The sequence below is a fragment of the Amphibalanus amphitrite genome, unplaced genomic scaffold (genome assembly GCF_019059575.1).
Source record: "Amphibalanus amphitrite isolate SeventyFive unplaced genomic scaffold, NRLGWU_Aamphi_draft 001312F_arrow, whole genome shotgun sequence".
NCBI classification, from domain to species: domain Eukaryota; kingdom Metazoa; phylum Arthropoda; class Thecostraca; order Balanomorpha; family Balanidae; genus Amphibalanus; species Amphibalanus amphitrite.
In genome coordinates, this window is record NW_024882805.1 from 1 (window position 1) to 72,089 (window position 72,089).

At 47.0% G+C, this 72,089-nt stretch overlaps 2 protein-coding genes and 1 long non-coding RNA gene across 3 annotated transcripts; 1 reads left to right on the forward strand and 2 right to left on the reverse strand.

The window, feature by feature from the left end:
- Positions 1-792: 792 nt before the first annotated feature.
- LOC122372073 lies at positions 793-2,737 on the reverse strand. Its single transcript, XR_006254811.1, has 2 exons — positions 2,359-2,737; positions 793-1,195 (listed from the first exon to the last, which is right to left on the reverse strand). It is a non-coding gene; the product is annotated as an uncharacterized LOC122372073 (long non-coding RNA).
- A 5,334-nt stretch (positions 2,738-8,071) lies between these two features.
- LOC122372083 lies at positions 8,072-14,329 on the forward strand. Its single transcript, XM_043348958.1, has 2 exons — positions 8,072-8,324; positions 13,709-14,329. Exon 2 carries the CDS (start codon positions 13,755-13,757, stop codon positions 14,142-14,144), a length of 390 nt encoding a protein of 129 aa, XP_043204893.1. The 5' UTR covers positions 8,072-8,324; positions 13,709-13,754; the 3' UTR covers positions 14,145-14,329.
- A 3,770-nt stretch (positions 14,330-18,099) lies between these two features.
- LOC122372081 (retinitis pigmentosa 1-like 1 protein) lies at positions 18,100-60,013 on the reverse strand. The gene is made up of 7 exons (XM_043348955.1): positions 59,867-60,013; positions 29,314-29,644; positions 28,037-29,038; positions 26,758-27,773; positions 26,378-26,443; positions 25,832-25,957; positions 18,100-18,903 (listed from the first exon to the last, which is right to left on the reverse strand). Exons 2-4 carry the CDS (start codon positions 29,317-29,319, stop codon positions 27,255-27,257), a joined length of 1,527 nt encoding a protein of 508 aa, XP_043204890.1. The 5' UTR covers positions 29,320-29,644; positions 59,867-60,013; the 3' UTR covers positions 18,100-18,903; positions 25,832-25,957; positions 26,378-26,443; positions 26,758-27,254.
- Positions 60,014-72,089: the final 12,076 nt, after the last annotated feature.

Sequence of the window (72,089 nt, forward strand, 5' to 3'; positions counted from 1 at the left end):
TGGATTAACCATAAATAATACAGTACAGCACCAAACACTTGAGATGCACATTATAGTACTTTAGAATTTAGATGCACAGAGGAGTAATGAACTAAAAGTTTTAGCACGCCCTATCTTAAAGGAAAAGGGCCACCTTCGTGAAATATGAAGATATCGTTGTTTTCATTTTGACATTATTATTTTTCATTTTCTTTTTAAAACTGGTGCCAGAAGTGCACAATTTGCGAAAAAGTATTTAAACTATTTAACATATTGGTACTATGTTGATACTCTCTACGGCACCTACTGTATGATGGCATAGCGATGACGTCACACTCAACCAATCAGCGTTCAGAAGACAGACTCGTCGGATTGTGTCAGATAAGCTGATTGGTTAAAGCTGAGCTGGTTGGAGCTGATTGGTAAAAAACCAAAGCCTCGCCGCGGGTGGCTGTATTGTCGGATAAGAACGCATTCCTGGGATAAGAACGCATTCCTGGCGTATTTTCTTTTAAAATTGCCGATAACTACGAATGGAGGCCGAAATCGGCCGTAAGGAGGTAGACAAATAGGTTTTCGGACACGGGCTACAAGATGGCTATCTCAGTTTCAATCCCCATGTTAAAGGTGGCCCTTTTCCTTTAAAAATATTGAACGAGATATTTCCACAGTGCAAAAACAAAACCGAAATCCGACATAAAACCGATTCCAGGTTCAATGTCCACAGATTTAAAAACAAAACTTTCAAGTGCCCCCATGGTAAAAAAAAAATGACCAAAGACGGAATTGTAACAAAGAATAAATAAAGATATGTGCGGCAAACGAAGAGCGGCACTGGACGAGCGTCTGCCCAAAGTAGGCGCCCAGAGTTACTCCTTAGCCCAGCGGGCAGCAGCAAATGAATTACAGCCAAAGGAAGAATATGCATTAGTCTATTAAGGCTCATCGCACCATGACGAGGCACAGCTCGGATAACGCGATTCGCCTGCGTCCTCCAGGCGAGAAGCACCTCGAGTAGGCTGCCGTGTCTTGACCAACTGCCGCATCCGTCGTCCGCGCCGCAGGCCTCCCAGCGGCGCATCGGCCGTCGACCGGCGTGGGGCCCGGATGTGACTAGTGCAGCTCCGTGGGGTGCCCTGCCGCGCTCTGCCGAGTGTGCAGAGAGCAGGTAGACTGGTGGCGGTGAAGAAAACAAGCTGTTATCTTCTTTCGGGATCTGTAAAGAAGCATTCCACTAAAAACTACATCCAAAACGTTTTCATATTTTTTTACAGAACACAATGCAGTAGCCAAAATAGATATGAAGTATGTGAAGACAACAGTCTACTGCCATTAGATAACTGATCCTGATGGACAAATACTTTAGATACTAGTATATCATAAGGTGGTTCAAAGGCCGGTGCCGTTTTCTTCCAGGGGAGGCGCCCCGGCCGCCGTGCTGGGGCGTAACGCAGTCCGTGCTTTTAGCACAGCAAAATATCCACCCAGGCTAGATTAAAGTCACGACAACCTAGGATTAAGAGTGGCTACAGACTTCAGACTTTATGCAGACTTAACATTGAGGTATTATATGTGCAACTAAATGACACACATGGTGTTTGTTCTAACCTTCTCAACAGAAAGTGGACGTGTCAGGACAGCACCCCTTGGTGACCATTATACTCAAGGGGTGTAGGAACTGATTCCCCAGGGGTGAAGCGATAGAAGCAAAAACATGAGTCACTGGATCCCTCCTGTGTCTTCCCTCCAGCAGGAAAAAATATATGCGTGATGCCCAATGTGACTAATAACTGCATATCATAAAGCTGGAAATATTGTACAAAGTTGTGACAACACAAGCAAACTATGCATGTCACTGCTCTTGTTATTGCTATATGAGACCCCACAAGACACAAAAATATGTCGCTGCAATGTGAGCTATTCTTATAGGGTTATTGTAGTTGTCCAGTGACCAAGGCCAAACAATATTGGCCGAAATATTTGGACTTGCATACACAATACAATCCCAGTGAATTCCAGTGAATTCATTCTACATTTTCACTACATCAAAAGTGAATGAAATTAAGTGATAATCAAAGACTCTGGAAAAGAAGATCAGCATAACTACATATGTCTTGTTTCCAAAGCTAAAGTATGATCCTCAATGTTGCAAAAGTTGCTTGGCTTTTACAATAATGAACAATACAATAACTTTGAATAAAAAACAACATATGGTAAAGTGAAAACACTTATCCAGCACTAAGCAGATTATTTCTAAGCTCGTTTAAGTCCCAATTTCTGCTATATTTCGCTTGGAGTCACTTCATAGTTTGAACTCAAGGTGCCTTGTGGATTTACCTCAGGTATGTAGGTAAATCCACAAGGATTTATGGGCTTTACCTCAGTTATGTAGCTGCTCCCTCAATTTAAGTTTCTCGTTAAATTTCATTGAGGCGTTGCAAGATGGGCTGTAGCCGAATTCTCTTCCCTGTTTAGCTGATGCTGATAATACCTGAACATTTCTAATTCCAATTTTTATAGCTGTTAACAATTGCTAAAGGCTCATGTACCTAGACAATAATGACTTTACAGAGGAAACCCCTGGCTGTGTTTCATGGGCGCGCTGCCAGCAGCTGCCAGCACATTCCGTGGAGCTAGCGTCAACCTCTGGTAGTGTTGGAGGCATAGGCTTGTTGATGTCTATGGAAGCCAAAAGTGGCTGGCAGAGTGCCGCGTTAAACCACCCTTATTTTTTGCACAATAATGGTGTGATAACTGTTCCTGCAAAAAAATATAAGGTGAAGTGAAGTAAAATCAGGTCAAACATTTATATATACCCAAAAGTAGCAGTGTATGGAGTACCTATATTCACATTACCATTCCAATAATATGATGCACAACAGGCCATAGAAAAACCAGTGAATGTTGAATTGTACCCCAATTTCAATATAAATATGGCACTTGGCAATAACAGTTAAACACACCGCTTTTTATGTTAAATCAACAGAGAAAACTCCTGAACATAAAAAATGATCAGAATGTATAAGGATAATAGCATAAATAAAAATCGACGACATCAGCGCCTATCATCGCCCTTGCGCATTCACCACTCCCCATTCCACGCACAGATTGTTTACCCCTTGGTTTACCCCGTGTTCGCAGTCTCCCTGACGACGGAGATTCTATACGCCCACCGACCAATCACGTTCAAGATCAGCGGGGCTTGGCCGCAGTTCTCGAACGCCATTGGCCAGATTAAGCAGGACCTTCGTCGTCAGGAAAACTGTGAACACGGCGTTACATATTTCGCTATGGTAACAAAAGCGCCAGAATTGACTACCAGAATCGGATCCGAAGGTCAAATGGGTCACGTGACTGACAAGTTCAGATGGACAACACCTGGAAAACGGCACAACGTGCAATAACGTTCTATATATCATTGGAAAGAGCATCAAAAGTTGTATAACCTATCAACTTTTCACTTAAATATATCTATAACGCAAAATGTTATAAAGCAGCAAAGACGCTCCCATTGACTTTGCATGTTAAAAAAATTCTTCTTTAAACGAGCTCAAAAAGAACAAACGAATTCTGACAGCTTAACGAAGCATAACAACATATTCTATGGTCTTTTCTCAACAAGTCCTGAAAGTTTAAACAAAATCGTATCATATAATTTTGTACAATGAGCGAATGAAAATGCCTCTGCAAAAACGTCCATTGACTTAACATGGGGAGCGAAAAAAGTTCAACTTCAAACTCGTGCAACTCAAGTTAACGAATTCTGACGGGTATACGGCGCACACTGGCGTGTACCAGAACGTGTTTGCCATAAAATGCTGGGAAGAAAACCACCTCCTTCTTGGCTCGTTTTCCCCGCCATTGGCGATCGCGCAAAAAGTGTCCAAAACCCCGTTGACTTAACATGGGGAAAATGCAATTGCACGTGGCACGCGCAATGATTTTTGTTGCGAGTAGCGACCGGTACCATCAGGTAGATCACCTGCAAAAGTCTATACCCTGAAATTTTTACGATCCTAAACGCAAAACTCTAGGCTGCGACCAAGTTGCCCCAATCTCAGGCCAACTTTGCAAACATAGCCCGGAGAAGGACCGCTCCGGTTGTTTTTCAATAGAAAAACACAATTCTAACGAATAGTGTTTGTCTTTTCAAACAACCTGCGGTTATGACGTCATCAGTGTCGTTTTACACAGCTGCCTGAGAGTGTGATAATACGCTCAGTGATCAAAATAAGGTGTGTATCTTGTACTTTGCGGCATGTGCTATATTTCCGCAAGATAGATGCAAAAGAAAATTAAACTCAGTTAGAATCTAAAGTTTCAAACTTGTAGCGTTGATTCAAGTCACAGGTCAACAGGGAACTGATATTTTTGATGTCCACCTGATAAGACCGTGATAGCAGCTAGAAAACTTTTCCCAATATGTGCAACATAGCTCAGTTTCCGTCCTGTCGCCCAGTTTTTATTCCGTCAATCATTACCGTCCAGAAACATTGAAATCCCCCCCCCCCCCATATCAGAGCATGGATGAACTTCGGCTGACAATTTCCGCCAACCGACATACCCAACTTATGATCGGCTCTACCAGTAGCCAGCTCTGACCAAGCGCACTCGCCGACACTAAAACGACCGGACCCCTCCCCTCCCTCGGCCATCGACTGACCTCCTCCCCTTTGCCCCCCTCCCCCTCCCCCCGGACCGATATGGGCTGATTGAGCGCCAGTGGCCGGACCGGCTGCAGCGTGCCGCATTGGTCGGGCCGATTGCTCCAGTTAATATTGGCAGCGGGGATGTTAGCGTATAGCTTCTGCTATCGGTGCTGACACCGCCAGGGGTGGTGTTTACTGGTGGTGTGTCACGAGGCGGGGAAATTCCCAGCGGTGGTTAGTGGGTATTTTTGGGGAAAAGGTCCCGTGTTTTTAACAAGGTGACATAGGACCAGGATTCACCTTTCGTAAATTTGCGACAAATTACAAGGGATAATGTACGAAAAAATATCACGCAGACCCAAATTTTACGTTTTTGGCAAGAAGAACAAGGATCATATCCCCAGTGCTGCAAAACATTCCTTATTTTTGAACGATATGGTGCGTTAACATTTATAAAATGTCAGCCTCTTTTACGGCTTTTGTTGGCAGTGATGTTTCTGGGGTTCTTGATCCACTTGATAAGAACATCTGTAAAATTATTACACCCGACTGACTCTTTTATCTCACCTCTCACATTCACCTGACCGGATACCGTATCAGCATTACCAACATATGGCAGCTGACGTGACGTCACGCCGTCCATGACGTCACGGTGGCGACAGATGGTCCATATCGGGTGGTCCCCTAGGCTGCCCGTGGGGCGGAGGTCTGTCCCGGGGGCAGGACCGAGACCGTCCATCACAGCTAGCCCGGCGGGCGGGAGGCGGGCGGCCCTCGAGACGCGAGAACCGATGAGGGCCGGCCGCACCGACCGGCAGACGCCTCTTGTGATGGAACGCGGTGGGAATAGGGAGGGTGGAAAGGAGAGAGAGTGGAGATGGGGAGAGAGGGGAGACGGGTGAAAATGGGCGGATCGTATGAAAGGAGAATGTGATAGAATAGCCGGAGCCGGAAATGGAGCTACATTTGAGAGGTGTGGCGGGGTAGAAACGAGCTGCTTCCGCCCATAGCTTTACGTTGGGGAAGACAGGAACTACCTGCTGTCTGTTTGGAGCCTCCTCAGTTTTTTTTTATACATATTCATGAACCTACTCATTTTAACATCGAACGTCTTCAGTTAGAGCAGTCTCCGTCTTTTTTGCTTTATAGAAAATCCTGAATGCATATATCTCAAAGTTGCATTGCAAATGCAAACGATTAGCATAAAGTTCACCACATACCTAACGGGATTATTTCCGACAAACTAAATTTCACACGGCCGCAGTAATAAGCTATAGTGCTTTAAGTGCCACATGCCATTTTATTATAAAAGTCTGAGCGTATAACGCTGCATAATATCAGCCACCCGACGACGGTGGTAAATTCTGAGACTTCATGTCACCCCTCCCTGCCCCCCAACACCCCTGCCCCTGTCACGGCCCGTCTTGTTGCGAGAGATCCCCGAACCAAACCCCTGACAACTCTGTCAGCCTAGTGAGCCGCTCGGGTCAACCGCAGTGGGTTCCTCTGAATTAAAATCCAGGAATCGGCGGCAGTCTTGGAATCCAGTGATTCTGCTGAAGTGACCAACCTGGGCTTGTTTTTGTGATCCACATGGTGTGTCAAAAGTGGAAATAGCCGCCCGGCTTTAGTTCGCCAGCCCTGTCAATAGATGGCAGGACCACAATATGGGCAGCGGATCGTGCAATTGACGTCAAATTTTCGTTACCTGCTAAGAATTGAATGGCGGATCTTTTCATGCAAGATTCAAGTAAATCGGTCCACAACTTTTCTAGCAACAGAGATATGAAGTCAAACACCCTGCCAGAGCGGCGGCGCGGCGGCCGGCGGCGCCGCGCCGCCGCCGGCCGCCGAATGGCGGCGCTGAACGGTTCCGAATTGGCACTGCACTAAAACCTGTTAACTGCTGGGAATAGTTATTACAGCAAAATTTTCATTCAAGTGAGGAATAACCAAGGGCAGGAAGTATGTGTGCTTGTGTGCGTACTGTGTAAGCCAAGAAACTGGATTAGCAGATACTCGCTAATATTAGATCCAGCCAAGTCCAAACGCATTCCAGGGGATGTGTTTCTAATGGGTCAACAATATTTATCGCTCGAGGGCGGATAGAGTTTTAACAATACAAAAAATATTTTTGCACAGCTCTATTCCTTGAACAATTCTCTTCAACGCCTCATTCCTAGTTAAGCGAATTAGCCCACCCTGGTTGAATAAATAAGGCGATTTCGCCACAAGGTCGCGGAAAACCGACCGAAAACGGCCGCGCTCAACGTTAATTTGGGCATGCAGACTCTTAAAAACTCGCATTGGGCGGATAGGGTTTCCCAGGTATTGGCTCCAAAACACCGCATTCGGCTCCCGAATACGTCCAAGTGACCCGCCTCGTTCCTAGTTAAGCTCTAATTAGATCAAGTGACTCATAAGGAGCGAAAAAGCGACAAAAAGCATGAATTTCCCTATGGCGGCGGGCTGCCGGGTTGCCAGACGGCGCACCGGCTATTTCCACTTTTGACACACCATGAATTCGCTAAAAGTCTCCGGGTGTACTGAAAGTCACCTCATCTTTTGATTGGATCAGTGGGAGTCTTGTTCACTTTTGCAGTTGGAAGTTGGGGATATCGTTGTTTTGTACGGCATCTTTGCTGGCTAGTCGGCGCTGCTGTTGATGAAAGTGAAGTTGTTTGGTTTTTCTTCTTATTTCTGTCGCAGCAGCTTGCATTTTCCCCAGTTTCTGACGACATTAGAAAGTTCCATGTTATATCTGATCGTGTCTTCTGTTTTTGTCCCATGCTCTACCTGTTCAGATATCTTGTTCTGTCATTGTCTTACATGTTATATCCTATTCACTTGTTCATCTGTTCTGTTCACCTGTTCACCTGTTTGGTAACCATCTGCCTTGTGACTGAATAGCGAACAGGCTGTTGCCAAGTGCACCATGACACCCTCCCCTGCCGAAGTAATGTCATGTCGGCGGTCGTTGAACTTCACCGAAGACAGTGTCCTCTCTGAGTTACCGCACCTCCTGTTGCCTAGCGGTGTTTAGTTTGGTTGTTTTATTCTGAACTGTGCCAGCTGCTACACAGTGTCGTTTGGATTTGTCTGGACTGAAAAGAGGCACTTTGGTCTCAATTAAAGTCGCCTAGAGACTAGGAAGGAAAAGCCACGTGACACGTGGGCTGATCTTTTTACGTTTTCTCAATTTTCGCTCCTTCGGTAATGACGTTTGTGGTATGGTACACAAAGTTGGTGCATACACATTACCTTGGCTAGCCTAAATGCTACTCATTAAGTCGTTGAATTTAGTCATTATTGTTCTTTGTTTTCCCAATTAATGTGTCTTCCCTAAGGTGCCTCGTACCTCCCATCAAAATGAGCAAAAAGCACTTGACCATCAAATCTCTCCATGTGATCGTATTCTAACCCCACCTTTCCGTTCCGTTCCAGGCCGATGTCGGACAATATTCCCATACATCGCGCACGGCAACCGGTACAGCGTGCGTACCACCGTACCCATGGACTTTCCGCTGCGTGTACCGTTCCTTCGAGTACACGCCGCCAATGATGTACCGGAGGAGGTGCGCGGGGTACTACAGTACTCCGTGGTCAGAGCCAACAACAGGAAACTGCCGTTTGGGATAACCGAGAAGGGAGAGCTGCATCTACTGCGACAAGTCGAGTTTGCCAGGGCGAAAAAAGGTGAGTCGATCAGGCTTTGGTGAGTGTATAGGTGTGTGAACGATTTTTTTTTTGGGGGGGGCTAGGGGTATTTTTGGAAGAAAACTGATATAGGTACTCGATTTCGTGTTGGAGAAGTTGGGTAATAAATAATAATATCAAACATTCAGTTTACTTTCTTGTGTTCATTCATTCATTTATTCATTCTTTTATTTGGCATTCAGTCTTGCATGATTTAAGATTATTTGAGATTTCTCATCAACTCATGGCGGTCAGCTCCAAGCAAGACATTTCCCAAAAACGGCCCATTAATTTGTCTGCCCTCACCTTGACATTTTCTTACGACTTTAACCCTCGCCGGCACAGGCCATTTTGAGTCCTTCGACGGCACAAGGGGGGGGGGGGGTTGGTACGACCCCCCCCCCTCGCGTTTGGCCCCTGATCGAGCTAGAGCTTCGCGGAAAAAACGAGCGTGTTGCCCGTCACGAGAGGAAGCCGATGATACCCAATTTTAAGGTCCTAGGTCATCGGGTGACCTTCCAGGTCAGGTCAATGACCCGAAAACCGGGAAAATCGGGACATGTTAGAAAGTCGTAAAGTGTGGCTGCTATGAGGTTTTCCGGGATGCTGATCACGAATATCGTGTTAGTTTTTATCAGAGATGATGTCTTTCAGCATTTAGACCAGGTCGGGTCAGGTCAGGTCAGGTCAACCGGTAGGGGTTGTGACGGGTATTCGTAATACGTGTCAACCGCCACGGACAGCTTCGTAACATGTTACGAAGGCACCAAAACTACTTCGTAAATGTTCAAATGGTTGCTTAATTCGAATTCAGCTCCAAAAACTAGCCTAGAAACATGTAAAACTCGAAAAAGTGAACCGAGGTCACCCGAGGTCACCAAAGGTCAATGACCTGACCTGACCTTCAGGTGACCTTGACACCCACCCCAATGCATGGGAGCAACATCAAATCACATGTTTGAACGTTTGAAACCACCAAAAGCTTGCAAACGCGCGGCTAATGCGAGCCGACATGCGCCGAACCGCGATTTCGGCCAAACATGGTCACATAAAAGAGGTCAAAGGTCAAAGGTCATTGGGGTCAGGGTCATGAAATTTTCAGGGTAGGTGTAAAATTGATCAATGCGAGGGTACTGAAAGTTTCGTCGCGATCGGTCGCTTTTTACGCGAGTTATTCGCGAAAAACCTTAGGGGGGGTTGCATCAACCCCCCCCCCCCCTGTGCCGGCGAGGGTTAAATTTACTGTAGTGCTTCGTATTGTCAACTGGGTGCTACCCTCTCAGGTCCGTGACATTTGCACAAAATATATTAACATTTTACGATAATGCAGTAGCTGAGTGTCCGGCTGTCCTTTCCTAAAGTGTAATGTCTTCTTAGAAATAATGCTCAGCTGACAGCCAGCCCTTTATTCCGGCTAAGTGTTCTCATACTCCACGCTGTCATGCGTTCATAAGCTAAAATGTCCTTGAAGCTAAAAGCTAAAATGCTAAAATGCTGATCATAAGCTAAAATGCCTGGTGGATTATCATACCAGTATTTTACATCTCTGTAGACTTCAGATTTAAGGTACCCGATTTATACTTCCTCTGGGTTGAGAGCTGCTCTTTCAATCCTGTTATTTTTCTAGCTACCAAACATGTTATTTGTCAGTGGAAGGTACTGGATTATATAAAACTACATACGAAAATATAAATGCAGGGCCCAAAAATCAAACGTATTTCTCAAATGCTCCATCCAGCAACAGTCGAGCTGATTTATTTCGCTATTGCATCATGAATTGATAAAACTATATCATTTTATTGAAATATTGCTTTGCTACGTATTATTTCTACGAAATTTCCTCGTCATCGCTCGCTCCAGCCTTCTATCATAATCTCCCATTCTCTCTCTCCATCCGCTCAGTCGCCGAGACCATGACTCCATCCGTAATGCCATGGGCGGTTTCCTCGGTACCACTAACACCATCTAACCACCAACCTCTCCCATAACGCTGACAGAAATACACCGCCCAGCCTCCCAATTAGCCTCATCTGAGTGTACCAGGGCCTCCAGAGGCTCCTCAGACGCCTTAGGACTCGGTGCAGGCCTCCGGTGTCTGTGATGTCCAATAAGGGCCCACACTGGGGTGGCACGGCGCACGTTCTGCTCAGGAAATCTCCGGGTAGGGAAATTCCCGGGGAGAGATTTCGGGGAAGGTGTGAGTGTGATGCTCAGAATGATGTGGTGTGTTTGATATGTTGGCTGTTAGATCTTGTGGGCCGATGCTCTCATCTTGAATGTTGAATTAGACTTTTATAGCATGATTTGCTTTTGCTGAAGACAAGACTTTAAAGGTCAGCAGTGATTATTTTATGATGACCCCATAAGATGAGAGTTGACCCTGTACTGATCGATCCATAACGTCCGAGTAGCCCATTGCATGCGGCTGCTGTCTATGATGGACATAGGACCAATCTTTTTCCGATCTCACCCGTCAAGGAGATGGACAGAACCAGTACACGGGCAGGTCATCACCGGAAGAGGTAATCAAGGCACCAGGACAGGCAGCCAGCGTGATCAAAGCACTGAGCTAGAGTCACAGCCTGGCGGAAGTCGATTGAGGAATGGGGTGGGCTATGGTCAAGACGAATTTATATTTGCTGCACCAGAGAAATACAGACGAGTATATCTGTCTTTAGAGAGACCGTTTGTGGTGAAGTCTCCCGGAACTGTTGGTGACTCTCGAAAATGTTGTCTCTATATGTTACCCTGTCGCAAAACAGACATTTGATTGGCGTTTTTGTCTGTGTAAATGTCCCATGCCGTTCTGACTCCTGATAAAGGTCTGTTACATCTCATAACACAGCGGAGCAGATCACCGGATGTGAGACCGGAAGTCACCGGAAGTGACCGGAAGTGAGACGCCGGCCAGCGAAGGCAGCCGCTCGCTGACGCAGGGCAGACTCTGACAAACTTTTGAAACCATCTACCGTGACTAGTAATCTCCAGAAGCCTTAGACGGTCTCAACTAAACTGAAATAAGCTGCATTGGAGTTCATGCAAGCCTGGACTACCCAAAGAGAGCGGAATGAGCAAATATCCGTCTGGGCCAATGGTTATGAGACCCGGATCCCAATCCGGTCGATAGTTTTATCATGCATCGTCAGCAATGACATTGTCAAACTGACCAGCCCACCCGTCCAGTTACTATGTGCTAAAATGAAATATTTTAGTACAGACCTCAGACTCGGACAAATTCAAACTCAACTTCCAACTCGCCGAGAAGATCTTTGGTCTGGGACTAAACTGATCTCTGAGCTGTCTTTACAAGGTTTCCACATCTCGGTCGTCCCTGTTCGATGCAGCTCAGCTGTCGCGGCTGAGCCGGAAGCCCCGGCAGCTGGCAGGAGCTCCCGGCTATTCAGCCTTCGTCGGCAACGACAACGGCGCCGACGCCGGGCGGCGACGGAAGGTTCCGGCGGAAGCACCGTGATTAACCCTCGCACGACCAGGCCATTTCTCATAACACGAACGACCAGGGGGGGGGTTGTTACGACCCCCCCCCCTGGCGTTTCGAAACGGAAGGTCGTAGAGCTTAGCGGAAAAAACCAACGGATTGCTCTCAACGAGATCTCGCGATTGGTGGTATATTTTTTGGTCCTAGGTCAACATTTGACCTACTTTTGACCGGTCAAAGGTCAAATTTTCGGAAAAATAGATTTTTTTCAACTTTCGGCGGCGATTGCGGCAAAACGGTGGAAGATATCGACTTGAAACCTTCACTATCGTGTTCCTTGATCAATTTTCTATCGTTTGGTATGTATTTCGTTTCCCTAGCTCTAAAAATGGCGCGTTGGGAGCGCCGGAAGTCGGCAAGGTCACAGTCGGCGGCAGAAATTCGAAAAATCAAAATTTAAATTTTTGAAATCTGATTGTATTTTTGGATTTGGGAGGTCCATTTGCTCCCTATAGAAGCTAATATTGCTGCATATTCCCATTGAGGTGACAAGAATTAGCAAAATAGTGGTTCGGGCGCTTTTCAAAAATAGTACCGGACGCTGTTCCTCTTGTGACGTCATAGCTCCGTGACCTGACCTGACCCGGTCAAATTTCTTATACCATATGATAGCCAATACTTGCCCCAACATGCATGGGAAGTTTCATCACGATCCATCAACTGATGTCCGTACCACCGGCAGGAAACCTCGGGCGTTGGCACTCAGTTTGTGAAAATCCGGCCGGAGGCTGTACCTCTTATGACGTCATAACTCCGTGACCTGACATGACCCGATCAATTTTTTTCGGCAAAAGATGCGCAAAGGTTGCCCCAGAGGGTGTTGAAAATTTCAGCCCGCTACGACAAGCCGTTTAGCGTGCACTTCGAAAAAACCTCAGGGGGGGGGGTTGATACACCCCCCCCCCCTAGGCGTTCTAGGGTTAAGGCCAGGTTTTACAAGAGAAGCGCCATTTGAACGGTGTCATGTGTCTGTGTGCAAAGAAATCGATGTCATCTGTATAATGTCTCGCTTGATGTGTTGCTCTGTGCAATGTGTGTAAACTTTGACAAGGGGTCGAGATGACCCGAAACTGTTAGTTTTATATGCACATATACGATCGACTCCGAAGTGTGGTTTTTTTCGTAAATATTGGTGCAAAACTAAGTTGCATTTCGTTTCAATATATATATATATATATATATATATATATATATATATATATATATATTATATATATATATATATATATATATATATATATATATATATATATATATATATACCAGCTAAATACAAAATCAAAATACTGCCTCGGAATTGCGCGATCGGAGGGTAGATAGGGCAGGGTCATCGCAACAAGCTTCGCTTAGCGGTGGCTCTGTCCTTGTGAATCCTTCCCATCAAAAGGTTCGGACTAAATTTATTAAAAAAAAAATGTACCTAGGCGATAGCAAGGCTGCTAAACTGTCATTCGAAAACGGTTCACCATCACAACTATACTCGTTTCGTCAGAAGCGAGAGGTTTCGTAGGAGTCGTTAGATGTTACAAATGTTAGCTACCTTTTAGCTGGTTGGGATGGTCTAAACGCTTGGCGCTATCAATCATGAACTGTTCTAAACCAACCAGTTAGAGTAATATTTTTACGAACTCGGCCTAAACCAGTGCTTGCAGTAGATGAGCTCTCTCTCTCTCTCTCTCTCTCTCTCTCTCTCTCTCTCTCTCTCTCTCTCTCTCTCTCTCTCTCTCTCTCTCTCTCTCTCTCTCTCTCTCTCTCTCTCTCTCGATTATACGGTTCACTCCTGTTGATTGTGGCATTAGCTCCGCCATTTCGTTGGGACGGATAGCGTTGACTCTATGTACGTCTTACATCTACTTACGTCTTACATCTCACATCTTCCTTTCTACAGCTACCTCTCCGAGTCTCTCTGCGGCAGTCTCTCCCCCTCCATCTTCATGTCCCTAATGCTGCTGAACAACACCTTCATCATCATGTCCTACCAGTCTCTGGTCTACAACATCCCCCGCTGCATCTCGGACCCCCGCCAGGATACCATCATCTGCGCCGTCTGCGCGGTCATCACCGTATCCATCACCAGCTACCTGATGTGGAACACCTTCAGCGAGTGCCACTTCGCCTCCGAGGCTGCCGAAGACGCCAGGCAGCAGCTGAAGCACTCGGCGGCGGCGCCACAGCGTGAAACCCTCTCTCGTCCGGTGCTGGAGAAGTTTCAGCTCACGGCGTCTGGATACTTCTCGCTGGATCGAGGGGTCTTCTTTCAGCAGTGGTATAATATTCTTAGCGTGTGTGTTATTCTGATTCAGTTTGCGCAGAGCGAGAAGTAATAGTGACAAGGGATGTTCGTCGCAAGACGCGCCGGTTACGGATATTTATCCTGGATTGCGACCGCTGATCCGATTGTTGATTTCCTTCCAAGCATACATATTCTCTGATCCGATTATTGATTTCCAAGCATGTTCTCAACTGTCACGGTTCCAGCTTTCACCATTATATGGCGAAACTATGGAAACACGATGCGTTTATTGTCCGGCTAAGAGTATGCCAGCCAAGTAAAGGACGTTTATTTTAAAGGTCCAGTGATGCACGCCATTGTTTCAATCTATATCTATATCTTTATACAATCTATACAAAATACAATCTATACTATACTACAGAATTGGAGGACCAAAAGTATGCGATAGCATGCTTTTGCATCCGGAAATTCCCATTGGTGGGTCGCTGAAAAAAAGTTCGGCTGAGCCTGTTTGTCAGTGAGTATGTGAGTATGTGATTTTGTCCAAGCTTTTTTGGACCTGGAGTCAAAATGGGTGGACCGATCAGGACGAAAGTGGGACCGTTCGACTCGTCTCCGGCGAGGTAAACTTTTGGTGCTGGTCTCGGTTCGCTCGGTGCTTCGTGGCACATGCTATTCCGCTTCCAAGTTTCGGTGACACGAAATTTTTTGTCAAGGCTACAGGTCAACCCGAGGTCACGGGCAAAGCCATACTGGCGGGACACATCGGTAACACCTTGAACCAGTTTCCAGGGGGGGGGGGGTCACCGTCTGCGAGGGGTGCAGGGTGCACGTGCCGGGGTCGGAAAACCGTTTTGACGTGAGGTCCTCTGGCTCAAAGAAATTTTAAGCTATCAACCTCAAAATCGGTTCAATGGTAGTCCCAGGCAAGGCCTCCAAAATAATGCACATTTGGTTGAGCTAAACTCTGTGGTGCGTGAGCTATGCACGTGCAAGCCGATTGCACCCCTTCGTACGTTGCCACGCCTGCAGGGTAAACGGCAGCTCTAACTGGTTCAAAACTTGCAGGTCATAAGAAGAATGCATTTGATCACGACATTCCGGCGAGATAATATCCGAGGGGTGCAAGCTGCGCGTGCGGGGGGCAGATAACGGTTTTGAGGAGGGATCCTCTGATCCCGGGAAACGTCGAGCTAGCGACACAAAAGTCGGTACACTGATAGAACTAGCCACACGCTACAGGGTGTAATGAAAATGACTGCACTGGGGTGCCTGTGACATGAACTACGCACGCGCAGTTAATCCATATCTTACTGTATGTAGATATCCACACCAATCTCACGTGCTTCCAAGCATTTTTGGGATGTTTCGGTTGGTTTCAGGTTCAGTCCAGGCTCAGTCTGGGTTTCGGTGGTTTGGCTCGGTGTGTGCCCTCAGTCCGTTCCTCCAATTCTGGCCCAAGGCAACGCAAGAGCGCTGCCGGCATCTAGTCACCGGTTGACCCGGGACCTTTACAGTGGGTTCCTACCAGTCACTCCGGCATCTAGATGCCGGCAGCGCTCTTGCGTTGCCTTGGGCCAGAATTGGAGGAACGGACTGAGGGCACACACCGGGCCCAGACTGAGCTTGGACTGAACCTGAAACCAACCGAAACATCCCAAAAATGCTTAGAAGCACGTGAGATTGGTGTGGATATCTACCTACAGTAAGATATGAATTAACTGCGCGTGCATAGTTCATGTCCCAGGCACCCCAGTGCAGTCATTTTCATTACACCCTGTAGCGTGTGTCTAGTTCTATCAGTGTACCGACTTTTGTGTCGCTAGCCTGACGTTTCCCGGGATCAGAGGATCCCTCGTCAAAACCGTTATCCGCCCCCCGCACGCGCAGCTTGCACCCCTCGGATATTATCTCGCCGGAATGTCGTGATCAAATGTATTCTTCTTATGACCTGCAAGTTTTGAACCAGTTAGAGCTGCCGTTTACCCTGCAGGCGTGGCAACGTACGAAGGGGTGCAATCGGCTTGCACGTGCATAGCTCATGCACCACAGAGTTAAGCTCAACCAAATGTGCATTATTTTGAAGGCCTTGCCTGGGACTACCATTGAACCGATTTTAAGGTTGATAGCTTAAAATTTCTTTGAGCCAGAGGACCTCACGTCAAAACGGTTTTCCGACCCCAGCACGTGCAGCCTGCACCCCTCGCAGACGGTGACCCCCCTGGAAACTGGTTCAAGGTGTTACCGATGTGTCCCGCCAGTATGGCTTTGCCCGTGACCTCGGGTTGACCTGTAGCCTTGACAAAAAAAATTCGTGTCACCGAAACTTTGAAGCGGAATAGCATGTGCCACGAAGCGCCGAGCGAACCGAGACCAGCATCAAAAGTTTACCTCGCCGGAGACGAGTCGAAAGGTCCCACTTTCGTCCCGATCGGTCCACCCATTTTTACTCCAGGTCCAAAAATGCTTGGACAAACTCACATACTCACATACTCACTGACAAACAGGCTTGGCCGAACTTTTCTTCAGCGACCCACCAATGGGAATTTCCGGATGCAAAAGCATGCTATGCTTTTGATCCTCCAATTCTGGACAATCTATATACAATCTATGTAGAAGTCTACAACCTATTAATCACACTCAATTCACTGGGCACGGTCAGATCGCTTTGTGACGGCCACACCTGCCTGTGTTGTGTCGGGGACATCAAGTATCGACCTCCTCGATAAGTCGGCCGTCCGGTGCCGGGTATGAAGCCACATCGGCTCCCGTGTAGTGTCTACATAATTGCACTTATTAGTAAGCCAGAGAGAAGCCCGGCAGAGAAAGCCCAATATGTCATGTCTGCTACGGAGACGGAATCGACGCTGATGCACACTGCACAGGAGAACAAATCGATATCGAGTCTCGGACTGGTTGTAGGGATAACTTATCATCTCAAGAATCGCTTTGCTGGATGCATGCGCTGGAAATGTTGAGCACATTACATATGTGAACAACGGTCTCCGTTTGACAGATTATTTCAGTGGCTAATACACCGCATGAGCGAGTATCTTTGGTTTACTTTACCTTCTCCTCAGCTGTCATTCAGCAATGAAAAGAGAGAGAGAGAGAGAGAGAGAGAGAGAGAGAGAGAGAGAGAGAGAGAGAGAGAAGAGAGAGAGAGAAGAGAGAGAGAGAGAGAGAGAGAGAGAGAGAGAGAGAGAGAGAGAGAGAGAGAGAGAGAGAGAGAGAGAGAGAGAGAGAGAGAGAGAGAGAGAGAGAGAGAGAAGAAAGTATCGCCCAGGTTGAATAGACCGCTGGAGTACCCATCCATTAATAATTTTAATCCCGTCAACCCTCATTGAAATAGGTTAGTCCGTTTGCTGGGTCACGAAGCGACGTTCCCTTCCTCCCTCGACCCTTTCTATGCTTCGAAGTCGACCCTCTTCATGACCCCTCTTCCCCGCTCCCCCAACCTCCGCTCCCCCCCCCCCCCCAGCCCGACCGTCCAGTCGCCGGGACCCCTCCCCCTCTGCTTCCCTTCCCTCCCCTCCCCTCCCCGCCACTCAGCTGCGGGGGTAGTGCGGGTCAGCTGATATGCCCTCGGGTCATATTCCTGTCAGTTTCTGCTTGAGTGTCCTGCGGGGCGGGCGGTGGGGAATACACCTACTGCGTAAAATGAGTTTGTTTCAACTTTGGATTATCTTTCGATGTACTGAATTATTTTGTGGATCAAGTTAAAGACCTACTATCATCGAGATAATGCGGTTTCGAAGTACCAGGCTATCCTCGCCAGCGAGTTGAAAATCCAAGGACAGTGAAGATTGAGATTCATCACTGGAGCCACGAATAAGGTGAGTTCGATGGGGTCTTGCCGTTCTTTAGTATCTTCGAACGATTTTGAGATATATCCGGGCAGGGGTCAGTCACTCATAGGTAAGGGGGCGTTGGAGGTGCTTAGCATGCTATGAATTGTGCAACTAAACCTTTGCTCTGTCATCATTGCTGTTTGATGCTCACGTTCTCTGTCGTATCATGTCCCCTCCAATTCGGTACATCCTTGATTTATAACACAACACGTCCGTGTATTTCGTTAGGAATGAATCGTACAAAATAGGTACACGCATCCATCACTGCAGCTGCACGTTGACATACGCCAAAATGATACCTAAACACGATTACAGCGGAACGACTCGAATCGAAGGTTTAGGTCGATTCCAATGCATTCATCCGCAACTCTACTTGTATAAAATTCTACACTTTCAATGGCGATAGTCAAGGCATTAGGAATGGGATTGAAAAATCGCGTAAGAACATTCATAAAAGCAACGTGTTTCAACATGGGCCCGTACTGCAAAATGCAAGTGAGCAAATTCACTTACTGCCAAGCGGGACGACACGTAGGAACGGCTTGCAGTTTAGATAATCTGAGGGCTAAATACATTCAAGCAGTCGCTCCATTATCTTCAAATACAGTCGAAGTTCATGCACACGCAAATCAATGGGGCATCGCTCAATACAAAACATCCGATCCTCCATTTCCTTATATCATGCGGATGCCATCAGAAACGCGAATAAGTTCGTTGCATATGGCTGCGTAAAATGTCTCTGCGTTGCATTGCAAGCAAAACTAACGCAGCATCACCTTTCCCCACACTTCAAAGAGCCAAGAGGTCATCTTGAGCCATTCCCTCTTTCCACTATATAGCCGCCATCACTGTGCAATCAGCTGACTAATAGACGCCGTCGTAACCATGGTAACAGTGTTTGACTGAGACTCCTTCATTGCATTGGCAGCCTGCCAGTTTGTTGTTCAGTCCTTGTAGAAACGGATTGAACAAAACTAGCATGGATGACCAGATCCCTCCCTGAAAAAGAACAAAGGCGCATAATAACTATGACATATCCTTCTGGTTGGGGTCAACGAATGTGGGTATCCACTATCAGTGGCGGCGCCACGGATTTTCGCCAGTGGGGGCAAGCTTGAGGTGACCCGCGGACTGTTGTCTGATACGCCGATCTGCAAAATCCATGACCACCTTGCCCCTAGATGTTGCTATTCAAAATTATTATGGTTTCAGGTTTCATGCATACGTATTGAACTTAACCATTAACCCTCGCGGGCCCGGAAGGGAGGGGGGGGGGGGTATTCGCCTCCCGCTGGCGAATATTTGCGATACCTCATGAACATGAACGCTTAGGGATAAAAAGAGGACCTTGCTGTACCTTATCCCCCATATATTTCACATCTTTGAAGCAAAAAAAAAATGGACCTAGCCTCCTTGATAACGTCTCAGGGCCGATTTTTCTAGACTCCTGCACGGCAAACTTCGGCGTCACAGACGTGAACTTCAACCAGCTGCCAAAAATAGTGTTTTAGAGATAACGACAAATTACGAGCACGGTTGTGTAGCATTTTACCTAGAAAACAATGCTTAAGTGACTTTGGTGACCTGAGGTCAGAGGTCAGGTCAACGACCCCCAGCTGGGGCTTTAGTTTTTTTTTTCGCAAATAACTTCAACAAAAATGGTCCTAGAGCTACGGCAGTTGTAGGTACCTTCGCATTCGTCTCGTCGAGACCGTGTCGAATAACACAATATTGTTTGGAAAGGGTCAAGTTTTATGTTGACCTCATATGACCTCGAATGACCTCCGGTTGACTTTGACTCATGAAAGGTCGTTTGTGATGATTTCGTAGCCGCTGATCACGATTGTCCATTTTGCTCTAAGCATTCACTGAGGCTCTAACCTCAGGATGGCAAAACAGGTCTTAATTATTATGCCTGACTTGAAAAAGCGAAATAGCTTTTAGCAAGAATACTCTCTTGTGACTTTGACCTTGTAGCAGCCTTGTATCGTAAGCTACAGCACAAATAGAGGTCCGCTAAGCTTCAACACATTTCAAAACATCTCGGAATGTAGTAGGTAGGTATACAAAATAAAAGAAAAAGTGCAAAGTTTGTGGTCAATTTTGAGCATGACCGTGACGTTGACTTTGAATGTTATGCACATTATCGGAATCCCCAGACTATCTTCTTTCGTTTAACATCCATTTTAGCCGGTTTTATGCACCACACCGTCCTCTGGAACACGTACTTTGAGACCACTACAGAAGTGTCGGTTTGTGCCTTTGACCTTGACTTCTGACCTTGAACATTGACCTGAGGTCAAAAAGTTGAGGTGGTTTAGAATCTTCTCGTAGGTACCTTTCGTTTGGTACCATTTTCGTTTCCGTAGCTGCCTTATTTACGGAGTTAGACAGGTGGGTGGAGGGGGGGGGGGAGGGCTACCCCGGGTTGCGGAGGTTGGGATTACTCCCCGGGCCCGGGCGGGTTAACCCTCGCCGGACCTATTGGTTTTCTACATACGCGCCGGCCGAGGGGGGGGGGGCGGGTACGACCCCCCCCCCCTCGCCGTTTCGCCCCTGGTGGAGCTAGCGCGTCGCGGAAAAAACGAGCGTGTGCGCCGTTACGAGACGCAGAGATTGGTACCCGATTTTAAGGTCCTAGGTCAACCGGTGACCTCTGAGGTCAGGTCAAGTGCCCCAAGGTACGGTTCAGTTTTTGGTGAATAACTTCGCAAAAAAACGGCCGCAGAGCGCCGATTTTGGCAGCATCGTGTTCGTCTCGCTCAGGCGCGTCGAATGATATACTTTTTGTCCGGGTCAGGTCAACTTGGGGTGTTGACCTCAGGTCAAGGTCAGGTCAGTACCCCCAGGTCACGAAGTTGGTCGAAAGAGGTCATGTCGCATATCATTCGATTCGGCAGGTCTTCCTGAGTCCATTGGTGGCTTTCCCGACTCGCTAGCTCAATTTGATCAAGAGTTATTGACGAAAAACTAATATGACCTTGATGACGTCATAAATGACGTCACGCAAGGTCAACATTGCAAAAGTGACGCATCTAACCTTGCAAGGAGTGCATCAAATCACGATTCTGTGTGCTTGAGATAGTTGGAGATCGTTCCCGGCGCCAGAATAGCAGTTTTCATTTTTCCCCATTGACTTATAATGGTGAGGTCACGAAAATGACCTGACCTCATATGACCTTTAGGAAAAATCCGAGATATACAAGTTGTGGGACTCATAATGGATACTAGATCCTGCAAGTTTCATTTCCCTGTGACATCTCCTCTGGCAGTGAGGGCGTTGCGAAGTTGCGACATCTGAAGACCGTGCAGAGGTTCACTTATGACGTCATAGGTCAGTGACCTGACCTGACCCAAAAATGCGGTTGGTGTCAAAAGATGCGGCTTGGATCAAAGGTCAGGTATGCCAAGTTTCAGCTCTCTATCGCCAGCGTGTTCGGAGCTATCGCGAAAAAAAAAACCTATGGGGGGGCGGCACCCGCCCCCCCCCCTCGGCCGGCGAGGGTTAAGGTCGTGAGCAAATAAAACTATAAAACTATGTAGATTGCGAGACACAAACCTGTGAAAACGTTATGTTGTTCCGGTTCGTTGAGATGTAAAATGGTGTATTCCTCAAAACAATAGTCAGTACCTACCTAGTTTTCTTTTATCCCGTAGTACGTATATGTGTGTACGTATATGTTTTATCGTATATGTGCGATTCTCTCACACACGATTGATATACCAGAATAAGCTCCATTAGGGCGACCCACATACATTTCCAGGTAACCCGGATATACATACCTATCACATTTTGTCATACCTCCCTGAGCTCAGTCTCAATCTAAGGGTTCCCAATTAAGAGGGTGATCTCTTCTCTGGCCGACTTTTGACAAACTGCCTCTCAACCTCCTCGAGGTCAAGCTCGAGGGCAGCCTACTGGCGAATGAAAATGAGTATAAGGAGAATGAGTGGGAATAGGAGATATGCGACAGCCGGTCCGAGAACGAACGTTCTGCTGATGCACTTGATACGGGGACCGTAAAAAAAAAAACAGGCGTACTATATAACCGCCTATCATGAACGGTCTTCTGTTCCCTTTTCAACATCAGCCAAATTTTGTGGGGGCAAAAACATAGTCTTGCCCCCACGGCCTCCTTCCAGTGCACAGTAGGCCGGCCGGCCGCCAGGAGCGCTAGAAATGCCGAAAAATGAAACGTGCTCAGGGTGCAAAAAATTAATACCCACAGACTCGAAATTGATCATAGGATACGATGCCGTGCCGTGAATAAGTATGAGACCGATGTCACGGCCAATATTCAGCTCCGAACACAGTCTAACTGACGGTTAGGGAATGAAGCGGCTATCTGAACGATTTCGACTAGATTTTGAATTGCTCTTTTCTCATGAATGAACATCTTATTGGTGAAAATAAACGACTGCACATGATGCACACGGTTATTGTGATCATGTTCATAACCAATTTCATTGGGCTCACTCATCTGATTGCACTCTAAATAGTGAGTTTGCAACATGTTGCAGACATCTACATAAGCTTATATTCAATTAGACTTATATAAAAACGTTATTTTTGGCACCTAATTCTGACGGCATAATAAGATTGGGCAAGTGTTGTACTTTCGAACCGTTGTCGATTTTTTCTGCTTTTCGCTGCTAGTTTAGGAGCTATACTGGCATTTGCTGGGGTATTTTTATACCATCTGGTTGGGAGAGGGGTAGTGAACGTCCTTAGCCTATAACTTGCGAACAAATGGTCGCAGCGAGATGCGCATGGCAGCGATCGAAAGGTCTCAACAAGATGTGTTCGATTAGCATTTAAAACTTGTTTTAACCCGGCATTTGCTGGGGTATTTTCATAACACCACTTGCTGGGGGGGGGGGCCGTCAGACGTCCCCAGCCCATAACTCGAGAACGGTTAGTCGCAGCGGGACAGGCGAGGCGGCAAACGAAAGCTCTAAACAAGACGCATCTGATGAATACTTAAATTTGGTTCTCAGGTCAAACTTGAGGTCAAGGTCAGGTCAAAGGTAAAAATAGGGGTTTTCATTTTGGGCCCCAGAGACCGAACTACCGACAGCAGCGAGCTCAAAATTTCTTGGCATGTGCCCAAAAGATGTAAGAAAAGTCTTATTGTGTCTAAAGCGAATTGGAGCACAGGTCAAGGTCAAGGTCAGGTCACCAAAGGTCACACAAAGTCGAATTTTCAAAATAACATTTAAATACCGTGTGACACATGTTTTTGGGGTAGTTTTGGACGTAGAACACGATGGTGGCAAGAATTTGGAGATTTGACCCCCGCAAAATGGTGAAAAAGTGAAAAAAGGGGTTAAAAATTCGAAATTTTCAAAATTCAAAATTTTGAATTCAAAACATGCTATCTGATGCAGTTTTATCTCAGGATTCCAAAAATGTCTTTTGTTTTGCTCTACGACCCCTATAAGTACCAAAAATTTGAGTTTGAAAAATGAAATTGGATATTTTGTTACTTTTTGCGCCCTCTATAGCAACCAAATATTGAGCTACGGACTTGAAATTTTGCATGCTGATTCTTCTTTTGATGCCCGAGGACAACTTGTCTCATTTTTTTGAAAAATTCAAATTTTTGAAAAAATCAAATTTTTCTCAAAATTTGGTTTGACATTTTGGACCCCTAAAACTCAATATTTTGAAAATCCGAGATAACCATCTTGTAGAAAATTCAATTTTCTATCGTTTGAGCCCTGAAAATTGCAAATTGCTTCATTTATATATCCTACAATAGGCAGGGGAGGGTCGATGCGAAGCCTTATATACGCGATGGTGCAAAAACGGGGATGCGCATCGCGCTGAACTTTACAATAGCTTCTACAGGGGCATATTGTGATCGTATTCATAACCGAATTCATTGGGATCACTCACTTGATCCTATATATAGTAAGCTTGCAGCATGTTTCAAAAATATCAGAGGACATATTAAGGATACATTGAATTATATTTTTTCAAACATGTGATTTCGTGCACCTAATTCTGACGGCATAATAAGATTGCGCTGGTGTTGTAGTTTCCAACCGTAGTCGATTTCTTCTGCTTTTCCCTGCTAGTTTAAGAAATATAGCCTTCAATATGAGGGGTTCTATATCCTACAACAGGCAGGGGAGGGTCGATGCGAAACATTATTTTCGCGACAGTGCAAAAACGGGGTTGCCCAGCGCGCTGAACTTTACAATAGCTTCTACAGGGGCATGTTGTGATCGTATTCATAAACGAATTCATTGGGATCACTCACTTGATCCTATAAAAAGTGAGCTTGCAGCATTTTTCAAAAATATTAGAGAAAATACTAAGGATACATTGAGTTACATTTCTTTCAAACATGTGATTTCGGGCACCTAATTATGACGGCATAGTAAGATTGGGCTAGTGTTGTACTTTCCAACCGTAGTCGATTTTTTCTGCTTTTCCCTGCTAGTTTAAGAAATATAGCCTTCAATATGAGGGTTTCTATATCCTACAACAGGCAGGGGAGGGTCGATGCGAAACCTTATTTTCGCGACAGTGCAAAAACGGGGATGCCCAGCGCTCTGAACTTTACAATACCTTCTACAGGGGCATATTGTGATCGTATTCATAACCGAATTCATTGGGATCACTCACTTGATCCTATATATAGTAAGCTTGCAGCAGGTTTCAAAAATATTAGAGGAAATATTAAAGATGTATTAAATTATACGTTTATAAAAATGTAACTTCGGGCACCTAATTTTGACGGTATAAAAAGATTGGGCTAGTGTTACACTTTCCAACCGTAGTCGATTTTGTATGCTTTTCCCTGCTAGTTTAAGAAATATATCCTTCAATATGAGGGGTTCTATATCCTACAACAGGCAGGGGAGGGTCGATGCGAAGCCTCGACCCTCCGATGCGAAGCCTCGACCCTCAGATAGAGAGAGAGAGAGAGAGAGAGAGAGAGAGAGAGAGAGAGAGAGAGAGAGAGAGAGAGAGAGAGAGAGAGAGAGAGAGAGAGAAAGAGAGAGAGAGAGAGAGAGAGAGAGAGAAAGAGAGAGAGAGAGAGAGAGAGAGAGAGAGAGAGAGAGAGAGAGAGAGAGAGAGAGAGAGAGAGAGAGAGAGAGACAGGGAGACAGGGAGACAGGGAGACAGGGAGACAGAGAGACAGAGAGACAGAGAGACAGAGAGACAGAGAGACAGAGAGACAGAGAGACAGAGAGACAGAGAGACAGAGAGACAGAGAGACAGAGAGACAGAGAGACAGAGAGACAGAGAGACAGAGAGACAGAGAGAGAGAGAGAGAGAGAGAGAGAGAGAGAGAGAGAGAGAGAGAGAGAGAGAGAGAGAGAGAGAGAGAGAGAGAGAGAGAGAGAGAGAGAGAAGATTGTATCCTTGACCAATTCATGTGTCGGTCATTAATGGAGAAACTGTGAGTGCCGGGAAGTGTGTTAAAATCTTACCAGGAATGACGCCTTTTGAACTCCTCAGTAAACTAAGTGCAGTGTATGCAAATTGCAACATGCATGCATGCATGGTATTAGAAGTCTTGAATTTACATCTTATTGGTGTGGTATCTCGCTAAACGTTGTAAATGAAATGTTTTCACAGTCAGTTGAACGATAACTCGAGCGCAAATAATTTCCAGCGCTCCTGGCGGCCGCCCGGCCCACTGTGCAGTGGGGGCAGTCTGCCCCCACTGCCCCCACGGTGGCGCCGCCCTTGTCCACTATCCAGGCCAGTTGGCAGTTGTGTGCATACGACTTAGGTTCTTCTTTTGTAGTGTCTGGTGCACTTGCAGTGGCAGCCAACTTATGGTGACTTCGGACTATTTTAAATTTTAATTAACTCACAAATGAACAAACTGAATGGATGCGGTCTCTCTTGACTTCATCTATACTCATGTCTCATCGATCGATTTGGTAGCTACCTCAGCGCCCTCACCCTGCATAGCGGCGGTCACTGGTAAGTTGCAACTCCGACGTCGCCTATAGGTGGCGCTCCGTCCAGCCCAATGTTGGGTAACGCGTTCTGCGTGATTGCCGAGTTGATTTGAGCTGTGATCGGCGCCTGTGAACGGAGGAATCAGTCAGGGCTGACGGTTACTTTACAGTTTACATTGCGTCCACTCAGCTTGGGGTGGTCGCCTCAGCGGCTAAGTGGCCTGTTCCATCCCTGTCCCATCGAGACATTCCCGTAGGCAGCACCAACGGAGTGGGTTCGGCGAGTGCAGTGTACTATCGGTGATTGACTCCCCTAATGTATCAGCCTTATTCATCTCATCTTGTCCCATAGCCCGGAAGTGGTCTCAAGAAAAGTTAAAAAACTAAGCCCTCAGGCCTCAAACACAATCATGGTTGCTAGTGTATCAAATTATTTTTGACTCGTGGTGCTATACCTATAGCACCTAAAGGTAAGTCGCTGACATTGTAGAATTATTAACTATTGGCTTGGTAGCTCTAAATAAAAAATTGCCGATTTTATGGTCACCTGAATGTTGATGGCGTCCGCTGGCGGCCCGTAGTCGTTAGAAGTCGACTGGATCACCGGGGTCACCTTTCGGGGTCACCACAGGTCAATTCAGGTCTCTGACACGCAGACTGGGCTTATGGGTCAACCCAGGTCATATGAAGGCACTTTCATGACATAACGAAAACAATTGACTTGGAAGTTTGTCTTACAAACTTTGAGCACTTGGTTACGTCTCGACAAATAGACAATCATGTATTGATATTATTGTAGCAAAGTACGAGTTACGACAGCTCTCTAAAAACAAATCATTAACTTAACTTTTCTAGCGACACCTTCCAATACCCGTAAAATATAAGCACTGCTGTCGTAAATGTCGGTGAATTCATCGATCCCCTCACCTGAGGCGCCGAGTAGTCTTGGCCCGCCGACACCTGCTGGGGACCGCTGTAACTCTGGTCCACACTACCGCCGCCAGAGGCGCCACCGTCTATGTAGTTACTGACCGAGCCGCCACCACTGCTCAGCCCAGTACCGACGAACACAGGGTCGCTGAGGGACTGCGAGGGACCGCTGTAGGACTGGTCGATGCTGGTGGAGGGCGCACTGTAGGATTGGCCCACACTACCTCCTGAGCCAGGGGCGCTATAGGACTGTCCAACGCTACCTCCAGAGCTAGGAGCATTGTAGGATTGGCCAATGCTTCCTCCTCCTGAAGAAGGGGCGCTGTAGGATTGCCCAATATTTCCTCCAGTGCTTGGCGCACTGTAAGATTGGCCTACACTTCCTCCTGACGTAGAAGGGGCGTTGTAAGACTGGCCAACGCTTCCTTCTGAAGATGGTGCGTTGTAGGACTGTCCAATGTTTCCTCCAGAAGAAGGAGCGCTGTAAGATTGACCTACGCTTCCTCCTGAGGAGGGCACACTGTAGGATTGGCCAACGCTACCTCCATTACTAGGGGCACTGTAAGACTGGCCAATATTTCCTCCAGTGCTAGGCGCACTGTAAGATTGGCCAACGCTTCCTCCGGAGCTAGGTGCACTGTAAGCCTGGCCAATATTTCCCCCGGAAGAAGGGGCACTGTAAGATTGGCCAACACCACCCCCTGAAGAAGGAGCGCTATAGGACTGTCCCACACTTCCTCCCGAGCTGGGTGCACTGTAGGACTGTCCCACACCCCCTGCGGGCGCTCCGTAGTCCTGACCCACGCCGCCCTGAGAACTGGGGGCACTGTATCCCCCTGATGGACCCTGACTGAGGTCAGGGGCGTCCATGATAAACATGGACACAGGGGCAGAGTAGCCCGAGGATGGGGCAGAGTAGTCGGAGGATGGGGCAGAGTAGTCGGAGGACGGGGCAGAGTAGCCGGAAGACGGGGCCGAATAGTCGCCAGACGGGGCCGCGGCTGACCCATGGCCTGAAAAGTAAAAAAGAAAAAAGGTCAGCAATAGACAGCCAAACGCACCATTACGTTTCAGGCGAAAGAGGTAGCTGGATACCTACATCACATGTTTTGACATTATAACGTAATGAATTTTTATTTGTTTTCTGTTAAATTTTCTAGAAACAAATATTTTGAAGCCAGAACCTAACACTTTTTCAAAGATTCTCAGACTTCAAAAAGTTCATCGATGCCTCTAAATGTCGCTGTGATATGTCACTGTCAAACAGAGCCCTCACCAGTAATGATTTCTCCTCCACCGCCGCCAGAATAGCCACCTCCGCCGCCTCCATGGCTTCCGCCTCCGCCTCCAGAGTAACCGCCTCCACCTCCGCCTCCGGAATATCCGCCTCCTCCGCCTCCGGAGTGTCCGCTTCCACCGCCGCCTCCAGAATACCCGCCTCCGCCGCCTCCGTGGCTTCCGCCTCCGCCTCCAGAGTAACCGCCTCCACCTCCGCCTCCGCCTCCGGAATATCCGCCTCCTCCGGAGTGTCCGCCTCCACCGCCGCCTCCAGAATAGCCACCTCCGCCTCCGCCTCCGTGACCGCCTCCGCCGCCTCCGTGGCTTCCGCCTCCACTGCCTCCAGAGTATCCGCTTCCGCCTCCTCCTCCGGAATGTCCGCCTCCGCCTCCGTGGCTTCCGCCTCCGCCGGAATAGCCACCTCCGTCGCCTCCGGAATGTCCTCCGCTTCCACCATGGCCGCCTCCACCGCCTCCGCCGGAGTACCCGCCTCCGCCTCCTCCGGAATGTCCGCCTCCGCCGCCACCGTGGCTTCCGCCGCCGCCTCCGGAATATCCACCTCCGCCGCCTCCGTGGCTTCCGCCGCCGCCTCCGCCGGAGTACCCGCCTCCTCCTCCGGAGTATCCTCCGCCTCCGCCTCCTCCGGAATGTCCGCCTCCGCCGCCTCCGGAATGTCCGCCGCCTCCGCCTCCGCCGGAGTACCCGCCTCCTCCTCCGGAATGTCCTCCGCTTCCACCATGGCCGCCTCCACCGCCTCCGCCGGAGTACCCGCCTCCGCCTCCTCCGGAATGTCCGCCTCCGCCGCCTCCGTGGCCTCCGCCGCCGCCTCCGGAATATCCACCTCCGCCGCCTCCGTGGCTTCCGCCGCCGCCTCCGCCGGAGTACCCGCCTCCTCCTCCGGAATGTCCGCCTCCGCCGCCTCCGTGGCCTCCGCCGCCTCCTCCAGAATATCCACCTCCCCCTCCGCCGCCACCGGAGTATCCTCCGCCGCCGCCTCCTCCTGTGAAGAAGATGTTGCATAGTTCTTATGCTCTGATGCATTAGGCGTGGAGGAATTTGAGCTATGCTCTTGATATCATAACTTAAAAAAAAAAATTGAGCGCTAAGATTTTAGATCTCTCTGGCACTATTGGTTGGTGTATTTTTGAGTTGATTTCTTTAACACTAACTTTGCGATTATGGCGTTCCATTTACCTACCAGCTGAAATGAATAACAATTATCTCATTCGATATGAGCCACTACGAATGGATCAGTTGTGGGAAATAAACACTGACCTCCATGACCCGACGAGGGCGCTCCGTACTCCGAGGACGGAGGAGGTCCGTAACTCGTGGACGGCGGAGGTCCGTAACTTGTTGATGGAGGTCCGTAGCTCGTCGACGGCTCGTCAAACGTCACCGGAAACACCTTGATGTACCCGCCTCCTCCTCCGCCCCCTCCGCCATATCCACCGCCGCCGCCCCCGTGGCCGTGACCTCTTTGACCTCTGTGACCTTTGCCGCGACCCCTGTGCCGTCCACGTCCCCTCTTCTTGCCGCCGCCCAGGCCGAATATGTGCAGGAAGAAGCCCTGGGCGCTGGCGACCAGCACCAGGGCGACGAATATCTGCCGGTAGAAAAGGAAAAGTTTGTCACTGCCGTGATTGCTTGTGCCCGAATGCGATCTGTGGCTGATTTCATAAAAGGCTGTAAAACACACCTCGTAAAATACTAACAAGCTTTATGAAATTGGCCGCTGGTGGTGAACAGTTCAGTTTTGGTAGGTAAGAGTGAAGTATGAAAAATATTAGGTCTCAAAACTCAAGCTCAAACACCTGCTTATCATAAGTTCTTAGAGTTTCAGAGGATTTGATTTTATGAGTACCTACATCAGAGCTGGGCTAGCGCAACTCGGCAAGAAATAGGGTGGGCTGCAAAAACTGCACGCATTGAACAAGGAGTTATGAACATTGTTGGAACATTATTAGTATGTTCTAACGGCCAGCTATGGGGCATGAACTTCCATTTGATATGATTAAGACGCTATACATTTGACACTTTTATGGAGCCTAATGAAATCGAACTTTCGTACTGTTTGAAGATCGTTAAAATCGTGAGTGAAAATTTGATCAGCAAGGCCTGACGACCTTTATAAATAAGACCGAGTTACCGATTCGTGTAACTCTTTTTTCATTTACGACCATTGCATGTTTCGAGGCCCGTCATCTTACCCCGAAAACCTAACGATTCCACCGGAGACTGAATTCATTTCGTCTTTGGCCGCTTGGTTGAGTCGGTAACAAGGTTTACTTTCACCCTGGAGACGGGAGTGGCAGCGGGGAGATTTACAGGGACGGCGACTCGGCGGAGCGCACGGAAGGTATAGGGGGTCACCGTGAGCCGTCACGATCCCGTAAAGTGAAGTGTCTAGGGCGAAGGGCTTGAAAATGCGGAAAGATCTTTGGTGGAGTTGATGAGGAAGGAATTGTTTTCACAGCTAGTTGTCAAGGGCTTAGAGACGGTGACCAAAACATACTTTTTGAGCCTCGCTCTAGAATGCATTACTAACAGACATTACGGAACCTTTTTATGAAGATAGATTGGAAACCTTATAACAGACAGACGAAAATAATTTTGTGCTGATATTGGGCGTCCATTCGATCTCATTTCGCGAATTCATCTATTATTATTTACACACTGCTTATTTCGATAGGTAAGAGGACTCTTAAAATTCACGTTATATTTCTTTTTTTGATCCCTATGAATGCACTATAGGCACTCATTCACTAATCCAATGCTCGGTAGTATCGAAGCTATGAACTCCATCGCGTTTCTTTTTGCGAGGGGGTGATGGATCATTATTACACAAACTCTAACGCGCGATATGCTCACGGTTTCGCCGCTGCCGGAGAGGTCACCGGAAGTCGCAGAGGTCAGTACGGGTCACCAAAGGTCACCGCCGCTCATACGTGACGTCGGTACCGATTCACTAACTTCAGTGAGCTATGCTGCTGAATTGTCAGTCATGCCACGGTAATGACATTGTCATGTCAGTGTCATGTCGTGGTAAGATCATGTCATGGCAATTTTATGTATCGTTAGGATGCCAGGTCGCGGCCTTGCCATGTCATGTTTTGCGATGATGGCTTCATGCACGACTTTTAGCGATGATGATGGTTTGATTTTATTGAACAGTTTTTCTGCGCTACCCAAATGATGATGCAATGTATCTTCTGTAATGATAGGTACCTGAAATTGTAAAATATTTGGAGCCGAACGAAATTGATAGAAAGCAATGCCTATCATTGTTTCCTGCAATTAGCTCCGATATATTTCACCAGCCCATTGGTGCAACGAAACCAATTCATTGCAATGATAATTGATAAGCGTTCTCCAGTCATCGGTAGCAGTGAGCTTGCGAGATCACTGATCGTTCCGCGAGCACACGAAACGGTCACGACGCAGAATTGCCGCCCAAATTGCCAGTCACGACCACCTCACGCAAGACGTCTCGAGACACAAGCGCGTGATGTAACATCTGCTTGCATTTTTCATCGTTGCGTGATCGATCTTCAACAGAAACATCTGGTCAGCTTGTTCAGTCATCATTCTTGCAACTCTCACACGCCTGGAGCGAATAGCAATCAGTCATGTTCCCTGTCCATTTCTGATTCAACCTCAGTCCTCCCACCTTACCAGTGTTCACACAATACAGCGGACAGTTTGCCCCTGACCTCCTCCCCCAATCGGCACACAGAACTGTGGGGCGCCTCGTTAGTGCGAATTTCGGTAAACACCTCCTCCAGTCTTGACCCAGTCGGCATTTCGGCGAAGGTCGCCCGCCTCCATCTTCGTCCGTCGAGGTCACTCAAGGCCGTTCAAGGCGGCGAAGTGGTTGTAGGACACGTGACAAGCGTCTGATGGATCCTCCCAGTCGGAGGTCGTTAGGTTAGCGGTAAACGGTCCGGTGCACAGCATGGGGTGCTGTCTGTGTCCTGGGGTGCTGCCCAGCGGTAGCTATACGAGGGAGACGTGTGTGAAGAGAGGCGACGTTGGTTTCAGTGTGAAACTGGAAAATTCACACGCCATCCTAAAACATAAAGCGTTTATTTTAGTTGTTAGCGGCACACTGGCAACTCTCCTTGCTTTTGTCAAGTTCAGAAAATACAAACATGACATGGATTAATGATGTATTGTCGGTACCCTTGTGGTCTTAGAGTTATTTAAAGTGACGCATAACGTACCTTTTTCTGTTGTGCAGATTACTCAATTGTCTATTTAATTAGGGGCTGGATGAACACAGTGAAATTAAATGGAAATGCACACAATTAAGCTCTATTGCTCCCAACGAGTGAGAGCAGCCATAAGTTTATCTCTCGGGCCTGTCTGCAGCTGCCGGTGGCGCCATACGTGGCGCGTCTGTGACGCTAAATGACGCAGCGGCGACAGTAACTGGCGCAGATGCGGCGACAAGCGGCCGCCGCGCTCCAGTGAGCTCGAGGGAGATGTGAGAGAGACGCCCAGATGTGCGCTATAGGGAGATATGGACGGGGAGTCTGCGTGAATGACCACCGCTAGACTGCCTCTTAGGGTAACTGTATGGTGTATAACTTGAGCTTTGATTGACAGGTAAAGTTGATAGTTCCATGAAGACATGATATTTCACCATTCACGTTAAAAATGTAACCAGCTTATGGATTAAATAAGCTATTATAGCTACTTGCTAGTTCATTGCGTAAAATGGCACCCTGTGTTGTTGTCCTTCAGGGGCTAAAAATATTTTCTAGATAGCAGGGAACCGTGGGTAAATTACTATCTTCAATGCCTACCATTTACAAACCTAGCGCTTTCTTACCCCACATACCAAAATTACTGCCTCTAAAAAGGTATAATCACATCATAATCACAGAGTATCCCTTACATGACATATCACCGTGGGAGCCTCTAGACCACAGTAACCGCTTCGCCGTGTGATTCCCTGACGCCGGCGGCACGGTCTCTGGGGCCCAGCGGAAGTCCACCGTTTCCGGTCGCAGGACAGGTGACCTTGGCGGCTACATTAGACGATCTGCGATTAGTGCACTGGGGCAGTGGGACTGTTTGGAGCTTATTACCGCGAGCTGTTTGAACGTTTTGGTGGCAGCAGCGCGGAAAAACACACGCCGGTGGAGGTGGGAAAATAGTCATGGTCACGTGGGAGTGTGCGTATTTTATGATTGTGCCTTGTATCTGGGTCGACACGTGCATTAGTGCCAGGGTCCAACATGTTGGTCGTGATGCTTAAAAAGGAAGTAATTTCAGACACCAGAGGTTTATTTACATTTGAAGTAGCGTAGGTGAACAAAATGTGATGAACGGTACTATTGCCCCTGAGTTGCTCGGAGCAGTTAGTCTCAAGTCTACTCCAGCGAAAAAGCACTGTTGAAAAGGAACATGCGCTTTGCTGGTGCAAGTAGAAAGTTTGACATAGCCGCATTGTACCATGCTATTGTCTTCAAGTTGAAATGACGGCTACTGGCGTCCAAATGAACGAGACCAAGTGGCCAACCGACATTTGCCCGTCTGAAATGTCGCCCATTTCGCCATGTCATAACTACCGATACTTATCTAAAATGCGGTTCAGTCCATCAGCTTTTATGCATGCTGGGTATAGCTACTTTAGTACAAGTGCCTTACAGTGAAAGACGCGGTGACACATTTTACAATTTACATGTCATACCTCTGTTTATAATTGCTTTATCAGATAGAAAGAGGTTGATATGTCACTTCGCTGTTATAAGTATTATTATCGCATTGACTTTCTATAAATTATAGAAATTGTTGCATATTATAGACTATAATATGCAGCAATACTAATAAAACGTGACTCAGTGACCCCCAGCCCTAGGTGCAGTCTCGGTCCGTCTCCGACCCTCTTTCCCTCCCCCTCTGTCCGCCCGTCGCCCGGGGCCGCCGGCCGGTCAAGGTCAGCTGACCTGCCCTGACCCCCGGGGGTGACCTAGCAACAGCTGGCCGGCTGTTGCTAGGCGGTGGACAGGGCGACCGGCAGCTCAGGAGCCAGGTGGAGAGCTTAGCTCGTCTTTAGATTGATGACATGGGCAATGGACTGGACAATTTACAGCAGAGCTCATGTTTCTGCGCATACCCATACAAATTTGTGTTTTGTTGCTCACTTTTATGATAAGCTTCACGAACTCGGCATATTCCCTACAAGTGATATTTGCTTTTGGTATCTTTTTTCTGTACCAATCCAACAGGCATCACCATTCACCAGCACCGCTCTACGCTTTGCTGTTTCCGTTATGTGGTGCTAGCGCCCAGTAGCTCTAATAAGCGTCGCAGTTCCCAGAGACTGCATCGCAGAGTAGAGCGCTAACACCAGTTTCCCCGGCCGCCGCTAGCGCCCAACTCACTACAGCGCGTGCCATGAAATCTCAGGGGACTACAAGTAGGATAGGCCGCTAGCACCAATTTGGGCCTGAAGCGTTCAGAGACTTTGAATACATTTTCCCTACTAACCCATGTTTGTTTCTCGTGGGAGGAGCATAGCACCCTGCTTAGCATACGGCCGACATTACGCTGGGTCAATTCGGATGCTAAGTGCCATTGTGTGGGCGCTCGTGATGGTTTATTGCGGAACGTATTGCAGGGCTAGGGCGATATGGGCGTTTGAATGGGAGAGAGCGAGATGCGTGGGTGACGGCCGTTAAATGGTCCCCAACAGTGCCCTTTCTATCATCCTATGTCAGTGACTGCAGCCGGCCAGAAGGGAAGAGGCAAAACAACGCAACTTCGGTCATGACTCCTGGGTGAGATCTGCCTGTTAGGTATTTATATTGGACAGGATTTTGGCTGTCAGTCGTCAGCACATAAGTGATTTCAATAACGGCACGTTACACAATACCAAAGAATATGGCAATCACCTCAGCTGAAACAGCGAAACAAGTTTTTCAATGACAGTCCAGGTGAAAAGCCAGAAGACTAAGAAGCAGTAGGTAATAGACAAGAGCTCATACAAACAAGCAAACAAACCGACGCACACAAATAGCATTGCGTGTGTGGGACAACCAGACTGCCTCATGACTCTTGTTGGCCAGTGGGGTGCCTCCTAGTGAGTCGATTGCGTGCACATCACTCACCGTTTACCTTGCACTAATCAGCTGGCGGTAGTGCACTAATCAGCTGACTCCCGTGCACTAGTTAGCTGACGGCGGGCACGTGACCGGAGTCGCTAGCCAGCATTGGCTAGTCGCGTGGATTGAGCGGAGGAGGTTGGTTTCCTAGCGGAAGGGAAACTCGTAGGGTAAAGAGGATTTGGAAGTTAAATAGCTTTGGAAGTGTGGAGTCTTGCAGTTTTATAGCTATCTAATGTTGCGAGTAAGTTGCTATTTACCGCAGGTATATGAGCATTGAGCAAGGAAATGTATGCTGGAAATGCAATGTAGGTTTTAAGCCGTATTCCTGTTTGTAAGGCTCATGTTTTTTGTTCACATATCCGAATAAATTTCCTACGGAGCAAATCGACGTCGTTTGAATAGGAGTCGATCATCACACGAAGGTGCTCGAAGTTCGTTTGTAAATGTAATGACTAAGCAGCCGTAGTGCTACAGTTGTAAGGGCAACTGGCCTGCTTGTAACAACCTCAGTTGTAATAACAACCGGTCTGGTCTAGAATGAACTACACCGGGCGGGCACGACCTAAATGAGGTTCTGAGGCAATGCTCTGTTGTCATAGCGATCACTTAAGCACCGTCGGCTGGTCAAAACACGGTATCACGTGATCAATGCGTGACCGGGGTTCGATTACGGTCACGAAACACGTAACGAGCGGCACAAAACACGTGACATATGAAAAACTGACACGCACAACTGTAGGAGCTCCTTAGAGGCTTGTTAATTTTGTTGTTGTTGTTGTTGTTGTTTTGTTATATTGTTATCATGATTTTGTGGTCAGTTGGTTCAGCATTTCTATGCACTTTATTAAATGGTTGAGCCCTGTGCTCTTTAACAATAACTGGTGTTTTTTTTTACGCAAGTATGGTGGCTTAGCGACGTATTGTTCGAAGTGAATTTCTCATTACCTTGATAGGCTGCACTTGGTTGGACTCCGTACAGTGTTCTCCTCCCGACCGGTACACATTAAACACCTATACCTTGCAACTTTCAACACAACCTGTCCCTCGCTATGACAAAAGTCCCATCTTCACTTTCAAGCCACCACGGGAAAGTTACATGGAAAGAATGGATTAGCGCATTGGCACTGGATAAATATTCAGCACAATGCCACATCCATCAGGATCGGTTATGGTAAATTTGCCGGGCCCTATCGCCTAGGAAATCGATTTCTCAATGGAGATCCTGACGAATGGCAATGGCTGTTAATAACTCGTGTTGTGATTTTATAAACAGTTGGTGGCGGAAGTTAGTATCAGTGAGGCACAAAACACCGCTGCTGAAAGTACTGTGTTTGTGCTTATCAGATTTCAGAGCTTACCATTAATTCACTTTCGCTCAAATAAGCTTATGAAATTTGTACACAGGTACCGTTGATATTTTTGCAATGGAAATGTTTGGCGATCTTTTGAGATTCAATTCTCTTTGTTGTTTGTTGGCATGTGACGCACCTAACAAAAACAAAATCAAAATTGAAACTCCATAAATGTAACTCCAACTCCAGCCATCTCATGAGGCGTCAAGCCATCTCGTGCGTTTCATGTCCTAGCACCGCCGTCCCTAGCCGTCATCTCAGCCCACACCTCAATGGTAAACAGCACGGTTGACCGCGTGTTCTGGAGCCCGCCCGCCACCGCCCGCGGCAGTAAACACACTTTCTCTTGCAGGCGGCCTTGCCGTGTCACCGCCACCTTTGATCGGGGGGGGGAGGAGGGGAAAGAAAGATCTGAGACGCCGGTGGTCTGAACCTCCGTTGGCACAGGTGTCTAACCTGACCGTTTGTAAAGTCGTGCTTCTCACTCTCATCACGTTTTGGCTTAAAACCCGCGCCCTGATGGGGGGGGGGGCATTTTGGCCCCCCTGTGGTTTTTCTTAAATAGCGAGAAAACGCGCCAAATTTTGGGTACCCTACCGGGCATCAATTTGACACCTTCACGCAAAATTTCAAGTCACAGGTCACCTCAGGTCAGGAGTTATTGAGGTCAAACTGAGGTTATGTTCGAGTAAAAATGAGCAAAAAACATGACATTTTGAAACGCTCACCAATTCTACAGTTAACAAGCAATTTTAAAGTTCTTTATGTGGTTGTGTAGAGAAAAAACGGCGCTACAAAACTGTTATCTCGAATTTTTGAAATTTTGGGATTTTCACTCCCAAAAATAAAATAAAAATGATTTTTTTTAACTCAAAAAATTTCCAAAAAAAATCGAATTTAGAAAAAAAACGGAATATATGTGATATTCCCTGCGCTATTCGATATACATACCAAATTTTAGGCCGATACCTCTTTTTTGGCCAAGTTATAGCGAAAAAACTGTTAAAAATTGATGACGTCAAATTTTTGGACTCAATTTTTTGCAATTCTAGACCTCGTAGCGCCAAGCGGAGACCACCATTGAACTCCCCGTGACGAGCTGCATCGAAACGATACCCATTTTATGCAAAAAATATCAACTTTGAAATTTGACCTAATTTGACCTGACCTTGACCTGATCTTGACCAAAACGTGACCTAAGCTGGCCCAAAAGTCTGCCTGACCCACATTATCGCATTTGTCATGTAAAATGGACCATAAAACATGCATCACACGACACTTTCATATTGTGACCCCCCCCCCCCAGTGACCTGACCTCTGTGACCTGACCTGGTATCAGTGACCTCAAGTAGCAAAATATGTGTTTGAAGAACATTTCCCCATAGATGATTTTCAATGAAATGCATTTTACTCGATTTTACAACGCATTTCTTGAAATGCCTGTAAACGGTGAAAATTCGACCTTTGACCTGACCTGTGACGTCATCGGTTTGACTGAGGTCAATGAAATCGGGTCACAAGGTAGTTCCCCGTTGGGGCTATCCAACGCCGTTTACCGCTTGTCACTATGTTGCATGGTTCTCGAGATCTTAGGGGGGAGCAAAATGCCCCCCCCCCCCATCAGACCGCGTTGCTCGGCAGACCCCATCAGGGCGCGGGTTAATTTTGAAAGCACCATCTCTTTGGGACGTGGAACACTTTTCGGTCCTCCTCTATCGCCACTTAAATGCTGCCGTTGGCAACCAATCAGTCAATTCCGATGCCAAAATGCCCTCTCATGGGCACATTTTCCAGTCATTATGCTGATGAATTCACTGGCAGGGAAGGGGAGAGGAGGTTAAAGAGGAAATGAGTAAATAATGGAGGAAAGGGTAAGAGCTGAAATGCGATGGAAGAGAAGGATATGTATTATGTATTCATCATGATGTGACAAAATGTCCTCACGCCGTATTAACTCATCATCAATGAAAATACAGCGGACACTTTAGACGTAAAATCGACTGATTTTGCATACATTGCATGGTTGTTGTAGTTTTTGCTTGATCGTTTTAAGTTTGTCATTGATTATAAAATGATCTTGATTTTACCAGTCACGTTATGAAAATTAACAATGATCGGCCTCAAGCATCGACTTCAGCCGAAGTTCTCTTGGAATTTACATAAACGAACCGTAGTAGTCCTAATTATAACGAAGATAGTCCTGCAATATTATTCACTCTTAATTTATTTCGCTCACAGATGCCCACTCCAGCACTTTACGGCATCACTTTACGGCCAAATCAAATTATATGTGCTGGACTGTCAGCACGTGAGCTCTTGAGATGTTGCCACGCACCTCTCCACAGTGCGTCTTCATCGCCTCTTAGCTCGGCGACCGGACGCCCGGGGGCAAATTTCCTCCATCGACGCATATGCATGAGCTGAAGAGAGGCGAACCCTGGGCGAGGAAGGCACGTGACACGAGGAAGGGAGGGTTCGACCATCCAGCGGTACGGTACCGGCGTATGGATAACGCTAACAGAGGCGCTGTTTTGCTATTTTATGTAATAGCTCCGTAACGAGATTTTGTGAGCATGGGTCTGTGATTCCATGTAGCTAGTGGTGATACGATAAGGATAAATGATGATTGGAAAATAAGCTGGCAAACTAAGCCAGCAGCAGCTTGCTTAGTTTTGTGAACTTCCAGGGGCATCGCTCTGCCGCTTTCTCCACAAATCAAGCTTCAAACCGCTTTTCTCGCATCTAAGCTGTGGGGGTGTGAAGTGCCTCTCGCTGTCAACGTCTATCGAATCCCCTCGTATCAGCGTTCATATCCTGCTCTCTCAGCTGACCTCTCTGACAGGGCGTCAGCCGTCCATGACCCCTCTGACAGCGTGACAGGCGACCAGTCACCTGTCAACCCACCACAAACGGCGTAACGAAGTCAGCCGACCGCGACTGTCTCCACAGTCCACCCCAGTGACGTCATCGGCGACTGGTGACGTCACTGGTGTCAATAGCGTTGATAGGTCAATAGGCGGGGAGAGTCGTTCGAAGGAGATTTAGGGTGGTGTGGTTTAGCGTCTTTGTGTGACACTGACCTCTAAGGATTAGCTGAAGTGAAGCTGAACTCAGGAAGTGGATCGAAAATGATCGGTGGTTAGTAAAAGTCAATATGAATTTTCTAAATCAAGACCAAAAAGATCCAGAAAGTAGGGCGTTGGGCGTTGGCTTCGCTATGCGAGCTGAAAGACATGTAAAATACGTGTGTAAGTAGTCATTCAAACATACCAGCTTGACTCCGCAAACAAACCCAAAAGGTGCCGACATTCATGGCATCTCCATTTCTCCAATCATCCATCTTTTCCCGTGAATCACCAAACAAGCCTTCAAACAGACCAGCTCTCAGGCAGCACACTGTGTCCAGCCCGGCGCCGGGGCCGGGGCGGTCGCTCACCCGAGGCACCTTTTCTCGGGTGTTGTGTGCGACGCGTGGGTGGGCGGCGCTGGGTTCGATACATCTGACCTCGGGCAGAAGAAACTCTCCCTTTCGGTCTGTAGTGGTGGAGATGGCTCCGCGGTTAGATTCACTCTCGTTTGGAGGTTTCAGCGAGCGGTGTGGCCTGGTGCTAGGGAAGGCGTGAAAGAAATGAACAAATGCACCATTTGAGAGATTTGGAGGCGTGAAGCTCCACTAATCAAGTTTTAGCGGTTTTTTTTAATCTGCTTTGTACATTCATTGTTCAAATAAACAGATTGAATTAATTGATCGAAAGGATGGTTTTCTGAAGGCGAATTGCATGGCGTGGTCCACGAGCCTGGTTATTTAAACTAAATCATATTTTCGCTGCGAAAGATGCTTAGCGGTGCATATTCATTTGAAATTCATTTTTGCAAGAATAACCATTACAATCGATTCAATATATTGATCGAGAATGGTCCCTGAAACATATTTGTTCACTAAGAGTTGCTACTGAAAGGCTCCTGAGACGTCATGTCTGCTGTCATTCGCGTGCTGATTGACCATCAAAGCACGCATTGATCTTACCCGAATTGAAATGACCAATCACCTTCACCAAATTACCGATGAAAGGGTCCTAACCATTGCATGCACACGCCACATCGAAGGACCAAATTACCATGTTTTATAGCGGAACATTGACCATTATTCTAAATGTTGCAACGCTAAATGAACAGTTACCGAAGGCGTTTCTGTATAAACCACCCGTAAAATTTAGTAACGGCAAATAAAAGCCCACAGTGGCTTGGCTCGATGCCAAACTCCGCCTGCCACGCTGTTCAGTGGCGCATGGCTAGAGCAGTTTGTGGGCCGTTGCGCCTTTGTGCAAGGCCCGCCGCCTGCCGTGCGGGCCGGGCGGTGCCGGGACCTGTGGTTTGACCTGTAGCTAGTCATGGCCGGATGGCGGCTTGTAATTGCCCTCAGAGCAGGCGGTGTACTGTGCAGAGGGGAAATTTGCCGGGTGAGCTCTGCTACCTCACTGGACGCCGTTGCAGGCTGCTGCATTGTGAATAGTTGCAATAGGGTGTTATAGGTCGTTATCAGAAGAGCAGCATCCGGTCTCGAGAAGAAGGCGATTGGCAAGAAAGGTCAGCTAAGTTTGTCGTTTAGCTGTATGTATAAGTGCTTAAATGTAAGAGCGAAGAATTATTTGGTGGACATGCATTTGAAGGTAGTGTGACTTAGACACTGAAACAAAACAAGTGTGATGTAGCATTCTTTCATTACGTGCATTTAAAAGTGGGATCATTCATCATTCCAGAAATTTCGGCATACTGCATAATCCTCAAGCACATTCACTTTCAGCTTTGTTTACAAACAGCAAAGTGCCGGAATAATTTCCGTTTCCGTCCACGGTCCATTGTTGCGCAATTCCCGGAAAATAACCAAAACGGAAGCATGCGCTGCCTTCACCCAGGCACCTCCCGCAAAAACGCTAACTCGTCACAAAAGTGCCCGAGAACAATACCCCTGTCCCACGAACATTTCCGTGAGACGCAATGGATGACCTGGGTAAAAACGGCGACCCTGCGAGCCGTCGGCGGTCTGCGGGCGGCGAGCGACCTCCCCATAATAGTCGGGGTGTCATCTTGGAATGTCCGACCTACCTGGCAACTGCGCGCATCATAGCCTTTCACCGAGGTAATAACTGACCTAAGACGACGCGCCGGTAGGTAACGTGAGCAAGACGGCTATTTCAGATCGAAAATTGTATACGCTTTAATTTGGTAATGGATGCTGATGCTATTAGGGGTCGGATAAAGCGATGATGTCTGCTGGAGGTACTATCAACGTCATCACACGAGAATTAGGGGATCAAAAATTGATGTAAGGCACTGATTATGTGCTGAGGTTTTTCGTTAATCGATTTTGGGAACGTATTCGTTAATCAATTTGATAATTTCCACTAGAGTTCGTAATGACCGGCAATCTTTCAATGAAACTTGTGCGGGTAAAAATGGATTACATTAACCATCCAGTCATATTTAACCTTTCAAAGCTGCTCTTTCACCTATATAAACGCCTGGACGATTCATTCAAACGATTTGGAGGGGCCCAGGTCATGTATGAGGAACAGCACCCCTACAAAAACGCGTTCTCCAACCACCAAACATTTCGAAATTCAGCTAAACTCGCCCAAATCTCCCTCGACGTTGACGGCCCCTCACGGACGTCCCCGTCTTTAGCGTGTCCTCCCCCTGTCCTCGCGATGGAGCCATTTTCACTTTTGTAGCGTCGGCACCGCCTCCCGTCAGGCCGCCAGGGGTCAGAGGTCAGTCGAGAGAGAACTCGGAGACGCCGCCGGGGTCAGGAGGTCGCGCCCGGCCAGCTGGCACCGTGCCAGCTGAGCTGACCGGGAGGGAGGGGGGATGAGCTGAAAATGGGCTGTGTGGACTGCGGAGTAATGGGATAGGGAGGTAGGGTGACTGGAATGGTCTAAAGATGGGCTCCGTTTGGCTTCTTTGTGAGGTCAGCTTGATCGCTTTCGATTGTTTTTTTATTGATTTATTTTATTTATTTGTTTTTTTTTCTATTTATTTGTTCTTACTTATTTACTCTTGTTTTTACTGAAAATGACTTAAAGCTTTCCGAACTTTTGAATTTTGAGTCATACAGGCAATTTTTGATTATTCTTAATTTCATATAAACTTGGCTGAGATGAGTCGGCTTCAGTGGTCTGAATTCGTGTTGTCAGGTCTGAGTTTCCCAGCCGGTCCCAGCTTGTTCAATGGATTGTGGCCTTTCCTTCGAGACCACCTGGATGTGGTCAGAGCGTTATTACGGTATTTGTGGTCGGCGGAGACGCCAGATAATTATTTGGCGGTGGGGATGTGGCCAGCATGTAATTAACAAATGAATTGCCTCTAACTAGCTACCATCACTGAACACGCAATCGTATGGAATAGCTGCGGTTTTATTATGCCCTTTAATTGCTTTGAACAGCATCTAAACGGATAGATAGGTGCTGAAAAGCGTAGAGAACCCATAGGAAACTGGAAACATGAAACAGTTGCACATAAATAAACAAAACAAATAAAAATACAAAGCGTCAAGAATGCCAAGCCAACTTCAAACACTTGAACTCGTGATCCAATTTGGTTTATCCATCAAAGAGGCCGCCAATTGAATTGTCATCGAGTGTGAGAACGGTGTGATTTGAACCACGCTTATTCTCACGCCTGCCAATAATGTTTAAATGGTAAGGAGCCACTATCCCGCCAGTATTCCGGTGCGCAGTAGTGCAGAAAAATGTTAATGGCTGATTCTTATTTATAATGTTGTTGCTTGTACCCTTTCTTTAACCACTTTCTCATGCTTATTATGCACCAACATTGATATTTTGCGATCAACGAACATTTTCATTTCACGTTTTTGCATTCACTTCAATCAATGCATTCTTTTATTTACGCAAAAGGCACGTGGTAGGCTAAAGGCTTCACCAGTCACTTACTGAAGCCTACCATGGATTATACCTATCTCCCTAGCTTCATATCTTCTTCCTCCTGGTAGTCAATCATCCGAGCCAAACAACATTGCTCACCTATTAATCAATCTATGAGAGGTGAGACTCGCTCGCTCCGAGAGCACCGTCCGAAAACGAGAAGGAACAACAGCTCGGAAATTTACATACACCATTTATCCACTGTGCGTTCGGTCCGCGCTAATTTTGTCTCTCAATCACGAGCACAATAGATCCGAAGTTGTGAAATGCCCTGCGGTGATTTGGATGGACTTTGGAGTTGTTTGATGAGGCCTGCACAGCGTGAGACCTCCACGAAAACACCCCTGGGGCCGGACACTTCGGGCTCTGAATTAGCGACAAGTGGAAAGGTCATTTATCTGGTGTCAGGAGTGTTACATAAGCCAGGGCCCGGTTCTTATAGAAACACTTACCGGTAAGTGTGACTTGGGCCAAAGTGACACTTATCTTAGGGCGACTCGAAGTCCCGGTTCTTATAGCCACACTTAAAGTCTCCCTATGATAAGTGTCACTTTCCTTAGGGAGACTTTGAGTGAGACAAGCGAAACGAACTTTGCATCTCTAAAATGTTGTTATTTCTGGTAAATATGTCCATTTAAAGAAGCAATCACGTGCTCTTCGTTCAATGCATACTTTGGATATGCATAATGACCGAATATTTGAATAAGAATCAATACGTTGGATGACGCAGTTTTACCTTTACCTTTGACTCTTTGTTGTTTTTCTTGTTCGTTGGAAATTATTGGCGCCATTGACAAAAAGCGCTTAACCCGCGCCCCGTACTGCTAACGGCGAACTCTGCCACCCGTAGGGAGGGGGACGTTTCGCCCCCCTCCCCCCCAAGATCTCGGAAGGTTACCGACCGATTTTCAAATTTCAAATGGCATTCGATAGCCCCATCGGGGAATTACCTTGCGTTGTGACCAAATGTAATTGACCTAGGTCCAGCCGATGTCGTCACAGGTCAGGTCAAGGTCGCATTTTTCACCGTTTAGAGGCCTAATTCTAAGGAATGCGTCATAACATCGAGTAAGAAGAAAATTATCTAAAATCATCGATGAAGCGTTGGTTCCTGATACATACTCGGTATGTTGCTAAATGTGGTCGCTGATACCAGGTCAGGTCACTAAGGGTCAGAACATGACCCTGACTATACTAGGGTTGTGTGACACATGTTTTATGGCCAATTTACATTTCAAATTCAAATTTGTGGGTTACGCAACCATTAGGACCAGTTTGGGTTACGTTCTGATGGAGGTCAGATCAAGGTCAGGTCAAAATAGGGCAAATTTTAAAGTTGATATTTTTGCGTAAAAAGGGTAACTATTCGGTGCAGCCCGTCACGGGGAAAACGCAACGAAGGGCGTAAATGGGTTAACCAGTAAAACGCCTTTTGAAGCGACAAACGGAGCAAGCGACTGCGAGAGGGTGAGCCTTGCACGTGCGGAATTGCGAGGGGATGCTTCCAACTGACTTTATATGCACGGCACCCTACTAACCGATCTCTAGCGATGAGCCAAATTTGAGGGCAATCGGCCCAGCCGTTCTCGAGATCTGGAAGCGGCACCCTGCACGTGCGCACGTGCAAAATGGGTCCCAACTGACTTTTGCACGGCACCCGACCAACCTAACTATAACCGTGTACCAAATTTGAGCACAATCGGTTCAGCCGTTCTTGAGATCTGGAATCGACCCCTGCACGTGCGCACGTGCAGCAGCACCCCAACTGTGGCACATGGCAATGCGTTGCCTAGTGGGTGCCTACCTACATACCAAGTTTCAGCACAATAGCCCCAGTGATTGCCGAATTATTGGAATGGAAACGAATTTGACACCTCTTCATTTTGCATTCGGCACGTGAAGTGACGGTCGCCCACATGCATCGAAAATAGCTAATATCGGGGTAGAAGGGATGGGATCACTAAACAGAGAAGACTGCTCATCAAATGGTTGAACGGTTGCGAAGATACGTGCGTTCCAAAAGTGCTTTATATTTATCATGTCACACTAACCGCGGTTAGGGTGGTACCACCCTCCCTAACCAAAGTCTCACTTACCAGTAAGTGTCACTAAGGCTAGTATGGCTATAAGAACGAGTCTCACTTTCCGGGCTAGTGCAGCTCGATGTTAGGGTAGCTATAAGAACCGACAATCTAGTTCTCACTAACACTTAGCAAGTGTCACTTGCTTAGTGAGACTTTTAGGGTGGCTATAAGAACAAAATCGTCAATTTCAAGTGTCACTAGGCTTAGTGAGGCTTGTAAGTATGGCTATAAGAACCGGGCCCTGGTGACGAATACAGGGCTTGATGCTTGAAACGACCACAGTGTATATAAATACCAGGGGTAGCCAGTAACAGTTGGTAGCATTAGGCCAAATGGGCGCTCAAAAACTACTACCCCATAGGGTTTCCATGTTAAATCGACCTTTTTCAAGCGAGCCTCACACGTAAGCTAAAAGATAAAGTGCCAATATTATTGTGGGGAAAGGTAGCCTCAAGCTTCCTCTACAACCTTTTTATCTAGCATTTTTCGATGCGGAGGCCATAACAGGTCCAAAAAGCATTGGGCGCTGCCCGAGGTACCAAAAGCCCCTCCATGAGAGCCCAAGTTCCTGCGCATGCGCACATTGCATCAACCCTGTACTGGCGTACGTTAGTGATACTGCTCACGGACTCGGTCAGCCAATCAGCGTCCCCGATTGCATTAATAGATGTCGCTAGCATCACGTAAATCTTGCTTGCGAACACATTTTAAGAATGAAACAGTTGCGCCATTTCCGCCTCCCATTGATTCCTTCCATCTTAGTATCAACTATACCGTTTTCAACTAACTTTAGACTAAGTTTTAAACTATGGCCAGTATGTTATTTCTGGTACATATAATATAAAAATAACTGCTTTATGAATTTGGCTTTACTCGTCAGAATAGAATACTCTATTTTTTCCATATTCAAAAAATATATCACCTACCATGTATCTTATCCAGGTAAAATGGGCGCTTTCCGCGTCGTTGGTGTACCCGTTGTTCTATATACCCTGATAAATACAGTGGCGGCAAATGCGCTTGGTCACGTGACCAAATCTGCACGTGCAGTTGTGGCGAGGGCACTTCCCGAAACTCTGGTGCCAACGGCCTCGCGGCGCCCATAGATAATACATGGGACCTTTTCTTTTCAGACCTATCGTGTCTAAACCAAGCCATTTAGTGCAAGGATACGACTAGTTTGATATTCAGTCGTCTTTTGGCTATAAGTCGGCATAAGAAGCGTATTTTTATCGGCAAAATTCGCTAAGTACCAGGTGGTTTTCCGATACCCTGCACGCCTCCTTACCCCTGGCGGCCTACCGGAGGAGTCGGTAGCGCTCCACTCACGACTTTTGGCGATAGCCCAAAACACCTTACAGCTAGAGGGCTGCTATTTGGCACACCTTATCTTTGCTTCCATACGCATCTTTGGAAACCAATTGCATTTCCGTCTCAGGTCAGATCACTGACTTATGACGTCACACGTAAACCTCTGCAATAGTCCCAAAAATACCGAAACTTCGCAATGCCCTCGGTGCCAGAGGATCTGTCACAGCGAGATGATACTTATGGGACTTAGTATCCTCTAGAAGTCTCAAAACTTGTGTATCTCGGATTTCTCCTAGAGGTCACATGAGGTCAGGCCGATCGCGTGACGTCACCATTGCAAGTCAATGGGGAAAATATGGAAACTGAAATTTTGCCGCTGAGAATGATCTAAACCTAGCTCAAGCACATGGAATCGCAATTTCATGCACTTCTTGCAATGTCCAACTCTTCACTTTTGCATCTTTAGCCTAGTGTGACGTCATTTATGACGTAACAAAGGTCACAGGTTTTTTTTTTCGCCAATAACTCCTGATAAAATTGAACTGGCAAGTCGGAAAAGTTGCCAATGGACTCGGGAAGACCTACCGAATCGAATGATATATGATATAACCTCCTCCGACCAACTTCGTGACCTGAGTGCCTCTGACCTGACTTTGACCCGATGTGAACACCTTATGTTGAAGTGTAAACAAACAAAAGTGTACCATTTGACGGACCGGAGCATGACGAACATGATGGTACTAAAATCGCGACTCTGCGTCGTTTTTTGGCAAAGTTATTTCTCAAAACCCGAAATCATATTTTGGCCCTCGGGCACTTGACCTGACCCTAATAGGCCACCAGTTGACCTGAGACTTTTAAACCGTGCATCAATCGCTGCGTCCCCGGTCCTGTAACAGCACACATGCTTGTTTTCCCGCGAGGCTAGCTCACTTAGGGCGAGGGAGTCGTACCCGCCCACTCTCGCGGCCGGGGCGTAGGTATGTAAAAAAAAAAGACTAGTAAGTCTGGTGATGATTGATGCAAGAATCAATATTCTTACAGATAATGGTTGATGAAGGTAGGGTATAAGTTATTAACCCGGCAGGCGGTGGGCCTACCAGCCACCTTCCGCGCGGTGGGGGGGGGGGCACTTTTTTGCCCCCCCCCCGTATCTCCGAAACTACTGGACGGATCCGGAAAATTCAAACGGCGTTCGATAGCCCTGTCAAATTTGTCGAGGGAAACCAAATTTCATTGACCTCGGGGTCACCGATGACGTCACAGGTCAGGTCAAAGATAAAATGTTTCACCGTTCACGGGGCTTCTAGGGAAAGCGCTATAACACCGAGTAAAACGCATTTTGTCGAAAATCAGCGATAAGGCGTCAGTTGTCTAGTACATATGTTGCTATTAGAGGTCACTGGTCATACCAGGTCAGGTCACAGATCAGGTCACCAAAGGTCACCAAGGGTCACCACATGACCCCAACTTTACTAAGGTTATGCGATACATGTTTTATGGCCAGTTTTTCATTTCCAACTCAATGGTGTTGGTTACAAGACCATCAGGTACGGTTTAGGTCACTTTCTGGTGGAGGTCAGGTCAAGGTCAGGTCAAAAAAGGTCAAATTTCAAAGTTGATATTTTTGCATAAAATGGGTATTGATTCGATGCAGCTCGTCACGGGGAGTCTAATGGTGGTCTTTGTTTTGCGCTACGAGGTCTAGAATTGCTAAAAATTGAGTTTGAAAATTTGACGTCATCAATTTTGAACAGTTTTTTCGCTATAACTTGGCCAAAAAAAGAGGTATCGATCTCAAATTTGGTATGTAGATAGAAGGCGGTAGGGGCTATCACATATATTCCGGTTTTTTCCGAAATTCAAAAAACTTTTTGGATTTTTTGGCTATTATATTCAAAAAATCTATTTTTTGATTTTTGGGGGTCAAAATCCAAAAAATTCGAAAAACCGAAATAGCAGTTTTGTAGCCCTCCTAATTCCACACATTTTATGTCTGAAACATTTTTCTGTATCTCTAAAGCTGTAGGCCTGACAGCCCTTCCCGCGAAACCTTTTTTTGGGTCGAAAATGGCAAAAATGACGTCACTCTGACGTCATTAGCGGCCAACCTATCACAGCCTTTGAAAAAAATTTTTGGTCACCATGTGCGCTAGCTGCTCCCGGGAGGGTACTGAAAGTTTGGTGACGATCGGCGCAGCGGTTCTCGAGATATATCGAAAAAACTAAAGGGGGGGGCAAAAAATGCCCCCTTCCCACCGCCTGGAAGGTTAAAGATAAGTGAAACAAATTTGCAGCCCTCAGTAGCCTTGAATTATGCATTAAGAGTTATAGAAGAACTGTAAGCTGCAGGCTCAGCTCTTCAGTTTCTACCTATGCCTGCAAACACAATACAATCAATGGAAGAGTAATAATAGTTTAATTGTATTTTATTGATGCTATTCAAGTTTCAATGGTAACTATGTCACCGATGATTCAATATTATTTCCACGGTATCATTTACCACCACAGTCTAAATATTTAGCATCTAAAATAATGCAGTAAAATAAGCTGCGCCACATCTGTCGACAAAATCTGGTGCCAACTCAAGGTCAAACGGAAAATGTGGTCACGTGACCAATGTCCGGCAGCTGGAAACGACCATCGTCGCTCCACTAGAAGCAGTAGAAAGGTCGTTGGTAGAAATGCCACCACCCGACGGCCCGCTGCGGTCTGCTACCATCCCAACAACTACCGAGATGTATTGTTTACACTTGCTTGTTTTGCCCCGGGGGCCTTCCATCCTCCTCAGTCAGCTGATCTCATTGTTTCCCAACGCCCTGACAGAGGTCACCGTTTTCTTTCCGGAGACACGTGCACACAAGTGCAGCGCACCTCTGCTTGGGAGAAATTCAACCTCCTACCAGCGTTCAGACCCCTGCAGAGCCGTCCGCCCGACTAATGCTAGTGTCAGTCGGTGTGTGCCGTTTGTCAGTGACCCTGCGAGCTTACCGGAGGTCTGTTCCCATAGTTAGCGAGCAGGAACTGGCGCTCGTACGTCAGTGAACGATGACAGCGAGCCCGGGCGTTCAGACAGGAAGGAAGTCGATATGAGCCGAGCGATGCGGTGGTGATATCGGTTGGTTTTGTGAGGTAGGGATTCAAGTGCAATGTTGAGAATGGTTTAGCACGAACTGATAGTATTAGCATCGTCAAAAATGCACTGGAAACGCATATAAGGTGTGGGATATTGCCCTTTTTAGAATAGGGGAAGTTGGGGCAATGCCGGAGTTGGGGCAAAGCCGAAATTCGAGATATTTCGAAAACCGTAAGACATGGATGCCACCTGTCAGTGATGCTCTGAAGCTTAAGTGACTACAATTATCGCATGTTTGTTACGAGTCGTCATTCGGAATACTTCGACTGTGAGGGCGCCAAGAGCGTTTTCAAGGTACGTTTCCCTTGTACTACATGCGCCTTTGAAGCTGCATTTTTTACTCATTATGCTACCGTTTGTCTGGCCAATTCGGTCAAGTAATCTTTAGCATGTCTTTGCATAAGTGTGCTGCCTATTTGAAATTTATACAGCACGTTGAAAAGTTATGGGCCTGCAAATGAAAGTATGGCTGGCTGGGGTAATGCCGAAAACGTGCGATTACGCACGTGTTAAAAGCACGCTACGTGGACTTTACTGCTGTAGAATAGCAACGCGTATTTTTAGTCACACAAATTACACTTTCAACCGACACAACGGCCTGTTACCTATAAGGAATGATTTACCTGGCATTTTCTTATTATATCACACAATTATAACTTCCAGTGTGCACCGCGTCCTCAAGCTCTTGAAAAGTGTGTCAGCTTTGATGAATTCTGGATAAAGTTTGAGATAAAATGGCAAAACATCAATGTCGGCATTCCCCGTAGATCATTTCTCCCATTTTCGGCTTTCCCCGCAGTCCGGGGCAACGCCGAAAAAGTCACTTCTTTGATATTTTTAGTTTGTGCGCTTAACGGTATGCGAATTCATCAAATGCGCCTGGTATGTTTGAAAGGCAAAAGACTGGCCTCTCGAATGACGCCAACAAGAATAGCGTATGTTGTCTACCTTGCGTGCTACGGGCGTCAGAAAAAAAGTCTTCGGCGTTCCCCCAACTTCCCCTACTACTGGAATACCTATTTTTTTGTCAAGAACACCGACATTTGAACGGCTCGTAGAAACTGCACATCACGCTTTATATCATTTGATCAAGGTAAGAAACCACAAACTTCCAGCCAATGAAGGGGTGAAATCCGTCCCCGGTTCATAATCGCCGCCTTCCGATTGACCTGCACCGCCTACTTGACACTTCCCTCCCTCTCTCCCTCCCCACCTCTACCCTCAACCCCACCGCTCCCACGCAGCGACACCCGTCTCCATCCCCTCACCATCCACACCGCCGGTCCTGAACAGATCTCATAGAACCGGAACCCCGCCAGTCTCCTGGAGAAAACGGAGCACTCGCGAGCATCCGCCCAGCTAAATCGACACCCAAATGACATTGGGCGGTCGATCGGTGAGGATCTCGCGCATAGGAGATCAGCTTGACACGTCAGGTGAAAAAAGCTCGATACAGAGACGAGCTGTGGCGAAGCTGAGGCCGTAGTGGCGCAGTGGAGACGGTAGCGGCGAAGCTGAGACGGTAGCGGCGCGGTGCGCCACAGACGCCGCCCTAGTGGTGGTGATCGTTAATGTGGCGCCGCGCCGCGCTGTAATTGTCACACCGGGTGTTGGAGTGATAAGGCTACCGGTGTGTTCGGTGTGTGAAGTCAAGATGTGAAGTGGGGGGGGGGGGGCGAGGGCAGGAGGCTGGTCGGGGCTGATTTAAAGGATAAGTTAGAACAAAACGGATAGTGCGAATTGATGCGGTATTACAAATATTGTTAGCCATCTTATGCCAGGTGATTGGTAAGCACCTTCCACGTAAACACTTGATAGTCAGGATTTGGCTGTCTGGCGAGAATCGAGCATGGTCTCACAGACAACGCTTGCCCTTTATGGGAGCGAGGAACAATTATGCATAAGCACATGATTGATAAGCACGGTTGTCGGCTAACGCTTTTGATCGAGCTAAATAGTTTGCGAACCGTGTCTCTAATAGACCAGCGGAACGTGAGTAACCGAACCATAAACGCGCGTGTCACTGCTGCAATGACCCTCCAAAGGCCAGCGCACCGAAATCACCGAGCCGAACTTATGTGAGGCATGACCTCAGCTATACGAAGTCTGCAGATGATTTTAGTCACATGGCCATTACCTGGGTTAACGACATACACATTGCCTGACACCAATTAAACCGCGACAATTACCGATGTAATTGCGTTTCGTCGCCCATCGTCACAACTCATTGAAAATGAAAACTACCGAATGGCTATCTGCGGGAATTACCGATAACCTATGACCGATTGGTTAGTCGTTCGTCCCTGTTGCGAAAGGTGCCGCGCAGGTGGCGAATGTTGATGCGGGACATTGGGATAACCCAACCACTCTGGAGGGAAGTGTCAGCTGGCGATGTTGAAAGCGAGAGAGGCTATTGCCATCTGTACGATCGGGGCCATGGTACTTTGTAACGGTGGTGCTTGTAGTAAGCGGCGGTAGGGCTAGGCTGGAACATAGCGATCAAAGTAAATGCTGTTCTTCAACTAGCATTTTCCATATGCTTACTGAACTGACGCGTCTACGTGGCAAATAATTGATTGCTGTTAATGCTTTTGCAGATATCTTAGTGCTTCATAGCAGTGTTGTGTTGATGACATAAAGATAAACTGAAACGTATTATAGGACTTCTGAAGTATCGATAGGCCATTTCGAATCGGCAGGATGTCGACCACTATTGCTTCCAGCTGTTCTGTTGGAGGCACCTTCTCGTTTCCCTTTCGCTATCATAATCAAATACCGTGACGCTTGTCGTTTCCTTCCTGCAGCGTCATAGCTCGTGCACCTTGATTATTTTCTGCGACGCAGCTCTGCACGATCTTCACGGTCTTTCAGTCATTTGCCAGAAGATGATGTTAGATCATAGTTGATTTGGCATCGGCATCGTCATGCTGTGATGTCATAAAAACGTCCACAAATGACGTCATTAGGACTGTGTGTGCCTCGGCACGTTACTGAATTGCTACTATCACGAGTGTCATTACGGATTTGGGCGATCTCATCTCTGACGTAATACCTCGAAACTGACTTTCGCGTTGGCGGACATGGAAGATCTGCTACTAGCTTGCCGCGTTCATCAGCTGACAAGCGACGCTATCGGTTGCTATAGCAACGACACGTTTCTCTCGATGGATCGCGGAGTGGGTTACGTATTGTGTTACGCTGGCTTTTCTGTCGTGAAGAAACAAGACTGCGCCGAACAACTGACAGAGTCCACTGCAGAAGCCAGATGCCAGATGTCGGCCCGGCTAAAATGTCCACAGAGGCAGTTGGGAAATCCTCTCAGTCTCGTGCCTCACGAAGCGTAAGGGGCGCATCAGACCAAACGCCGTGCGGTTTAGAGGACTAGTGGCTAGCTGGGCCAGCGAGCGTAGTTTTTGTGCCGAGTCATCGAAGTTGCGTAGTTTTTGTAGCGAGTCGGCAGTTATTTGCATTGGCTGAGGATAATTCAGTGCGTGGATGCGTAAAAACGTCGGCTGGCCTGCCTTTCACTTCAATTTAGAGCAGTTGAAGTGAGACATACATTGCACAGTGCATACCCAGATGCGTAGGCGCTCGTAAAGTTTAAGTGCGTCCGGCAATTTCATTCGCATGAGTGTTATGTCAATCGGCGCTTGAATTCGGGCTTGCAAATGACCATGAGAGTTGTAAATTTGTCATCCAATGCTCAAACTACTACGGAAGATGTCACTGTCAGTACTTATGCGTCCTGCTACACATGATTTCTTATTGCATGAAGTTTGACAAAAACGATAGTGTTTCGCAGTTGCGTCTGGCATTTCCATTTTCCATGGTCTTTCATGTGATCATAAGCTTATTTATACTGAACGGTTCGAAAATGCTGCTGTTTATCATTGATAGGCTTAGGAGGATCGCCTCAGATAAGTCCTAAATAGATACCTGCAACAGGTTCAGGATCGCGAAAACGCGCTTCTTCTCTTTCTCCCTCTTTTCTGATTTCACGATCTTTGTCACTATCTGCCCTGTCTCCATGCCTGTTGGCGGAAACATGCGAGCCTCCCATCTGCTTTACAGAGCATGACCGGAACCAACGGGAGGGCCCTCGGGTTGGCCGCTCCGTTCCACTCTACCCGCTCCGACACCGAAAGGTCGATTTCGTGCGCGCGACACGGTTCGCCGCTACTATAAATCTATCCAAATGCGAGGCAAGTAGACTAGCGTACTTTGGTCCTCTCACTTCTGGTGTATGTGTTAAACATCGCTGCAAATGCGAGGCGGAAAAACAGGGGAATGGCACGTGTCAAGTCAATAGTGCGTATCTCTTGGTTATAAATACTTTAGGGATGTAGAGCAATGGTTGTTTCGAGGAGCATGGACCGTAGAAAGCAGCGCTCAGAATTAATTACGGAAATTCGCTATTGTTGGCGAGTGGGAGGTGTTTTATTGGCGAATCGTGTTTGCTCTGCTGAGTAGAAAGTGATGCACAACAATGAGCTCATGGCTTCTCTGTCACGAAGGGAAGCATTTGGTGTGGGTTGCTTAGAATTTAGGCAGAATAGCATGTGACAGAAAATAATATTGTCATCGTCAACTAGTGGCGTCACGACTGGTCCCGGAGTCTTCTTTTCATTGGTTTTGTTCGTAAACGGGTCGGAGAAAATCGCGTGGAAATGGTCACAACGATGCTTTGTCTTTTCCTCGTCACCAAAAAGCTTTGTTGGAGTTACACATTCATCTCATATGTTCGTTTGAAACTAGTTTGATGTGCTCTAATACATATACACAATGTCATGTTGCAGTTTATGTTACAGTTACAGCAACAAAAGCTACGGATAGCAGTAAAATGTCACCTTAAATTAGCGATAAAGATATCGCATTCCTCGCGGATAGCAGCCACACGCCACGTGCCTGTCTCACCGTTGTTACACGGAGCTGACATTTTTCCCACCCATTATGTGTCAAGGCAGCCGATAATAGACCACCTCACCAATAAACCATATAAAAGCTCTATTGACCAGTCAAAGGAACAGCAACATCTCCAAATTCGCCGAGAAGAAATCGAAGGTCACCGAGAGGAGACAGGCATTCCGCAGTTACATCCACCGTCATCTCTCTCTCTCTCTCTCTCTCTCTCTCTCTCTCTCTCTCTCTCTCTCTCTCTCTCTCTCTCTCTCTCTCTCTCTCTCTCTCTCTCTCTCTCTCTCTCTTTCTCTCTCTCTCTCTCTCTCTCTCTCTCTCTCTCTTTCTCTCTCTCTCTCTCACTCTCTCTCTCTCACTCACTCACTCACTCACTCACTCACTCACTCACTCACTCACTCACTCACTCACTCACTCACTCACTCACTCACTCACTCACTCACTCACTCACTCACTCACTCTCTCTCTCTCTCTCTCTCTCTCTCTCTCTCTCTCTCTCTCTCTCTCTCTCTCTCTCTCTCCCTTACTCTGACAGGCACAGAGGACTCGACCCGCCCTCTTCGCCTGATTACCCATATTGTCCGTCAGGGACCCTATTAGGTGGCCGTCAAATGGAATCGATTCTGCCGACCGCACGGAGAGAGAGAGAGAGAGAGAGAGAGAGAGAGAGAGAGAGAGAGAGAGAGAGAGAGAGGAGAGAGAGAGAGAGAGAGGAGAGAGAGAGAGAGAGAGAGAGAGAGAGAGAGAGAAAGAGAGGGAGAGAGGGTGAGAAGCAGAGACATAGACTCGCAGAGACGATAAGGCAGATGAGACATGGTGGCTGGTGCCACATGGCCTCTGACGATGGTCTGATAAATTCGGCGAAACTCTCCACCAGTGGACGACCCGTCGCCATTTCCTCACGTGTGCTCACCAGATGAGAAGCGAAAAGAAGAGACTCAGCCCCTGTCCCTCTGAGGGAGATCCGGGGCCTCCTATTGCCCCTAGGTCTGACCAGTGTCGGATTTAATTAGAAGCCGGCCACCAGAAAATGAACCACGTCCAATTCGAGCAGCAACTGACGGACGAAAAATGACACTCGTTTTTCACGATTGGCTCGGCTGTTACGTCACTAGTCCGAGAGAGATAATCAGGTTAGTCACGGTGCTATATAGAACGTGGCTTCGCTTGCGTCCTGACCGCGATGACAGCAGAAATAGAACAATAGTGGCGCTCGTTAATATTCTGAGAGATAACCCGCGCCCCGCTGGGGGGGGGGGCAGAATCTGCCCCCCCTCCCGTTTTTCGCCAATAACTTCTAAACGCGTTACGCCAGCGACGTCAAACTTTCAGTACCTTATCATATATCAATTTGACACGTTCCCTGAAAATTTGAGCGAAATCCGTCGGAATTTGTTTGAGAAATTGACGTTTTAGTGACGTCATGTTCGCCATTTTCGCCTCAAAAACGGCAAAATTTCAAACGCCGCTAACATCTTCATTTTTAAAGGAATCAAGACGTAACAAAAAAGGTTATACGCGATTCTACTTTGTCTATTAAATGGCTATCTCAGTTTTTTGAAAATTTTGGATTTTGGCCAAAATTTTTCCAAAAAAATGACTTTTTTGGGAAAATATTTATAAAATCCAAAATTTTGAGTTTATCGAAAAAAAAACGGAATATATGTCAAAGAAGTGGTCTATGTGCACCTACATACCAATTTTTAGAAGAATCGGTTCAAAAATGTGGGAGTTATTCAATATTTTATGACGTCACGACACACAAAATTTTTGAAAAATGATTTTTTTGAAAGTTCTAGACCTCGTACGGAAACAAAAATAGCACCATTCGATTCGCCGTGAAAAACTGCATCGGATAGACACCTTTTTAGGCCTTAACAACCAACTTCAAAATTTGACCTCACTTGACCTGACCTTGACCTGACCTCGACCTGAAATTCATCCAGAGGTGGTCTATATCACTTATTGAGTGTGCCTATTGAATTCCATGAGTAAAATGACCCATAAAACATGTGTCGCACATGCCCTTTTCTATATTTTGTTTTTGGTGACCTGACCTGACCTGACCTGACCTTGACCTTGACCTTTGAATGACATTGTGTGCAACGAATATTGTCTTGGTAGTCTAAGAACACGTTTTGGGCAATCAGTCTCAGTCCATTCTTCGGCAACTACGGTGCAAGGCCGATACTGTAGAAACTTGCATTTTGTACCCTTGACCTGACCTTGACCTGACCTCTGACCTACTTAAGCAAAAAATTTTGGGCTCTTAAGATCCGCCTTGTTGAGAGCTTCGATTGCCGTTTTCCCCGTCTTTCTACGACCATCGGTTCGGAAGTTAGACAGGGGGGGCAGAATCTGCCCCCCCCCCCCAGCAGTGCGCGTATGGCTGAATAGCCCAGCGGGGCGCGGGATAAGGGCTGTGTGGGTTGATTTCGAAAGGGTGCCGAAATTCAGTTCGTTATCGGTGGCACGAGATGTTTCGTCGTCATTGCCTTCGATGCTTGGCGAGGTTTTGGTTGTCTATTCCGGGCACAAGCCTTAGGCAAGGCACGGCTGCTTGTCTGTTTTACCCAACACTTATTCCTTTTTGTTGTTACATAGAAAAGAAGCGCTATTTATAGAACGCCAATCTATTTCGCAGGTTTACTTCTCCTTTCCACCAGTACCGTCTCAATGTGTCCCATCCCCTTCCTCACAATGACGAGCCGCACAGGGCCACGCTCATGATCTAATCACTTCGACACTTGGCTACCTGCCTCTCACAATCCCTGACTTCTATGACTGTGACGGCAGAGCCGCGGTGTCTGTGATGTTATCTCGTAGCGCGTGCTCGCCTGAGAGGGCAACGCTCAGCGGTGTCGCGTTTCAAGCCACAACAATAGCTGTATGGGCCAACTCTGATATACCACCCACTATCTGGGTGACAATGCCCTGAGGCAGCGATCACCAGCGGCCACAGCAGTGACCCTGAGGTCACGGCGGGGGTCGCACGGGACGTCGATGACCCCAGTGACCAGTGGCAGGGGTCAGCCGGGTCACAATGGGGGGGGGGGGCGGGAGTAGGGGTCAGTTGGGGAGTGAGGAATGGTTATGGTAGAGGGGAGGAGAATCGTGACCCCTCTCTACCTGCCCGCGCCGTGACCCCGACTTTTATTGGCACTGACGAAAGACCGCCGAATGCGCGAGTGGAAAACAGCGGACCGGTTTGGAAGGCGAGGGAGAGAAATGCATAATGGAGCTGTTTGATTTCCATGAGAAACACCGTGGTGCTGTGGGTTTTTGGCTTATAAATACGCGTACCTTCAGTAGCTGAAGACTGGTATGAAGAGTGGCTTTTCTGACATGTTTGTTTGCTGTTTGTTGTGGTATCTATTTGGTTTATTTACTTATTATGCCAACTTATCAGGGATACTGATCAAGCCCTTCATGCCGACAGTTAATGCTGTTACTAAATGGCCAGTAAAGAAAACTGCTTGGTTTTTAATCCCCGAATTTTGTATGCATTAATCATCCACATGGTATTTTAAAATCAATTTGGGCTTCTGGTCTTTTTAACTCACCCACCTACCCGTTTAGTTTAAGATACAAACGAAAGCGTCCTTCAATGTAAGAGCCACCCAGCACCATTTTTCTTCCCAATGAGCTGCTGTTAAGCCCTGCTGAACAGGTGGCGTGTGGCCATACATTTGGTCGACACTTTCCTAATTAGTTCTCACTTCAGCTCCTCTTGAATTATGGTCTGGGGAGGGAGAGGGAGAAGGGAGGAGAGGGACGAAGAAGAGAGAGAGAGAGAGAGAGAGAGAGAGAGAGAGAGAGAGAGAGAGAGAGAGAGAGAGAGAGAGAGAGAGGAGAGGAGTGGGTAGGGGAACATGGGTGAAGTTGAAAGAAAGACTGGATAAGACGAGGTCGTATGGAATCGGAAGCATGGGGAGAAGGCAGAATCGTCCGAGATATTAATATCAAGCATCTATTTTATCAAGTTTTATTAATAAAATATAGTCAATGTATATAATTGATTTTATCGGGCACAAGCATTTGTGTTGTTTGGAGTAATATTCACATCAGTCCTCAACTAATCGAGTATTGTTTGACGCCGCATATAAAAAATACATCGAAAGTGAGAAGATGTAGATAGCGGCGAAGGGGAGCATAACAATGAATCGTATTTGATCAATTGTTATTGGATGCCGCCTATAAAGAATTGCATCTAAAGTGGGATGGCACGGAGCGTGATCATGAGAGGTTGATGGTGGGCAGTTTATCCACCGGATGGAGAAAGAATAGAGGCGGGAGTAGGGGCGGGTTGGGGGCGGGGTGAGCCAGGTTCGTGACCCAAGCGGTCAGCGTGCCACGGCGGCCTCACGTATCGGCATATTTATGGGAATGGCCACTCTGTTAGGTCATCCGACCGGTCGGCCGGCCTTGACACAACCGTGGCAGAGAAAACAGCGGGAGAGATGAGGGAGAGGGGTGGATAATCGGAGAGGAGTGAGGGAAAGGGTGGACATTGAGAAGCACGGAGATGCTTGTCCAGTAAACGTTTCTATTCGTTTTTACATGTTTACTCATGGTTTGATGTCTCATTTGGTGATAGGAGACTTCTACTAGTAATGCGTGCCAATGCAAGACAAAATGCATTTTCATATGTTCATAAACATTTTTGTGTGTGTGTGTCAAAGATGCGGCCTTCAGGCTAAGATATTTTTATATTTGTATCATGCGCGGACAAATTAGTTTTTATCTTGCAATTTTACGACTTGTTGCCTTCTTTTTAGCAACGTGTATTGAAAAGCAACATTTTGTTTGAATCGTAGTCCAGATATGCAGTGTAAAGTAAATCAGTGTTTAATGTTTCAAAATGCTTAGAATTATCAAGTGGGCGCAAATCTTCCGGTGGAAATAAACGCCAATGGAAGTCAAAACATCTCTCATCAACTCCTCTTATAAGCCCCTTATCCCGTTTGCTACTCACCGTTAGAAGCCTCATGCCGTCTGATTCGGCGCCGGTGAGCGCCGATACTCTCTCCTCACTCCTCTGCTCTCTCCTTTCGAGCTCCTCCTCTGTGCACGAGCCCCCTCTGTACGGCGCTACTCCGGCCAACACCACACCACGATAGACAGCGGCGGCCCGCGAACACCGGTAGATATAGTTACTTTCACTGACGCTGAGGGGGCGCAGGGGGAGGGGGCGTCTGCCGCCTGCGGCGAATGGGGAGGGGGACAGGGGTGACCAGAGGTGACCAGAGGTGACCAGAGGTGACCGGGGGTGACACAAGGTAGCAGTGGCGACCACCCTAGTAAGTGACCAACCTATAGGTGACGACAAGTGACAAAAGGTGAAGGTGTATGACCATGGGTGACCGTTTGTAATCATAGGTGACCATGAGTGACTATTGGTGACCGTGCGCGACTGTGTGAGTCCATTAGTGACCATTGGTGACTATGCGTGACCAACGGTAGCCAGAGTTATCAGGGATGACCATAGGTAACCCAAAGTGACCATGGGTGACCATGGGTGACCAAAGGTCGCGGCATCTGACCATAAGTGATGCCATGTTATGGTATGTGACTGCGAGCTACCATAGGTGACCAGAAGTGACCATAGGTGATAGTAGATGACGGTCATAGGTGACGAGAAGTTACTCAAGGTAGCAGAGATGACCATAGGTTACAACGGGCGAGTCGGCGACCATTTGTGATGTCAGGCGACCATAGGCCACCGCATGTGACCATAAGTGACCCGCGCTGACCATTGGGCCATTGAGCTAGGAAGCAGGGACACAATGCATCAACGAAACGCACGCTATGGTTTGCAATCATTTACCATCGCATTTCCTAGCTGATGATTTCCCCGTCAAGAGCCAGTGATTAACCCCACTCAAATTCATAATAACCGCATTAAACACCTCGCCTGGCTTTCATTTTACTCATCTTCAAACAGAAAATAAGTGGAGACGGACAGTAAGTAGCGCTTGAGAGCCTTGCGTTTACTGTCGCGTACCGAGGTGACTGGTGTTAGCGACCCAGTTCGCACTGCAGGCTCCGGAGACTGCAACGATCGGCTGGACGGAGGTTGCTAGCACCGATTCGCGCGCACTAGGCGCATAACCTGCGATTTATGGGAGATTCATCCATAAACTTTGGAAATGCTTCTTTCCTCGCTGTGTTTACTAATCGTTATTTATTGAATATTTTCCTGGAAGATTGATAAATATTAAATTGTACTCAATAAATGACATGCTTTCGATACGTGTAAATTTGCTTCGAATTGATATACATAAAACAATGACACATACATTACAGGTATTTTTGCGTATGAAACTGTTAGACCGCTAACTTTATTGCAATAAAATACTGCCAAGCGTTCTGTAAGCATAATAGTAATTTTACTTCCTAAACTAACCATCTTTTAAACAATACGATTCTTGGCAATGTTGCCTTACACCAGTCTTCATTTCGATCAACCACTGCATTTCCTTATGCAACTTTGCACCCTCGCAACGCTACACTTCCCCGCCTCAATTTGTAACCAATTTCGCTCTTGACTCAACTCACCCCTATTGTTCCGACGCCTGCCACGAGCGTTCCGTAATCGTCGTGTTCAGAGTTTTGCTGACCTGTGCCGCGTCACAGGTGCCTCAACAACTTTAGTCGAGCTTGTAACGCCAAGGCGGCATCTGGAGCTGACGTGTCTTTGAAGTGGGGAATGGTGGATGCAGGCGGTAGAGATGGATGGTTAAGGGCCGGGGTTTGCGTGGATGTCGATGACGATGAGTGGATGTCTAGGAAGACAAGAATATTTTAATGATAGGGAAAAGTAGAGATAAAAGTGCCAAGTGGTTGTAATGGGGACCTGTTTGTCGCGGAAAGATGATTAATTTTTTTTTTGACGTTTGGAGCTGAAAATATAAGCTCAGAGTCAAGGTCATCGCAATATTTTACATCGATCTTTTTTTAACTCTAAATAAGTTAGAAAAAAATGATGACGCTATTAACATGGTTGGACAGGTGCGCTCTCCGTAAATTATGATAAGACTGTTCAACTTTTTCATCGTGTTTTCAATGAACGTATGCTACAGGGAGTACTCCCATCAAACAAAACCTTTCATGTCGACAAGATCACTTCTGTCATTCATCATTTCACTTTTCACTTTCAACTTGCATCTTCTTCATGTCCCCACGACATCCGAAACCGATATCAAGATGCCAAATCACGGACCGTGACTCCTGGCCTAACCTCTCACGGCAGATAGCCAAAGCGACAGTACGTCTTGCGCCATCGGGATATCCACGATGCCGCTGGACAGTCCGATGTTAGATGGTTGTCAAGAGCTGAGACGACCGACCCCAGTCGTGCCGGGAGAGGACTTTCGGTTTCAGTTGACCCAGACGGCAGCTTGGAGGATGGCGGAGATGAATGTTTGAGGGTGGATTCGGGCTTTTTGTGTGTTTGATGCTAACAAAAAATTATAAATGTAAGAAAGTTACGTGTTCTGAGTAGCTTACAACCGCAGAGCCGTTTTGGCACATTGGAGCCTACTTGCGTTGGTCTACTTAGAATCATATCACCAACCACATGCTCGCAGTAGTCACATACTTTTTGCTGTTGGTATGCTAGTGGCAGAAGCTCCGCACGTGGGACCTTTTTAGTGGCCACCAAGAGGGTTTTTCAGAGCTATCGTGTCACGAGAGAAAACCGTGACTTGAAACCCATACTCCTCAATCTTATGGTCAGACACAACAACTTCCTGTAAATACTGCGTTGAAAAAAAAAATCCAGGGTGGGAGTGCTCCAGTTGTCTGTTACGGCTCACACTAAAATCAATATCCCACTCAGATTTATCTTATCATATTGCTCCGGCTAGAGCTCGGCGAGAGTCGGTGTTAGCCACCTCCTTCCAGCCGATTGTTGCAGTCTACGAGAACTTCAAGTTGGAATGGGCCGCTAACACCAGTCGTTTCTGCGCTGATCAATACGCGCATGCCTCTAATTATAGTTCGTTTTTTTTTAAAGGACGCTGGCTCCAAGTTCATTATCGAAGCTCTCACGTGAGTTTTGGCAGCTTCGGCATCTGGCCAACAATTTCTTACCGTGAAAATGATCGATTTCAAATTGTGCACGGTAAGTTCCTGGAAATTGTGTCCTTGAAAAATTAACAATCTAGGATGACTTCACTGGCGGCAGCAGGCACCCAATGTCCGTACGATGGGACAAAGTGTCGAAGAATTTGGGGTAAACTTTGTTTTTCACTGTTTCCGAGCTTATCATCGAGTAAGCCGTTCCGTCGATGGTATTTACACGTTACATTGCAATACAAGTTGGACAGCATGACGTCACCACTTTTCTAATATCTAGTCCCAAAAAGCACGTATGGAAATTACCGGGAAGAAATCACATGTTAAAATTAGTCGACGTTCGATTTTCTCAGGTTCAGTTTTTGCCCGTTTTGCTCGCTTAAACACGTGCTTATTCGAAAAACATACTTGGAGCCAATGTCCTTAAAAAAAAAAGAACTATATCTGTGCCCAGGAACCGGTCTGTCAAGATGTAATATTTGGTGATATGATATTGCAGTGCCGAGACACTTAACAATTTTCTAACACATGGAATGTACATAATAGGCAATAGGCGTGCGTTATCATGCATAAACAATCATGCCATTACTCATATTTCACCTTCATAACGCAACAAACACGCGCCCTTCACGCATTTCAGTTCCCTACCGTGTCATTTGCAGCTATACCGTCACCTGATCGGCCAACCCTGCCAGTCATCCCTCCAGCTGCAATAACGCTCCGTTTACCCCATCTCAGACCATCTGCTCCCGTTTACCCAATACCGGTGTGTGGGGTGGGCGGCGCAGGGGTGTGAGGCAGTGACCGGTCAGACCTCAGATGGGTGGCGGTTTGACACCTGGGGTGCCCGCCGCACAGGCGTGGGGAGGGGGAAGCGGAGGGGTGCGGGTAGCGCTCCGTGGAACAATTGGTGTTGGTATGGCGTAGTTATGCCATGGGATGGAGGGATTCGAGACTATTATCAGATGTTGCGTTTGTGTGGCTGAGATTGTTCGTGACTACGTTCTGAGTGGCAATGTTTAGTCAGAAGAAAAGTCATGAGTTTACGGTGCATTTTTTTCTTCTTTTCTGTCATCTAGCCGATGAGATGAAAACATGTTACCTGATTTGGTAGTCTGAGACCGGTCAAATTTGTCAATGAAATTGTTGTTTATTTTCTCAATTTTCAATCATCCTTGAGAACCTTCGTCCAATCACATCACATCTTAGGAGCGGTATGATTGAGTGAAAGCGCTCCCAACTTCCCGAAAAACACTCGGACATCAATGAAACGCATACGGCCTCGCAATAGATCGATTTAACTCGAGAGAGAGGAAGGGGATCTCACTCGGCGTTGCTATGGCAACCCGTCACAATCTGCACATCATCTCTTTGTGAATAGACGGGACCGGGCTGGCCCGCTGAGGCAGTGGGGACCGAGTTGCCTCACCGAGCAAATAGAATGCCGAGAGGAGACTGCGGGGATGCTGCCAGTGGTGGGGTCGTGCCGAAACATTCACTTCCGCTCACTGCAGTCTGGCTGTCAGCGAGGGTCAGCGCGGCTGCTGCAGTGGGTTCATGATGGTTTTGTGATCAGAACAAGGTAGGCGTACCTATGTATATGCGGCACTTAGTTCTTTTCAAGCTTTGTTAGGCTTTACTTCTTTTTCGGCTTGAAGTGAACGATCCTCATGGAAACGTACATAAATGATGGGTGAAAATGCGCACGAAGCTGGTAATAAATAGGAGCCAATCTTGGACTTTCTTCTAACTAAGTACCAACGCCACAAGTATCTAATTGTCGCCATCTTGATCATACGAAATGACAGCAAATTTTTCATGCTATGATGTCGTCAAACAATATTGCATTGTCCCCCCTGCTAATGCATTCAGCATCTGTATACATAAGCACACACAAGTAGCCGCTCACGTCTCATAACAAGCCGTTATCTTTTCACTCAGCACAAAACAATGTGACATGAACGATCTAAACAAAGCAGAAGCTCTGTACTAAACGCTTTCAAGAGAGACATACTGTTGCGCTAGAAAGGCATACCATCTTCTGTATTTCGACGCGGTGACAGGTGCCTTCGAAGCCCGTCGGTATTGAAGTTTGCCGATGCGGAACCATCGTCGTTGCTCGTGTCACGACCCAAAGATTGCCGAGAGGCTGTGAGAAATGTCAAATCATCCAACTTCCCTTTCATCAGCTATTCGTTTCGGCGTGTAATACGTAGGTGAAGAATGCAAACGTGAATATCAGTGAATGTCACGAAAGTGAGTGCATTCTTGAGCTCCTCTACGCACGTTTTGGAAGGGCGAGTGTAAAGCAGCGGCGGCGCGGAAGGCACACGTGATGCTGCTTCTGAGCCACCTCTGTTGACACAGCGGCGAGTCAGAGGCGGGTGGCGGGGAGAGCTGAGGAATTGCGCAATGGGACGGCCCCTACTCACGGGGGCACTGGGCACAACCAGGTGTCCGATGGGCCCAGTGAGGTAACGGTTAGAGCTGGCGGTAGAAGGCTGTTTTGTTTAGCTGAGAGGTGCCAACGAAGCGACCCCTGACGGCCGTATCGAGAGAGAAGGCATTCTCTTGTCCATTTCGTCGTATTGTTTGACATTGGAGAGTGTTTAAGTGTGCGGTGATCATATTCAACACGACTGCCGGCACAATTAAAGATATTTAGGCCGTGCATAAACGTTCCTGGCCATGCAAATGTAGGTTTACAGTCGGTTGGCTCAGAGTGGTCAATTGTTGCCCATTGTGACAGTGAACACGGGTGGTCAGGGAAATTATTGTCAATCGGACACTTGGCAAGCTGGCACGAAACTTCCCATGGGTCGCAAATCGGGTTGTTATTCCAAAATTGGACTGTAATTTTTATTCGACAGAATGACAGGGTTTGTGGCTAAGAGTATGCGTGTGTGTACTTTTATGGATCTCTATATACTGTCAAAATTTAAATTAGAAATGAAACATTAGATTCCTACGGTCATCCCAACTGAACACTGATTTTATGTAGCATAGTTTACGGTAGCCTTGGGCCGTGGGCGCATAGCTCCTGCCCACACACTTGTTTGACATGCTAGCTGTGGTGCGTGACGTGACAAGGCACACGCTCACTGAGTCGATTTGCTATTCCGCATCAGTGGCTGGGGCACTGTTTGGTGAGGAGCGTTCACAACGTGCGTTTATCGTCATGTATCTGCCAGCTCACAAATGAACTGTGCAAGATGACACATTATTTTGGATCAACGTGAAGAAAATAAGGAATTAGAAGAAGAAATGAGTAAGAGGAGGAATTAAATCAAATTGAATGGGTATATTTTAGCTGATACTAATATGGAGCCCATTTTTACGAATCTTCACTATCAATTTCAATAAGAGATGAGCAACGAGAAGCAACACACTTCATAACTTACTTTACCACAGACTTTAGTTTCAAGTGAATTTTAATGCACACGACATTAGTATTCACTTCCACGTGCCTTTTCGCTGATCCAACTGCTAAACTCTGGCGTTGGTATGCATTTGTGGGGACTCATAAATTACCCAATCAATTATTCAGCAGTGCCGACCTTGAAAACAATCATAATTTGTCGCTTCGGCGTCACATCATTCTTCCTCGTTATTAGCGCCCCAGACCTTGACCGCGAACCTCACATCCAACACTTGTTTCCATGCGCCACCTCATCATCGTTTTGCCTTGACTTTGACTGACGTTATTCTAATGCGACGCACCTGCTCGCGCGCATGCGCGTCTTTTTCGTAATTACAAAATAGCCATGTGTGTGGGCCTCTGTCTTTTTGCGTTAGTAGTCTGAGGACGACTGCCGTAAGATGGCGGATGGGACCTTGCTGCTCCAAACACGGTTTGTGGCGTGGACAGGGGACTATTGATGACCGGAGCTCGTTTTGTCACGGCCCGGTGAGCAGAGATTGTTTTCGGAGTGATGAAGAATGGACTCGGGCCGTCGCTTTGTCTGTAAATGGTCACGTGGCGTTAAAGATTTGACACCATGACCTGTCACGTGGTTTACGTATGAGAGATGATGATTGTGGTTTGGGTCAGCTAATGCGATCTTCGTAGGCCGCCGAGACAGGGGACGATGAAAGAAAGATTTGGTGTTGTGTTCTCGTTGCTTTTGCATTATTCTTGTCAGAGATGAAAATTTAACGGCAACAGCTGTGGAACGAGCAGCCAAACCGATGTGACGTAAGCCGCTATTAAAAACTTCCTCCCGTTATGAGTCTCAGTTCTTCAAGGTGCACGCCATGTAACCGTGTCTTTTGGTGCATGACCCCTTATCTTTGAATGATACGAACTAGGACATAATCATGTCTTAACTCCAGCTGTCGTTACTTTTGCACAACACCTCAACAAAAACCTTTCCTGAGGATCGACGTACAATGCAGCTGATTTCGAACGGATTCCGTGGGAGTGCAGCGATCCGCGATATTATGACATTAAATACCATTCACCGGACGCACCGAAGCGTATAGCAGTAATATGCGTCCGCCTGTGACCTGAAATGGTCAGCTGCTTGTGAAAAGCTTGCGTGTGTATTGTGAATGCGTGTCTGGCAAAAAAAAGCGCAGATGGGAAAGTGGCCGAAATATCATGGAGTTCAGTGGGCCGAAATGAAGATGAAAACGTCTTACAAAAATGACACGTGATGTTTCGGTGAAGATCCTTCACTATGTTTAGAATGGCTTCATTTTTAGAATGGCTTCATGTTTAGCTTCACTATGTTCACTATATGTTTAGAATGGATACGTAGCCCCGGTAGATCCCACACTGCTCAGCAAGATTGCTTTACGACTCAATCGTTCATATCGAGGTACGATGCTCAGTGCTCAACGCGCAAAAAAAGTAAGTTGCGACACGGTATGACACTGAACGAATCAGGCTGAGAAACCGCCCTTTTAACAATGGAGTCCTTATCTTCGCAGGCGAGGAAGAGGACATTTTTTTACGGGTGTCGACTAGTGACGCGCTGGCTCAGATAACCCGCGCCGGGCCGGTGCTCTGAAATTCCGCGCCGGGCCGCGGGGGGGTGTTTGAACACCCCCCCCTTCTAACTCGGCTCCTGGGCCACGTAGCGACACGCGGTAAGCGGCAATCGAAAGAACGTCAAAAATAAGGACGAAAACACTTCGGTCATTTTTTGGGTCAGGTCAAAGGTTAGGTCACCAGAGGTCACCAAAGGTAAAATGTTGACTATTTCAACATTTTGGAAACTGCCAACGGCTATCTCGGGAACCGATAGAGCTACAGCGCCGGAAAAAAGCGCATTCGATAGCCCTTTTACAGACCTTTCTGAGTAATGTTCTCAGATTTGACCTCAGGTCAACGGTTTAGCCTCCAGAGGGCAAAAACTCCAAAAATAGCCGTTTTTACGAAAAACGTTTTTTCGGCAATAACTTTTGACTCAAAAGAGCTATGACATTACTTTTGCCAGCATCGTGTTCCTCTCGTCGAGACGCGTCGAATGAACTATAATTTGACCTTGAAAGGTCAACTTGAAAATTTGACCTCAGGTCAAGGTCATGACCTGACCGGAAAAGGTCATGTTGCATATCAGTCGATCCGCAACGTCGAGCCAAACACATCTAAGGCGTTTTCAGCGCTCTAGCACGCCTCTATCAGAAGTTATCATCCAAAAACTGTTAGATTCTGTTCGTGACCTGAGATGACCTCGGGGACATAACGAGGGGTCACAGTTGCCATTTTCTGGTTCAGTGTGTCTATTTTACCTACATCTCGATGTTTGAGAGTGTCTAGAATAGCGTTCGTGCAAAACAGGCGCTTTTCAATTTTCTCCCATTGACTTATAATGGAGAGGCCGCAAAATTGACCTGACCTTAGGTCACCGATATCAAAATTCCGAGATATACATTTTATAGATAGTGTTGCTCTAATCAATCGCTGAAAGTTTCAAGGTAATCGTTCAGTCGGTGTAGCTATGACGAGCATTCTTATTTTTTCTGGGGTGAGGTCACTTGGCGTGACCTGGTGACCTGACCTAAGGTGACCTGGGTCTGAAATTTTCACAACATGTGCGGAAAAGATGCACGAACAGGTGTGCCAAAAACGGCGGCGCTCCGCGCCGCCGTTTTTGAGATATCTGCGAAAAACCGCAAGGGGGGGTGTTCAAACACCCCCCCCCGGCCCGGCGCGGGATAATCGTTGGAATCACACGCGATGAATGAATCGAGTGAAACTTGGGGTAGAACATTCGTGTCCCAGTTCGTTGCTTATCCCGCGAGTTGCTGGGGGGGGGGGCGTTAAACGCCCCCACTTTTTTCGCCGGGCCATAGCACAAAAACGGCGCGCCGCAGGCGCGCCAAATTTTGGGTACCTGTAAGGAAATGAATGAAGTTTATTGTGACAAAGTTTCACAAAAATCGGTCGGAAAATTTTTGAGATATCAAGGTTTAGGTGACGTCATGATTTCTAAGTTTTCGACCAAAAACGGCATATGTTCAAAAAATCATATAAAATCACAGAATAGACATACAGACATGCCGTAAACGCCATTAGATTGCCAATACCATGAACAACCAAATGACTATCTTCGATTATTGATTATCGTTCCGCATTTTCCAAAATCTTGAACTGAATCTCGGCAGTTTCTCGTGACTTCTTCACGACCATGATACATGCATTTCTTAACCCGCGCCCTGCTGGGGGTCCTGGATTTCCACGCCCTGCTGGGGGGGGGGGGGTGTTTGAACACCCCCCCCTTCTAACTCGGCTCCTGGGCCACGTAGCGATACGCGGAAGGCGGCGTTCGAAAGAGCGTCAAAAATAATGAGGAAATCACTTCGGTCAATTTTTTGGTCAGGTCAAAGGTCAGGTCACCAGAGGTCATTGAAGGCAAAATTTCGCCGATTTCCAGGTCGAATGTCGACAATTTCCAAGAAGCCAGCGCATAACTCGGGAACCAATAGAGCTACAGCGCCGCGGAAAAGCGCATTCGATAGCCCTATTAACGCCCTTTCTGAGTAATTTTCTCAGATTTGACCTAACGTCAACGGTTTTGCCTGCAGGGGGCAAAAACTGCAAAAATAGCCGATTTTTTTCGGAAACAGTTTTTCTGCAATAACTTTTGACCCAGACCTTGTACGAGCTTACTTTTACCGGCATCGTGTTCCTCTCGTCAAGACGCATCGAATGAACCATAACTTGACCTTTAAAGGTCAACTTGAAAATTTGACCTCAGGTCAATGTCATGACCTGACCGGAAAGGGTCATGTTGCATATCAGTCGATCCGTATCGTCGAGCTGAACACATCTAAGGCGTTTTCATCGCTCTAGCATGCCCCTATCAAAAGTTATTTGCGAAAAATTGTTAGATACCATTCGTGACCTAAGATGACCTCAGGGCGTAAACAGGGGTCACGGACACCATTTTCATGTTCAGTGTGTCTAAACCACTTGTAATTCACTGTTTGGGAGTGTTTATAATGTCTTTCGTCCAAAAGAGGCGCATTTCAATTTTCTCCCATTGACTTATAATGGGGAGGTCGCAAAATTGACCTGACCTTAGGTCATCGATATCAAAATTCTGAGATATACATTTTGTACATGCTATTGCTCTTAGCAATCGCTGAAAGTTTCAAAGCGATCGGTCACTCGGTGTAGCTATGACGGACATTGAAACTTTTTATGAGGTGAGGTCACTTCAAGTGACCTGGTGACCTGACCTTGAATGACCTTGGTCTGAAATTTTCACAACATGTGTAGAATTGATGTATGATAAGGTGTACCAAAAACGGCGGCGCTCCGCGCCGCCGTTTTTGAGATATTCGCGAAAAACCACAAGGGGGGGTGTTCAAACACCCCCCCCCAGCAGGGCGCGGGTTAAATTGAGTTTTATTAGGCAAACACGTACACACATGATAAAATGAATGTCACCATCGTGTTTTACGCCCCAAATTACCCATAAAACATGTGTCACAGGCTGAGAATATCAGTTTTTATTTTCGGGGATATGTGCCTGCCCGGTTGACCTGACCTTGACCCTGACCTATGCTTGACTGACCCCTGCATAGAGCTGACACTCTTGTAGGCCTTATATGGTGGATTGTGCACCGTTTTGACAGAGTTTATGACGAGAGGCGCCCATTGCGAAGTCCTGAAGTCCATGCTACTGAAAGCCCGATTTCAGGTGTTTGACCTGACCTTGACCTGACCTGTGACCTCAAAATTCAACTTTAAAGTACTCATCTGAAGCGTCTCGTCGCGTTCTTTCGTTTGCCGCCTCGTGCGTTTCGCTGCGCCTATTGGTTCTCGAGTTATCGGCTGGGGGCGTTTAACGCCCCCCCCCCCCCCAGCAAACGGTGGGTGGCGAAATACCCCAGCAACTGCCGGGTTATTTTGTAATACATAGAAGACCACTATTGCCGCGATAAACGTCACATTGGCTCGAGTGACGTGAAGTTTTAAGCTGTAGTCTTGTACAGTCACAAGCCACCACATTCGACGAGAATGCTTGTACGTACTAATGATTTGTTATGTAATGCAATGAAATACATAATACAACAGCAGCAATATTGCTGTGGGCTGTGGCGTTCAATCCTCCTCAACCAGTGTCTTGCCGTTCGTTACACCATTTAGCCACCGTTCGTTACAAGTTTATAGCCGTGAGGTCGAACCACGGGGTACCCAACTCCCGACCATCTGTAAGACGGGTCGATCACAATACTGAGAGATCTACGAAACTTGACAGAGGTATTGCGACCATGTTCTGTAACATGTTGCGAACGAATTGGGTAATAACACGCGGGCTGTCTTTGCTGAATCTTATTTTAATTTATAGAAGCATCATTTGATAATATGATAAAGCATTGTGAATTTTGAGTGCTGCATGCTTTGTTCGTCATAACTGAATGTGAATGTTATCAACTGCCGAATATTTCGTCTGTTGAATACTTTCAATCTCACATTTTTCTGAATAACTCACGACTGAACCGACACGAACTGAACTGACGAATCTAGCTGAAACGAGCACAACTTATTTCCGACGATCATGATTCGAAAGTTTCATTCAAACATACCCAAGTACCTATTGACCCAGGTTACATCCACCCCCGCACCATCCATGCCATCCATCCTCTGCTAGCATTGCGCCATG

Excerpts from the sequence above, each read along its gene's own strand:
- LOC122372081 (XM_043348955.1), bottom strand. Across the intron at positions 27,774-28,036 it reads TGGAGGAGAAATCATTACTG|GCCATGGGTCAGCCGCGGCC; the intron begins GTGAGGGCTCTG and ends TTTACTTTTCAG.
- LOC122372083 (XM_043348958.1), top strand. The coding sequence starts at position 13,755 with ATGTCCCTAATGCTGCTGAACAACACCTTCATCATCATGTCCTACCAG.